The sequence below is a fragment of the Ruditapes philippinarum genome, unplaced genomic scaffold (assembly GCF_026571515.1).
Source record: "Ruditapes philippinarum isolate M1 unplaced genomic scaffold, ASM2657151v2 ctg1210_1_1_1_1, whole genome shotgun sequence".
Classification (NCBI taxonomy): domain Eukaryota; kingdom Metazoa; phylum Mollusca; class Bivalvia; order Venerida; family Veneridae; genus Ruditapes; species Ruditapes philippinarum.
This window is the reverse complement of record NW_026856985.1, coordinates 93,422-165,510: the sequence shown is the minus strand read 5'-3', so window position 1 is coordinate 165,510 and position 72,089 is coordinate 93,422. Positions and strand designations below refer to the sequence as shown.

The 72,089-nt window shown below is 33.4% G+C and overlaps 3 protein-coding genes and 1 long non-coding RNA gene across 8 annotated transcripts in view; 2 read left to right on the top strand and 2 right to left on the bottom strand.

Annotated features, from left to right (window-relative positions):
• Nucleotides 1–12,138, top strand: part of LOC132748376 (uncharacterized) — a 19,701-nt gene extending 7,563 nt beyond the window's left edge. The window contains exons 7-14 of the mRNA XM_060737966.1: nt 966–1,086; nt 1,919–2,144; nt 2,551–2,615; nt 3,707–3,862; nt 4,666–4,911; nt 5,445–5,551; nt 7,438–7,576; nt 9,954–12,138. Coding sequence (XP_060593949.1) covers nt 966–1,086; nt 1,919–2,144; nt 2,551–2,615; nt 3,707–3,862; nt 4,666–4,911; nt 5,445–5,551; nt 7,438–7,576; nt 9,954–10,111 — 1,218 coding nt within the window. The 3' untranslated portion in view covers nt 10,112–12,138. The remainder of the gene's footprint in view (nt 1–965; nt 1,087–1,918; nt 2,145–2,550; nt 2,616–3,706; nt 3,863–4,665; nt 4,912–5,444; nt 5,552–7,437; nt 7,577–9,953) is intronic.
• An 11,418-nt stretch (nt 12,139–23,556) lies between these two features.
• Nucleotides 23,557–44,759, bottom strand: LOC132748375 (E3 ubiquitin-protein ligase HECTD3-like). 2 transcript variants are annotated; one of them, XM_060737963.1, is made up of 16 exons: nt 44,590–44,759; nt 44,004–44,235; nt 42,412–42,527; nt 41,562–41,675; nt 34,075–34,163; nt 31,878–32,043; nt 31,020–31,101; nt 30,686–30,762; nt 30,070–30,228; nt 29,320–29,488; nt 28,337–28,549; nt 27,189–27,395; nt 26,312–26,441; nt 25,200–25,353; nt 24,776–24,844; nt 23,557–23,695 (listed from the first exon to the last, which is right to left on the bottom strand). In XM_060737963.1, exons 1-16 carry the CDS (start codon nt 44,688–44,690, stop codon nt 23,608–23,610), a joined length of 2,166 nt encoding a protein of 721 aa, XP_060593946.1. In that variant the 5' UTR covers nt 44,691–44,759; the 3' UTR covers nt 23,557–23,607. The 2 variants fall into 2 exon arrangements, with proteins under 2 accessions (XP_060593946.1, XP_060593947.1); XM_060737964.1 differs by having other exon boundaries at nt 34,081–34,163.
• An 11,429-nt stretch (nt 44,760–56,188) lies between these two features.
• LOC132748374 (uncharacterized) overlaps nt 56,189–72,089 on the bottom strand; it is a 17,471-nt gene continuing 1,570 nt past the window's right edge. Inside the window, exons 2-6 of one of the 4 annotated variants that reach the window (XR_009628244.1) lie at nt 65,701–65,773; nt 64,595–64,682; nt 63,967–64,039; nt 57,813–62,951; nt 56,189–57,625 (exon numbers count right to left, since the gene is read on the bottom strand). This is a non-coding gene — a long non-coding RNA (uncharacterized LOC132748374). Of the gene's footprint in view, nt 62,952–63,966; nt 64,040–64,594; nt 64,683–65,700; nt 65,774–72,089 lie in introns of all 4 variants that reach the window. The other 3 variants (XR_009628245.1, XR_009628243.1, XR_009628242.1) reach the window with 3 other exon arrangements.
• LOC132748372 (uncharacterized) lies at nt 66,437–68,750 on the top strand. Its single transcript, XM_060737962.1, has 2 exons — nt 66,437–67,492; nt 67,679–68,750. Exons 1-2 carry the CDS (start codon nt 67,480–67,482, stop codon nt 68,572–68,574), a joined length of 909 nt encoding a protein of 302 aa, XP_060593945.1. The 5' UTR covers nt 66,437–67,479; the 3' UTR covers nt 68,575–68,750.

Sequence of the window (72,089 nt, the reverse complement as noted above, 5' to 3'; positions counted from 1 at the left end):
TAATCCAGTTACCTCTCTGGCGCGGGTTTGATCCCCAGGAGATGCTTTGGTAGTTTAGCGTGGAGGAAGGTAGTCTAGTACTGGTGTTACTCTCCAGAAACGATGGTTAGGAAACTATGTGACTGAAATACTGTTGGGAAAAGGCGTAAAATGAAACAAACAAAAGGTCAAATGATGACTTTCTAGCTTTACTGGTGAAGGAAGGCCTCAGAAGCCCCTAGGTGCATTATTTCAGGCACAAACAGGCACTAGAGGAGAACCACTGATGCTCCTTTAGGAAGCTAAATAGTTTCCTCACATGAGAAAATTCAAATTTTCTTTGAGGGGATTTTAACCCACAGCAGTAAGTGGCAAATAGTCAGTAACCTTAACTTTGAAGCTACAGATGTTCCTTCATCAGAAATTCAAAATCCAAATTCTGATTAAGTAGCATCAAAAATATCCTCAGTCCATATAGATGTTGCCTGTAAAGGCGTGTTTCAGTAGATCATATGTTTGGGAAAAAAAAGCAAGTGTATTTGCAATGCCTTTTCTTTTCCTACTGAACTAATTGCATATTAAGTATTTCAGTATCTAAAATGCTTAATTAGCCGTCACGATTTTAGTACAGTGTATAAAGTAAATTTTTATGTACCTGAATAAAAAATTCTAATTTTATTGGAAGTTTTAGTTCAATTTCTTCTTTTAAATTTCATCTCTATTTTTCTACATGCTCGTACATTACAGCTAAGTGGAAAATGAATTCAAGTAATTTACTGTTTCCTTAAATACTGAACTTGTTGGAACTGTCCATTATCAATTTTTTTAGATATCAGGATGAAATTTTGAAGTTAGTTAACCAACAGTATAGAGCCTGGAAAGACTACACTGAGGTGCAGGCTGGCCTAAATCTATACTGGTGGCAAAGGCTAAAGTCACTTTCATTTCCAGTGATGAAAATAAAAGCTCAATGTTTTGTCTTTCAGATGACAAACAAGAACCAGAAAGAAGCATTCAATAAAGTCCGCTGGGTGATGTCACGATTTGCAGACTGTAGAAAATTGAATAGTATCTATGATGGTCCTGTAAGACTGGTGTTAACAAGAAGTAAGTTTTTTTTCTATCGAAAAGATTAAATCGTCAAACAAAATTACATGCAGAGCATGTTTAAGTTTTGGTAATAAAGTATGTTTGTATACTTACGGTATAATGATTCATAGGTAAAGGGGTCTGATGATGGTTAGAATGTGCCGACCTGTCTTCTTTGAGTTTGAATCTTTACTTGGCACAAAGTGCTGGTAATGATGGTTATTAGCTTAATTTAAAGGCACATTATGCCTCAGAAACAAATCAATTTTTACTTCCTAATAAATTCAAACATGAATTTAAAAATGTTTAAATAATGGGTATAGAGAACTTGAGATGCATGTTACCTGAAGAAAGTAGCAATAAATGTGAAATAATTTGTCATAAAAGTAGCAAAATGTAAACAAAGTAGTATTTTGACTTCCATACTGAATACTTATTCACTATAACAGCACTTACTGCCCATAAGGAACATATGAAAATAATGGTTCAGGCAATTGACCAGTGTGTAACGTTACACCAAAATTAAAAAGCTTTAGAGAGATTAATTAAAACAGTTCTGAGGCATAAAAGGCTTTTAAGTTTGTTTTTAATACATCATAGCATGAAGCATTTAATTTATGAAGTTGTAAACTTACATGTAAGATTTTGGTCTTGTTAACTAATATAAAAGTGGTTATATAAATTTCTTTTACCAATCTGAACAGTCTGTATACCTGTTTTACAAATAGGGGCACTTCAAGGCAAAAAAAATGCCGATAATATTTTCAGGTATATGCAAGGGTATGGCAACTGGTGATAAATGGAGAATTTGCTTGCATTATTTATATTCTTGTATGAATTTTTCTTTCAGTCCCTCCAGCCACAACTTATCTCACACCACAGTGTAGCTTACCTCGTAACCTTACCGGTACCTGGCTTACACAAGGAGTACAGTATCAGTCTAATATCAAGGTCAACGATACTCATATCTATTTCTTCACCCCAAAGAATGAGTTTGAGTACCAGGAGACGTATTATTCCTGCCAGCAGTCGCAGGGAACCAGACATCTTATGACCAAAGTTGTTGTAGGAAAATGGTGAGTTTGGTCATATTTTGATGTGAGATTGATGAAAGGCACTTACCACCATACAATGTTACACTTGCCAGGAGTGAACTGGAAATCCACTACTTGTTTGATAAACTTGTCATTGTAGTAATGACTAATTATGATAGTGCTGCAGATAAAAGATTTTGAATTTAAATGAATGCAAACAATTACTGTCTAGGATGGCATCTTCAAACATTTAAGCATTATAACATTGAAGAAGCCCTTATTTTCAAAGATTTTAGAATTTTTTAGTTTTTTTATTTTGTAATTTTCAATTGGAAATTTTATCTTGTGGATTGGAAAAATAATATACTATTTTCAGTTGGGAATATAACCCAATAACGGCTATAGAATAAGCCAAAAATCCCAGAACTGTTTTTATTGTACATTTCAGTGAGGTGGACTTTACATGCTTTGACATTGTAGCACGTCATCACAGTATTGTTAAGTTCAGAGTGGGTAAGTAGTGAGACATTCTGGTATATAACTTAACAGTATATGAATACATGTTATCCGAAACTTAGCAAATGTGGGTTTTTTTTGCCAGCTAATTTGAAGTTACAAAAAACTTTTACCATTATAATTTCACCAATCACAATAGAGTAGTCAAGCTGTTGAGCTTATTCTCTAACTTTCAAAAGACCACCTCCGTGGTCGAGGGGTTAGTTGATGACTTCTAACCAGTTACCTCTCTGGCGTGGGTTCAATCCCCGGGAGATGCTTTGGTAGTTTAGCTTGGAGGAAGGTAGTCTAGTACTGGTGTAACTCTCCAGGAACGATGGTTAGGAAACTACCCGCCTATATGACTGAAATACTGTTGGGAAAAGGTGTAATATAAAACAAACAAACAAACAAATCTAACTTTCAAAACTGTAACTGTACAAGTTTGTTTCTAGGGATAAGCTGGAAAAAATCCCAAATATTCTTAATTCCAGAGTTAGGCTTTTGACATACATACCTTATTCAGTACTGACTATATCTGGGGTGTTTTTGAGGTTAAGGGTGTCTTGTATTTCTGCATACTTTATTTCTTATTGCAATTTGCAATACATTAGGAAAACAAGATCACATTTAAATTAACACACACAAACAGACAGATTTACTTAAATTTCTTTCGCTTTAAACTCGTGGTCGCAACATCTTCCATAGAAATAAATACTTGTACAAGAAATATATAATTTGCCATAAAATGTTTACATAGCTCTGATTACAATTATTTGTAAATAAATTGGAATACTAGGCTCTTAAAGGTGACACTACATAATATAATTTGAAATTTTGTTGTACTATGTAATACTTTTTTCGTATGGCAGAAATCAAAGACATTTTTTATTATAAATGAAAGTGGCATTTACTTACAGTTGTGAAACTGGAATAACAGAATTGTGAAGGACCTTTTCCAAATTGTGAAAGGGCCTTTACAGGCTTCTGTTCTTTTGAAAAAAAAGTCCTGAAAAGTGTGTGATAGTTTGTGATAGTTATGTTTACATTACATTGAAATCAAGTGATGTTTTGTGATATATAAATCATATACCTTTTGACAATTTAAGGTAAACCCTACCAGTATAAACAGACCAGTTCCACTACTAATGAAGAAGTGGATGACCCAAAGAGAAAGCTACGAGAGATATTTCGAGAGGCCTGCAGTTGGACAGCATTTACGTTCAACAGAGATGAGTATGAATGGAACTACGAGACAATGATACGTAAGCTTTACTGTTTGTAATCTCATAATGTTCAGTATTATTTAGGAATATATAAAAAATTTAATAATGTTGGGAATATATAAAGATTTTACTTGTGTTGGGAATATATAAATATTTACTTGTGTTGGAAATCTATAAAGATTTTACTTGTGTTGGGAATATCTGAAGATTTTACTAGTGTTGGGAATATGTGAAGATTTAACTTTTTACTTGATGGCCAATCTGTTCTCTCTTGATATTATTGCAGTGGGATTTAGGGGCTAAATTATGTGGTGAATAAGTAAAACAGTGATTTTGAAACAAGTTCGTTCACTACCAGATACAAAAAAAATGATTTAACTTTACATGACAAATAGCTGTTTTATTCCTAGTTCACCACCATGCATAACTGCCTCTGTGGTCGAGGGGTTAGAGTTGATGACTTCTAATCCAGTTACCTCTCTGGCATGGGTTCGATTCCCGGGTAATGCTTTGGTAGTTTAGCTTGGAGGAAGGTAGTCTAGTACTGGTGTATCTTTCCAAAAACATATAGGAAACTACCCGCCTATATGACTGAAATACTGTTGGGAAAAGGTGTAAAATGAAACAAACAAACAAACATACAAACAAACCACCATGCATTTTACATGTTTTGCTTTGTGCTCAACCGGATGACCATTTCTAAAAGATCTATTTTGTTTTAAAAAGTCAAATCTTTGTTTTTGGTGAGAGTATAGTAATTTATCAATTCTATGAATTTTAAAATTTTTTAAGTCGCTCAGATTCAATATGAATTAAAAAAAAAACTCCTTCTTTTTTTGTAGAAAATCCACCATCACCTGTAGCCTGTCCTATTGCTGGACGTTACACATTCTCACAAACAGTGAGGTCACCTTTAGAAAAGTTCCAGACACGTATTCGTGGTGTTACTGACAAGCCTCGTGTACAGGTTGCCTGCAGGAACTGGGTCACAGAGTTCAAGTCTTGCAGTAACACGATGACGAGGATTGAGGTCGACGCAGAGTATTGTGAATCCGTAGACTACAGGGGTAGACCAATAGGAGAATATGGTAAGTTTATTTGATCATGATTGATAAAGTCTTTGTCTGCTTACACAGTGTTTGGCTCGACCTGTAGACATGTTGACATGCCTCTGCAGATATTAATACACAGAGAAGGTGCATTAAGCCTCTATTTTTGAGCATTATTCCTAGGATTTTTGCCATTTGTCAGTTATCACTTTCTATGAGAATGTGATCCCAAAAATGGTTTACTTTCGTCATTAATTGAAACCTTTCAGCTGTTTATCTGTACCTGTATTTAGCCAAAAGTAATTATTGGAAGTGGAGCATTTGATCTTCAAACTTTCTGCGATAGTAAAGTTAGAATTTGGTGAATTACCTTTATAGTGTCAAATATTCCTCCTTAATTTTGACAAATGATTTACATTCTTATTGTGAATGTCTGAAAATACAAATAAAGCTATATTAGTGATATGGAAAACTGGTTAAGAAAGATGAATTTTTATTAAGAAAAACACATGATTTTTCATTATTTGTATTTCAAACTGCCAAGATAAAGAGATTTTTTATTTAATGTATAGATGAGCCTGACAATACTCTAACATGTGTTGGTTTCTGGATGGAGGATATGAAGTCATACCTTGTTACCTGGGACGAGGAAGATGCTATCTCAGCTTTTAGATGCTGGGTAAGTGGTTTGTTTCTCCCCATGTTTACTGTTGGCTCCATAAAGTTTAGTGGATACAATGTTGCAGGTTGTGTATAACATAAACGTTTTAGAAGATGGGAATTGAGCAGATTTTTTATAACACATCTTGACAGTTCTTATTCATTACCAGTAAAGAGAGTTCCTGCCAAAACAATTATGACATCTTTTATAATATTACCTATGAAGCTATGGTTTCTTCAACAGTTGTTGTTTATATTTTTTTTTGTTTCATTATTCTTTTAATTCTAACCACATTTCTTAATGAAATATTAAAATACTAAACTAATTTTGAAATATTCTATGTAAAGAATTTAACAGTTACTGTCTACTAGTATAGAGCTTTAGATACATGTCAGACATGGGGTAATCGTAATCGGTAATTTAATTTATTTTAATCGATTACAATTTTTTTTGTAATCACAGTAATCAGTAATCATAATTTTACATATAAAGGTTAAAAAAGTACCAGTGTCAATGCCTTCTAATTGTCTTAGGTAGTGTAGGTGAATTAAATGCAGTCACCCAGGTGAGATTTGATGACACCTGTGTTTTAATAAGGTGATGAAAAGATCACTGACAGATTGACCCAATACATAAATGATTGTCACAATTATACCACTTAAATTTAGCTGTGAAATTATAACAATGGCCTGAATAGGTATTTTATCACTTATTGAGAAGACTTTACAGGTTCAGTAAAGAGCAAGTACATGTATAGTAACACAAGATCTGTTATATTTGGAAACATTTTAAACAGTGATGAATTTATACGCAAATCAAACAAAGATAAACTTGTTTTCTTGGTTCAAACTCACCCTAGAAAATGTGCAAAATTTATTGTTAATGCTTATTATATCAGAAGTAGTATGTTATATACTAGTATGCCGTGATTTTCATCAGTAAATACCTTAGATTTTCATCCTTTTTTTGTCTGTGTACATGATATATGAACCTCATGTCACATCATCGATTATTACCCACAATTTTCTTGAAAAAGGTCATTTTTATTAACTTTTATTTAATTTATAATACGGATATATTGTAATTTGAGAAACAGCTATGACAAATTTTAAATGTTACAGTATCACGACAACTCTTATGATAATAAGCGTTTATACTGAGTCTATACAAGTTTAGTGTAATGCAGAACCATTATTCCTAATTTTTAAAGTAGTCATTTGTTATTTATGTTTAAATGTTAATTTTGCCTCTAAACAGCTGTTATAATGTAATTATGTTACACAGACTCTTATTATTTCAATTGTCCATTTGTATATATTCACGTGCATTTTACACTGTTTGTTAAGGTGACCCATAGGCCTATTTTCTGCTACATTTTCTGTTAAATTTTGGTATTGCTGGTAAATCTTTACTCCTACGAGGTGCCTCCTGAAACCAAATACATTTGAAAAACTAATGAACATTAAATGTAATATGAGAATATAGCTTAGTAAATAGGAAGGCAACACATGTATATATGTAGACTGAATTAATTACTGTAAAACTAAGCTGGATTATTTTTTTAGTACATTTGTTGTATTGAAATGTTCAATAAAACAATAGTGTTGAACCATTGCATTTCTTAACTTATGTACATGTAATCAGTAATCATAAATGTAATCTGATTACTCCTATCAGTAATCAGTAATTTAATCAATTACAATGTCAAAATTGAGTAATCAGTAATTTAATTTAATCAAGCATTTTGACAAATAATCATAATTTAATCAATTACAATTGTCAAGTAATCGCCCCATGTCTGATACATGTACTGTGAAGCGGAAATACATGCATGATTGTTTTAAAGTAAATTTTTCCTATTGAATAGTTGTATATTGAATTCTTGATTAAATTTGATATTTTAGGTGTATGAGAGGAAAAGCTGGACAGGGGTGTACATGTCGAGGGCTCAGAATGCCCGATGTCCGAGGGAACAGAGTGCTAAATCAGCGATGATACCAGGCACGGGTCTTGCTTTAGATCTGACTGAGAGTGAACGATTATGTAAGTCTATGTTGATTGATACAAATTATTTGTTTTATGTTTAATTGTGGCTGAACATATAAGCTTATTAAAGCCCTCTCCAATCCATTCCTGGAACCAACCAGTAGTAAGCAATGAGTGTCAAGTTTCATGCTCATGAAACAAAAACGTGTCCGTGATGGGGTTCGCACCCAGACTGCCAGCAATCCGTAGATAGACCAATGTGTTTACCACCTGCCATGCTACCACTCTCTTTAATATAGCATATGTTTTGATGTACATGTATTAGCTTGTGTTAAATTACAAATACATACAAATTTGTGATGATTTTTTTTTGTTTTTGATCAAAAACACTACCGTTTCACTTACATTTCATTTCTTTGGTAATATTTTTTTATGCCCCCGGGCATATAGTGATTGAACCGTCCGTCTGTCCGTACGAGATTAACCTAGAACGGCAAGTTGGATTTTTCTTAAGTTCTACCTGTACCAATGGCTTCTAAGTTTACACACTTACTAATCAATACAAAGTACATGATCTGGGCAAGTTACATAACTCTGGCTTTCATATTTACCAAGTTATTGCCCTTTTTCAGCACTTAGAAAATGAATAATGGTTAACCTAAAACGGCAAGTTGGAAATATCTTAAGTTTCTATCTATACTAATGGCTTTAAAATTTCCACACTTACTTATCAATACAAAGTACATGATATTGCCAAGTTAATATAACTGTGTCATCCATATTTCCCAGTTATTTCCCTTTTTTCACTTTGAAAATAGGGCCTTGTCTGGTTAACCTATTTCAGCAAGTTGGATTTATCTTAAATTTTCTCCTAATTGCTTAATTTCTTTAATGATATCTTTCATATTTAGTAGGTGGATACCTTGATTGTCCTCTAATTTTTTGTGGAGTAAGCGGTCTCTAGGGTTCAAGGTCAACTGGTTTAAAAAAAATAAATATAAACATTTTTTGCTCATACAGCCTTTATATTTTTAGTTGATGTCTTAGTTTAATACAAAACATGCCAAGTGAGGTCCTCCTTCTTTGGGTGTAGTAAGGGGTCATTTGGGTCAAGGTCAATGTTACCGATGTCAAGGTCACCAATGTTAAAAATAGATTTTTACATTTTTACAGGTGTATTGACCTTATTCTATAGACAGATGTTATTTATAATTGATAGAAACATAAACTTTGATAGAGTTAGTGGTCAGTTGGGTCAAGGTCACCAGTGCTAAAAATTGATTTTTACACATTTGCTCATACAGCCTTTATTAAGTGACAGATATATTTTATATTTGGTAGGAAGATAACTTGCATGGTATTCATCCTTTTGATAGGGGTAGGGATCAGTGGGTCAAGGTCACTTGTGCTAAAAATAGATTTTTACACTTTTGCCCATACAGCTTTTATTTATTGACAGATGTATTTCATATTTGGTAGGAAGATAACTTGCATGGTATTCTTCCTTTGGATGGAGTAAGGAGTCAGTTGGGTCAAGGTCACCAGTGCTAAAAATAGATTTTTACACTTTTGCCCATACAGCCTTTATTTATTGACAGATGTATTTCATATTTGGTAGGAAGATAACTTACATGGTATTCTTCTTTTGGATAGAGTTAGGGGTTAGTTTGGTTAAGGTCACCAGTGCTCAAAATAGATTTTTACACTTTTGCCCATACAGCCTTTATTTAATGACAGATGTATTTCATATTTGGTAGGAAGATAACTTGCATGAAGTTGAAAAATTTTCAACTTCACAAGTCAGAGCAATGACTTGGCAACTTATATTTTTCACAATTACAAAATGCCATGACTTTGTCTAGCTATATAACTTGTGTTTACAATTTTTTTTGCAATTTTTCTGTCCATAACTGAGTGAATGGGTAAACATTTTTTTAAATATTGCTACTGACAAGAATCTGAGCCGGGGGCATTTGTGTTCTTGTTTTGTCATATAATGTACAATATTTAGTTGTTTTAATTCCTGGATTTCCATGTGTGAAACAAGAGCTAACAAAGGAATTTTATGACACTAAAGTGCCCCTGATCTTCTCAAGCTAAACTAGCAAGAAATATTCATGATCTTTTAACACATGTAAATAAAAAGTATAAGATTTAAAGGAAAAAAATCACTTTTTTCTGTCTGGTGTATAATTAGTAATAAGTAGAGACCTTTGAAAGTTTAAATGGCTCAGTATAACTGGTTGCAAACTTATATGGAATAAACCTATCAAAATTTCTTTTTTACAAACTTACAGCTCTGCACAATAAGAACAAAATATATATATTAATGATTTTGAAGCAAACCTGTATCCATTAAGATTAAACAACAAAAGTCCATGTAACAAATGCGCAATTTATCAGAATGTCATTTGTTTTTACTGCTGTTTTTCAGTTGATGATTGTCCTCAGAGATTTGATCCCGGCGCAAATCCTTACAGCAAACCTATCACATTATGGGTATTGAATAAAGCAGGGATCCAGCTACCTACATTATCTGTGCTCATTGTTGCCATGGCTACAGCAATATATTCAAAATGGATCCATTCATAATGAACACAAACTATTTTATTTTTAACATGTTTTATACAGTTTCTAATGAAACCATTTATGTACATATCTGTAAATGAACTTGTGATATATGTAAATCATAGATATTTTTATACCAAGTACGAGTTCTATACAATTTATTTAACATTCCATTGTTTGTGATGGTGACTAGTGTGCTATGCAGGGACATTGGAGCATGGAGTACACTTTCTGTACATTATTATGTCCACTTTGTGAGTTATTTTCTTGATTGTTGTTGTACCAGCTGTCTGTGACAGATAATTGGTGGTTCTACTCCGGTGCACACTTGTGCATGAAATAATGCACAGAGGAGCACCTGAGATTTTCTTCAATTTAAAAAGCTCAAAATAGATTAGAGTGTTTGTTTCAGTAAGTCTGTATATGTTGATCAGGTTCTGTATTATGTTTGTGGGTTTTTTTTGCAATCTGCGACACAGTTGCTGTAATAAGATTGTCTAAGAAAAGTTTTTAAAAAATGGCAAGATGTAGCAGCAACTGGCAAACATCATGCAACATTATCGTTCAAAATTAAGAAAAACTTCTACTGATTATTCCAGGCTATTGTATTTACTGAAAACAGTTCCAAACGGGCACTTATCCAAAACAAAGAAATTGACATTTAGCGTCAATAGTTGTAAATTAGGTATGCAAGTGTCAGAAAAATCTTGATTATTTAAACAAGTTCTCATTTCGTAAAGATTTAAATAACCCATAGAAGAATTTATGCATTTGGAGACTGGATTAGATAAAACCCTGGCTTTAAGTTAATACAAAAAAAAAGAGTTTTTGATCTAGATTAAAATGGATATATTGTGTTAGATTGCTGCACAGACTGGGACCAAGAAATATTTGACTTGTCAAGAAAAACAAATATAAGGTAAACCTATATAGTGCATTTCTTATACATCTGGAGACTTAGATTTTCCACAATCCTTTAAATTTGATTATTACATTCCATATTTTCTGAACATTTTGCCTGCATCTGGCCTGACAGTAGTTTGAGTTATTTCAAGAAATATCTGAGGAGAGTCATACTTTGAGGTTACTTGGTTGGTTAACTTTGCAAAGGTTGTTTGCTATCATAACAAGTTTTAAGATCTGCAGAGATCATCTCTGAAATGCTTAGACACATATAAGCCGCGTCATGACAAAACCAACATAATGGGTTTGCGACCAGCATGGATCCAGACCAGCCTGCGCATCCGTGCAGTCTGATCAGGATCCATGCTGTTCGCTATCAGTTTCTCTACTTGTTATAGGGTTTGTAAGGTGAACAGCATGGATCCTGATCAGACTGCGGAGATGCGCAGGCTGGTCTGGATCCATGCTGGTCGCAAACTCGTTATGTTGGTTTTGTCATGACACGGCTCATATCAGTTTTTATACATTATATGTTTTATAATTGTACATAAACTATATTGTATATTAATTATTCATCATGTACATATTACATTCCAAACCATTCTGCATCAAACATTTATCATTTCTTAAGTTTTTCATTTACTTGTACATATACTCAGAATTTTATTCTAGCATAGTCATTGTTATAATAATCGTGACTCCATCCATAAATGTTTTAACATTGGATTAAAAAAAATAAGATTTCAATACAAAAAAATTTTCTTTGAGATAGGAACTGTAATCCAGAAATTAATTTAGCATTATCTGAAACAGTTGCTGAAACTTTAAGTAAGATTTCTTTTTTCTTTTTCTTTTTTTAATCAATTGTAAATAATTCTGAAATGTTCACAATATCACTGCTTAGAATTATTTGCCTTCCGCAAGCTTTCAGAAAGTTAATTCCCCCAATTTTGTAGCAATTGTACATAATTTGGAATATGTACAGTGCTTAGAATTATAATTATTAGCATTTTGCACAATACAGTAAATCCTACAAAGAATTGCATCATAGTACTCGTGTATTTTTGTATTTAGAAAATGTATATAATCAATGCCATGTCATTAAATACTTTATACTGATTTTCTATAAATAAAAAAATAATTCCTTACATAGACTTTAGTTGTTTCATTGTTTCTAGCTATTACAAGGTGTGTATGTGTGCGTGTTTACCTTTCCTTGAGAAAAAATTCCATATGGGTGAGCATTTTTACCAGGTATATTATTAAGTTCAAAACATTTTTGACAGGTTAAGGGCCAGAATATAACCTAAGCCGCATCAGACATCACAAAAACTAGAGTACTTTGGAGTCCACAAAAACTTAAAATGAATAATCACATAATTTCTTTTCAATAATATGACCACCTGAGTGAAAACTTTTTTTTCCTCTAATTCAATTGAGGGTAAATATAAATTAATGACAAAAAATAAACCAAGAAATTCCTTTGATTCAGCTACCATTGACCAAAGTTGTAAACCCAAAATAACCAGTATTCTGAATTGATTTTAACATCTCTAGAATGCTTACTTTTTTACCCCTGGTTGATCTAAAACAAGACTCAAGGTATCACCAATATGAACACTAATCTTTATGATCGAATCGGTACTTAAACATTTATAGCTGTGACAGTTTTATTCCATACCCCTTACCATACTTAGTGTCATAAAAATCCTGTATCTCATTTTTTTATGGCTTTATATCATAAATATGATGCTCAAATGAAGATTTATCAATATTGTAAGTTCTGTTTAAGGTATTACCATATATACATTTCATGGGAATTAGAAATTTATTTTCGATAAAGTCAAGCCAAATTTTTCAATACGAAATGAATGCATACATTTTAATTACTTATAATGCATAAAAACATTTGCAGTACATATTTAACATATTCTTGGAAGTTGTTGTAGAAGAATAATTATATACATATATAAAATTTCACTCAAGTGTTGTTACACTTCTCACTACCCCATCCTTAATGACAACATACAGTATCTTTAAAATTTGGACTTGTCCATTTTTAGCTCACCTGTCACAAAGTGACAGGGTGAGCTTTTGTGATCGCTTTTCGTCCGGCGTCCGTCCGTAAACTTTTGCTTTAAATGACATCTCCTCATAAACCACTGAGCCAATTTCATCCAAACTTCACAGGAATGTTCCTTTGGAGGTCACCTTTAAAAATTGTTCAAAGAATTTAATTCCATGCAGAACTCTGGTTGCCATGGCAACCGAAAGAAAAATCTTTAAATATCTTCTTTTAAACAACCCTAAGAGCTAGAGCTTAGATATTTGGCATGAAACATCTTCTAATGAGTGTCTACCAAGTTTGTTCAAATAAAAGCCCTGGGGTCAAAATTGGCCCCGCCCCAGGGGGTCATTGATTTTCCCTATATGCATATAGTAAAAACTTAAAAAATCTTCTTTTAAAGAACTGTAAGAGCTAGAGCTAAGATATTTGGCATGAAACATCTTCTAGTGAGTGTCTACCAAGTTTGTTCAAATAAAAGCCCTGGGGTCAAAATTGGCCCTGCCCCAGGGGGTCATATATTTTCCCTATATGCATATAGTAAAAACTTAAAAAATCTTCTTTTAAAGAACTGTAAGAGCTAGAGCTAAGATATTTGGCATGAAACATCTTCTAGTGAGTGTCTACCAAGTTTGTTCAAATAAAAGCCCTGGGGTCAAAATTGGCCCTGCCCCAGGGGGTCATAGATTTTCCATATATGCATATAGTAAAAACTTAAAAATCTTCTTTTAAAGAACTGTAAGAGCTAGAGCTTAGATATTTGGCATGAAACATCTTCTAGTGAATGTCTACCAATTTTGTTCAAATAAAAGCCCTGGGGTCAAAAGTGGCCCTGCCCCAGGGGGTCATTGATTTTCCCTATATGCATATAGTAAAAACTTAAAAAATCTTCTTTTAAAGAACCCAAAGAGCTAGAGCTAAGATATTTAGCATGAAACATCTTCTAATGAGTGTCTACCAAGTTTGTTCAAATAAAAGCCCTGGCCCCGTGTTCACAAAGATTTAAGGATCAAGATCAGGATCAAATTTAAAAACTCTAATATTCTTCATTGTTTGTCCTCAAAGATTAAATATCTAATATTAATTTGATAAAACTAGACTTGCAATAGCAAGTTTATGAAATTTTAGAATAAATTTATTGTCATTTTTGCATTTTACAGTTGATCCAAATATTGATCCTGATCCTAAAATTGATCCTTATTTTGATCTGAAAATTTTTGTATTTGTTTTGTTTTTTGTTGATTTTATCCCAAAATAGTTTGGTTTCTTTGCAAATCAGCAATATTTTACATTTTGAATATATACCATTCAATTCTATGAAAGCATGATTAATTTTAGTAACATAAAACAATGAAAATAAAATCAGGATCACTTGATCCTGATCCTGATCTTTTGTTAGTGAACACGGGGCCAGGGGTCAAAATTGGCCCCGCCCAAGGCGGTCATTGATTTTCCCTATATGCATATAGTAAAAACTTAAGAATTCTTCTTCTAAAGAACCCAAAGAGCTAGAGCTAAGATATTTGGCATGAAACATCTTCTAGTGAGTGTCTACCAAGTTTGTTCAAATAAAAGCCCTGGGGTCAAAATTGGCCCTGCCCCAGGGGGTCATAGATTTTCCATATATGCATATAGTAAAAACTTAAAAAATCTTCTTTTAAAGAACCCAAAGAGCTAGAGCTAAGATATTTGGCATGAAACATCTTCTAGTGAGTTTCTACCAAGTTTGTTCAAATAAAAGCCCTGGGGTCAAAATTGGCCCCGCCCCGGGGGGTCATTAATTTTCCCTATATGCATATAGTAAAAACTTAAAAAATCTTCTTTTAAAGAACTGTAAGAGCTAGCTTAGATATTTAGCATGAAACATCTTCTAGTGAATGTCTACCAAGTTTGTTCAAATAAAAGCCCCGGGGTCAAAATTGGCCCCGCCCCATGGGGTCATTGATTTTCCCTATATGCATATAGTAAAAACTTAAAAAATCTTCTTTTAAAGAACCCAAAGAGCTAGAGCTTAGATATTTAACATAAAACATCTTCTAATGACTTATGAGTGTCTACTAAGTTTGTTCAAATAAAAGCCCTGGGGTCAAAATTGGCCCTGCCCCAGGGGGTCATTGATTTTCCTTATATGTGTATAGCAAAAACTTAAAAATCTTCTTTGAAAAAACCCAAAGAGCTAGAGCTAAGATATTTAGCATGAAACATGTTCTAATGGGTGTCTACCAAGTATGTTCAAATGAAAGCCCTGGGGTCAAAACTGGCCCCGCCCCGGGGGTCAATGATTTTCCTTATATGTGTATAGCAAAAACTTAAAAATCTTCTTTGAAAAAACCCAAATAGCTAGAGTTTAGATATTAAGCATGAAACATCTTTAAGTAAATATCTACAAAGTTTGTTCAAATAAAAGCCCTGGGGTCAAAGCTGGCCCTGCCCCAGGGGTGTCATTGTTTTTAACTATATGTGTATAGTAAAAACTTAAAAAATCTTCTTTTAAAAAACCCAATGAGCTAGAACTTAGATGTTTAGCATGAAACATCTTCTTATGGGTGTCTACCAAGTCTGTTCAAATAAAAGCACTTGGGTAAAAATTGGCCCGGGGGGGGGGGGGGGGCTATACAGGTGAGCGACCTCAGGGCCATATTTAGGAATATGTATCAACTAAATAGAGAACAGAGCAGATTATGAGCAGACTACACTGAAGTGCCCGGTTACGTTGGTCTGCACTGGTCGCTATAATCACTGGTTGCACGGCTAAAATCACTGGTCGCACGGCTAAAATCACTGGTTGCTCGGCTAAAACCACTGGTCGCTCGGCTAAAATCACTGGTCGCACGGCTAAAATCACTGGTCGCACAGCTAAAATCTGTTGCCGCCATCAGATTTAGGGTTTAATAACAACAAACAACAACTGAAGATTTTAGTATTTTAAGTAATAATTCAAGTTATCATGTGACAAAATTATAAAAGCACAAGATTATCAACAACAACAACAACAAAATAATTACCTAACTACTTAAAGGCCATCTTTAAAAGAATACCAGTATGTTAGCTATACACAATGTTTTTCAATGGCTGCCTTTCTAGCAGCTTGATAGAAAGAAACTAGAAATGTGTCCATAGGACACGGATGCCCCCACACGCCACTGTTCTGTCAATCTTATGAGTCTAGGTCAAATATTTTTTGGACTACATGTGCCACAAGTTGAAAACTAAAAATCAACAAAGGGCTATAATTCTGTTAAATTTGGTCGCAGCAAAAATTCCTTCCTTTAATTTTTTTTTACTACCATCTATACACATTAAGGTTGTTAATCCCTGGAAGTTTAAGCAAAATCTGCCATCCGGTTTAAGAGGAGTTGCGTTCACAAAATTTCTACATAGTATATAATGAAAAAATCAACAAAGGGCCATAATTCTGTTAAATTTGGTTGCAGCAAAAATTCCTTCCTTTACTGCCATCTACACATTACGGTTGTTCATCCCTGGAAGTTTAAGCAAAATCTGCCATCCGGTTTAAGAGGAGTTTGAATTCACAAAATTTCTACATAGTATATAGTGAAAAAATCAACAAAGGGCCATAATTCTGTAAAATTTGGTCGCAGCAAAAATTCATTCCTTTACTACCATCTACACATTAAGGTTGTTCATCCCTGGAAGTTTAAGCAAAATCTGCCATCAGGTTAAAGAGGAGTTGCGTTCACAAAATTTCTACATAGTGTCTAGTCAAAAAATCAACAAAGGGCCATAATTCTGTTAAATTTGGTCGCAGCGAAAATTCCTTCCTTTACTACCATCTACACATTAAGGTTGTTCATCCCTGTAAGTTTAAGCAAAATCTGCCATCCGGTTTAAGAGGAGTTGCGTTCACAAGATTTCGGGACGTACGGACGGACGGACGGACTGACTGACTGACTAACGGATTGACGGACGGACGGACAAGTGCAACGCTATATGCTCCCACATTGTGGGGGCATAACTAGGTGAAAACTAAGAATAATTTCAATAGAAACCTGGGGGAGGGAAAAATTCCCAGGAAAACAGTAGTTATCTTATCACAAAACTTTGAGGTCTTATTAACTAACTGATAATGATGAAAAACAAATGGGCCGCGTCATGACAAAACCAACATAGTGCCTTTGCAACCAGCATGGATCCCGGCCAGCCTGCGCATCCGCGCAGTCTGATCAGGATCCATGCTGTTCGATATCAGTTTCTCTACTTGTAATAGGGTTGGTAAGCGAACAGCATGGATCCTGATCAGACTGCGCGATGCGCAGGCTGGTCTGGGTCCATGCTGGTCGCAAACCCATTATGTTGGTTTTGTCGTGACGTGGCTCAAATATCCTCACTATGAATATACACCGTATTTAACCTTAGCAAGCTAAAATTCTTAAAATGGGCGAGTCTATCTTTCAACCCTGACAACATCTATCGTCATTTTCTGGGATACCTTGACAGCATCAATGTGCTATCAGACCTTAGTCTACACTGGTCGCATAGGTAGAATCTATTGCACCCAGCAGGAAAAGTGTGAAACTATGCATAATTAAAAAAAAAAAAATCCAATAACTTATATTTCAAGAACAAAAAATAAGTAGTTTATTTCTTCAAGTACCAGCTGGCAGCATGACTGGCAATTACTGAGCACTAAAGCAAGCAACAAAACTTTGTTTCAACAAAAACAAGTAAAACTATGAATTCAAGAAGCACTTTTTTAATAATAAAAGAAAAAGGGTAAAAAATAAGAAAACTAGTAATTAACAATTGTTAAAGCAAGAAATAGTAAGTAGATAGGCAGATAAAAGAAAAAATAACCTATTTTAGTTGAAAAATTTCAGAGTTAGAAACTTCAATACAAACTAATTTTTTATTTTTTTTATAAAGGCCTCATTACAAATTCTCCCATTAAATTCTCAAATTTGATGGATTGAGGAACTCCAAATCAAATGGATGACCTTCACATAATGTTACTGGGGTTCTTTTTCATTATTTTAAATGAAAACATGTATCTAGGCTTTTGAGATTTAACATCAATTATTTTTAGTATTTGTTTAATGTTTAACTTTTCAAATGAAATAACCAAGAAAATACTCTTTCTTCCTTGCCTGAATAAAATCTTAATTTATTGCTGAAATTTTACACCGGAATACAATAAATACATGTACATCTTTCACAATTAGAGGATAGTTTCAAATATGTTACCCCTTCAAATCAATATCAAATGAAAAAACAAACTTAAAAATGTATATTAAATTTTCAAATCAATCCATTATTTCTATGGCATTGCTGCAGTATTACTTTAAACCATCACATCTTATAAGTAACAACAATGTATTACTGTAAGTACAAACATAACAACATATGACAAAAGATGTTGTTGTTGACATACATGTATATTTTACTTTGTTTTCAAAACAAATATAATACCAAAAACATGCTTAATTATTGCGATCAACTACCTATGTATTGTCAACCTAAGTGCAGTAACTCTTTATATACTTTTATAGAAGTTAACACGTTATTGTACGTAGATGACGATACATTCAATTGAAGTTTAAACATTTTAACAACAAACTTATGTCAATCATAACAACAATAATCAACATTAAGTCAAACAAGAGCACTGCATGTGATGTAAATGCTCGTCTATTAAAAATGACCACTTTCGACAAAATTTCGAAAAAGAGTTAAAAAGCAGCATTACTCCAAAAATATAGATTTCAGAATTATGCCCCTTGTCTAACAACTGTACCTAGTCAAGATAAGCAAGTATTCCAAGTTCCATGTGAATAATAATATGCTGATAACTTTTAATATAAATATAATGGGCTACATTGAAGTTTTTGCATGTCAACAAGGACATCAATGACAACAACGTAGCCATCATATTAGCTCGACTTTTTCTTTAAAACAGACAAGCTATGAAAAAATGGCAAGCGCCCTGTTGAATTTGCTGTAATATCCATATTTCAGTGAAACTTAAAATCAAAAGAAACCATTACTTTTAACTTATTATGCTTATATCAAACCTTGGTTAATCATATAGAAATATAATAACCTTGGCTAGCACTCTTAATATCAAATCTCTGTTTATCTACACTATCAAGTACCTCAATATGACAATATGTGTTAACTATTAATTAACATATGAGCCATGCCATGACAAAACCAACATAATGGGTTTGCGACCAGCATGGATCCAGACCAGCCTGCGCCTCCGCGCAGTCTGATCTGGATCCAAGCTGGTCGCAAACCCATTATGTTGGTTTTGTCACGGCGCGGCTCATATAAATTTATGGAAACAAATTAAGTTTGAATGACTAATACAAAAGATAACTCAATATGATATGTTGTCTAGTCAACCTCAGCAGTAATTTGTTTTGTATTTACAACAGACAACAGTTTACAAAAACGTGAGACAATAATCTCGACCTGTATGTCTTAACCCTTAAAGCTACTTGCCTCCAGATGAGTCAGAATCAAACTTGAGAAAAATGTACTAAGATGTAAGGAAAAGTAAAAAAGTTCAAGATTCAAGTAATATTTTACATATTATGTACGATTAATGACTTATTTTTCAGTATTTTAATTTACAACTATATTTCTACTACATTACTAACGCAGTAAAGGCTATTTATGCATATTTTGACCACTTGCTGGTAATTTACGTGGTTTGTAAGTGCCATTAATAATGTGTATATTGCTCCCATTTGGTTAATTCATAATATTACACATTTAAATACATTTTCAAAATTTTAATGAAAATTAGCATGAATCTGGAGGCGTGCTGCTTTAACCTGCTGAATTTGTGCATTGGATTTGACTCGATTTGAGTATGGAAATATCCATTCAAAATTTAAGGGATTTTAAATACATTGATATATAAGTTACACTACTAACAATATAGAGCCTGGTCGGACTGCACAGAAGTACAGGCTGGTCTGGCTCTATACTGTTGGCAAAGGCTGATCAGCTTTAGTTCCAGCAGATTAATGGTTAATGCAAATATTATAATAGCAAGTCTCACTAATAATTGCTATTTATGTTAAATATCGGATGGCTGTAGATAGTAAAACCCTTATCAAAGATTTGAGCCACGTCATGACAAAACCAACATAATGAATGGGTTTGCAACCAGCATGGATCCAGACCAGCCTACGCATCCGCACAGTCTGACCAGGATCCATGCTGTTCGCTGTCAGTTTCTCCACTTGTAATAGAACAGCATGGATCCTGATCAGACTGCGCGGATGCGCAGGCTGGTCTGGATCCATGCTGGTCGCAAACGCACTATGTTGGTTTTGTCGTGACGCAGCTCAAATACAAAACACTCCTGTTGTACCATGAATTGATGATTAAATTGATATTTTAGAATTTGTAGATATTTGACTCTGTTTTAAACATTGTTCTTGTATAATATTTCAAAATCAGAGGACATTGTAGTAACAACCATACAACAGCACAAGTGCAGTTTAAGGTAATTTATTACGGCATGGCCAAGTGGTTAACACACCAGACTAGTAATCGAAATTAAAGTTTTACAAAAAAGAGGTGGTAACAAATAAACATGACACACATCAAAACTTTGAATAAAACTTAAAGCAACATGTTACGCTGATGCATGGGCGAGTTGGTAAGCCCCACTTTATTTTTAATAGTGAAGCTAATGACATGCAAACCTCCACCACTTTTTTTTGGTGGGTTTAAAGTCGTCCCAACACAGCAAAGGTCACATGGTGACTTTCCAGCTTTACTTGTGATGGAAGTCATAAGGTGCCCCTTCAGTGCATTATTTCAGGCACAAACATGCACTAGTGTAGAACCAATGGCATTCTGCATGCCAACTGGATAGCTTCTTCACATAAAAGAATTTAAAGCTGCTGTAGGGATTCTAACCCACAGTGGTGAGGGGCAAGTGGTTTGAAGTCAACAACCATAACCACTCGGCAATGGACGCCCCATGACATGTACATACATGTACTATCTTTAAAAAAATGCACACTTTTTTTCCACATCTCTACCTTCTGAAATAAACTGAGTAAACAATCAAGCAATCTCATATAATCCTGCATGACACGTAATATAAAATGCGATGGCAGTACAAAATGCATGTAAAACATGTTTGATTGCATGAATAGAAACAATATCACAATACAATGAACACAGATGGGATAACATCAGTTATTTGATATAGAATCATTATACATGTATTTCTAGGTATTACATCTTATTGCTATTAGTCTAAGATTTGTTTTAAGTTCTACAGTTGCAATTATTAGTCACAATGGCCATTTTTTTTAGTTTCAGTAAAAAAGGTTGTTTCCACTACCATCCCATTGTCAGATACCCGCGGTTGATTAACATGTTATTAAGCCGTGGGTAAAATGTGTTGATCAACAGCAACATTGCTTGAAATATCAACAAACAAAATCATTTTTAACAAAATTTGTATTCTTCAATGGCGAAGGTAAAAACTAACAGTATCAGTAAATGTTCTATGTATTTTTGCTAGAAATCATTCATATTTTTAATATTAAACTTTTTACTGATGATTTTATTTGGTTGCACCATTTTTTTCTGTAAAACCGAATACTGTTTGTATAATGAGCATTTTGATTGGTTTTAAATCGCCTCATGAAATTGTGAGGCAACCAACGAAATAGCGGTCTTTGATACACCTCTAATTAACTGGATATATCAGCTGAAAATCCCACAGCTGATAAATGTTAATGGTTCGACTGCAGGTACCCGAATATGCTACCATCAGTACTCCACTTCTAACTACACTTTGTTGTTTATTTTGGTGAAATTCATTGATTTCAAAACATTCCGCTCATATGGTGGCAGCTAAAATTGATACAGGATAGTAAGGTCTAATTTATATTATAACATACTAATGGAACGAATCCAATTTATAAATGTAATATACAAAATACATATGAGCTGCGTCATGACAAAACCGACATAGTGGGTTTGCGACCAGCATTGATCCAGACCAGCCTGCACATCCGTGCAGTCTGATCAGGATCCATGCTGTTTTCTATCAGTTTCTCTACTTGTAATACAGTTGGTAAGCGAACAGCATGGATCCTGATCAGACTGCGCGGATGGGCAGGCTTGTCTGGATCCATGCTGGAAGCAAACACATTATGTTGGTTTTGTCATGACACGGCTAAAACATGTTTCACTAATGTTAAACTCAACATCTTAAGTATCAGTATTTACACATATCACAGATTCTTAAAATAACATGAACAATAGTTTGTTATAAAATCATACAAATAATAAACAATAATGGACTTTTAATGGGCCCCAACAGTATCTTCTACATTCTACAATCTAGTACTATTCTAAAACATATCTACATTTTCCTACTTAAACATTTATCTCCTTCTTTTGGAATGGGGATTTACATCAATTCTACATCCGTATTAACATAATACTAATAACTAAAATCCATCCAGGTAGCATTAACAATGTACTTGCCCTAAAAGCCAATAAATGGTAGGCCTAACATGATTTCTATAATATACAATTGAGCCGCGTCACGACAAAACCAACATAGTGCGTTTGCGACCAGCATGGATCCAGACCAGCCTGCGCATCCGCGCAGTCTGATCAGGATCCATGCTGTTCGCTATAAGTTTCTCTACTTGTAATAGAGTTGGTAAACGAACAGCATGGATCCTGATCAGACTGTGAGGATGCACTTGCTGGTCTGAATTCATGCTGGCCGCAAACGCACTATGTTGGTTTTGTTGTGACGCTGCTCAATTGCAGCTACATATATTATTCAATATTACTATCAATTAACCTATAGATTAGGCATAGGATGTAACTATTGATATACATGTATATAATGTAATATCAGTTTTGAACTTAAACAAAATTCTATAGAATAAATCACAATACACATGGATTTTTTTACTGTAAACTAACGTGAATTTATTATGTGATAAGTTAATATGATAAATAAACATGGTCACAGAGTCAGATCTCAGTGCTGTATAATAAATGATCTTAACTGAAAAATGGTCTATATACCTATCATTATATCAATACAATTTTCTAGCATCTGTCTGTCTGTCAGTCCATCACAAAACAGTCTTCTAGTGTCTTTTGTTAAAATACAAGGTGCTTGTTTATGAAATCATCTTCATGCTAATTTTATGACATCATTTTATTGCAAGTTTTCAGTTGTTGTGACATGTCTTATTGTTCAATGGTCACTTATGTCACTATATTTCTTAGTAAACAATATCTATAGGCAGCATCTCTGAAAAACTTTAAACTTCTGTTCAATACTGACATCACTTGCTGTTGTTTGATTTTCGAATGCTGACATCACTTCCTATTGTTGTTAAAATCTAATGCTGGCATCATATCCTGTTGTTGTTGTTATATTTTCATTTCTCATGCTGACAGCACTTCCTGTTGTTGTCATTACTTTTTTCTTTTTTAATGCTGACATCACTTCTGTTGTTACTTTTTCTAATGCTGACATCACTTCCTGTTGTTTTCTAATGTATACTTCATTTCCTCTTCAAGAAATTTAATACTCCTCTAGCACGTTTATGTCTGTGTCAATGTCCATACAGTTATAAGTGGCATATCTGATCTTCTCTTCAGCAATTTTGGCACTGTAAATATATATTTAATTTATAAACAAGTATTCCATGTTCAAACATTATTTTAATTTTTGTAAGTGAAGTCATTTTTCCAAAAAAATGTCGAGCTATAACAATCTATCAGTGTAAGGATTAAGGTAGACCATGGGTAATGGGCACCATAAGGAACTGTAAAATTGACAATATAGGACAGTTATATGTCTTCAAGGTCACCTGTATGCAAAATTTAAATAAAATGTACAGTGTGGTTTATGAGTTATGTATATATTTCTGAACTAAGACTTTGCCATTAGAAGGGCTTATTTTCAGAAATGAGGAAACTGTAAATAATCTGAAATATCATCATTATAAAAACTGTTTTTCTATTGCTCATTGTAAAGAAACAAATAATGACATTCAGGTAAAACATTACACAAGCAAAATGTTTGTTTTCTAAACAAAATGCTCTTAATATGAATAAAAAATGTTACCCTACCACACCCACTTTTAACACTAATTTTACCATTTCCCTATCTAAAAGGCCTTATTCAAAATATCCCTAAAATTTATCGAAATGAGGGACTGTTTTCAAAGTTTGACTAAATTTTCTCAAAGGTATATTTGTTGGTCATGCGAAATATAAAATACTTTTACCGTGTAGTTTTTATTTTATCGAACTTTGAAAATATCTGGTATCATAATTGCTATATTTTTGGCATTATTTAGCAAAAAAAAAATCAAACTTTTTTTCTTCCATAATGGATCAAAGAAATACATAATGATAAAAAGAAAAAAAGAAAGAAAAAAAAAAGTTGCCCCCTCTGGGGTTTGAACCCACGCCCCTCAATTTCAATGTAGTTTACAAGTGATTCTAGCCTATTTGAATACTCTTCAAAGTGGAGGTAATGCATTACCCATGGTCTACCTTAAGATAAAGGTCATTAAATGAAGGCGGTTAAGAATGGTTAAGTCCATTGAAGGGAAAGAAGGAAGGATGAGTAAGAGTCTATTAATTCCTCCAAACAGATTTTCGATGCACACACACACACATAATACAATATTAAATAGAAAATGTATGTAACTATTATCAATAGGTAAACAAGATATACATACCTGGAATAATTTGGTAAATATAACATATTAGCACAAGTTGAGGACTCTGGAAGACAGTCAACAGCATCTCTGACAACAAAAAAATAATAAATATAGAAAATGTATACAATTTGAAGCCAGATTTGTAGCATTCTGAAATCAGAACCTTTCAAAATTCAAACAATTCCAACTTTCTATAGTGAAGCCTTGCTAATCTGAACCCTTCTTATCTGGAATCCTTCCTTATCCTAACAAAGTTTTTGGTCCCAATTTTATTTGTTCTATCTTTAATAGTAATAACCTTTCAGATCTGGAACCCGTCAAGAAAGTCAAAGTTAATTCTCAAATCATTTCTTTTTTTTAAGTTGCTTTGAAGCAATGTGCTTATTAATTTTCATATTCCTGTGTAAACAGTACTAGATGTGTACAAGACGTTAACACTTACCCTCGTGCTGTTGATACATAAACAGAAGCTGGAAGTCTCCGTCTACCTGTAATAAACCTCAGAAATCTGCTTCTATCTTCGTTTGAGAAATTTTTCAATGCTTCCCACATATACTTGACTCTAGTATCCTTTTCTTCAACATCTTCATAGTGTGCTAGAATTAAAACCATAAAATGGATATAAGTTTTGGTGTGAAGTTTTGAGTGGAAAATACAAACTGAACTGGAAAACTGTGTTTGTTTTGTTTTTGTTAGGATTTAAAGGAACTCCACTAAGGTCCAAAGGACTAAAACATAAAAATTGAAAATCTTTAATTTAAGATCCATAAGCGTTCATCGATACAATTTTATCATAAAAACGCCATCAGCCCTAAAAATCCTCAGTCAAAGTGTATATACGCTATAATTAGAACATAAACAAACGTCTGTAAGAAGAAAATGTAAAAATATCAACTGAAGCACTTAAAATGGAATGGAAACTTCAGCAAAATATATCAGAAATATGCTCTTAATTAAATTGAAAATAGATTTTTTTTTGTTCGATTGATAGCTGGATTTGAGTGAAAAGCGTTGCAATGCTGTTCATTTTGGGTCATATTCACAATAAAAATGAAAAGGCTGGAAAAATGAATTGAAAGAATGAGCTGAAAATTTGCACACAAGTTATTGGTCCAGATCTACATCAAATAACGCACAAATCTCGGAAAATATTTTCAGCTCCATCATGTCAAAAAACCTCAGTACCGTCTCTTTAAGACACATCAACACTGTTCATATTGTGACTTTCCTGCTTTACAGGTGGCAGAAGCTTTTATTTGCGCCACTGTGCATTATTTTAGGCATGAACAGCAATACAAGTTAAAACACCAACCTTTCATAAGTTAACCAGATGGATTCGAACAAACGGTGGCAAGGTTTAAAGTCAACAACCCTTAACTATTCCAGCAGACTAAAACAAACTAAACTACCATATTACCAATTGATTCACGGTGGCAAGGTTTAAAATCAACAACCCTTAACCATTCCAGCAGACTAAAACTAACTGAACTACCATAAAACCAATAAAAGCACACATTAAAGTACATGTACCTATAACTATAAACATATACTAACTTGTTCTGCGTAGTGCTTCTATTGATATATCAGGGTTGCCACTGATTCTCTGTTCAAGTTCTTGCCATGTGAGTAAATCAAGCACAGCCTGTGGAACTACTTTCAGTAACCCGGTCCTTATTGCATTAATCTGAAATTGTGAGCATACAAACATGGTATAAATCAAACAAAATTTTGTACAATCTGACGAAAGTTCTGATATTTTATTCATCTGCCCTTGAAATTAGCAAAATTTTCAAATTCAATGATAAGTAATGTGAAAACAATGACAGTGACAGACATTTTTTTTTTGCTTGACCTTGACAAGTATCTGTAATCATATTCTAAGACCATGCGCACTATACATAAATCAATAGATCCCTATTTTGACATTTTATTTGAATAACAATAGATTTAACCTCAAACATTGGCATGTGCTCTTTTTTTAACAATTAATTTGTGGTTAAAGTCTTATTGTATCCACTAATCAGATGCATGTAATTAGAATTAGCCAGTCAGGGATGTATGCAATCTATTATACAGTTTTCAATCTGTTATTTGTCTATATGTATCTGAAGTTACATTTTCATGTGAGGTAAAAAATATGATTTCTGAATCAACAATTACTGACCTCAAAAAAGTGGCAAGCTTGACTGTTGATCTAAGAAACATTTTAGCATTCTAGAAGTTTAAGATAAGTTTGAATGCAGAAATCAACTCCAGTTTCAATTTTATAATGTACTGTTTTATTTAGAAAAAAAACAAAAAACAAAAAAAACACAATGTTTCAACTCAAAAGTCTTCATCAGGTATACTTGTTTATAGGAAATAATGTCAATGTCATACGATGTCAAAGGCAATTTTTAGAATTTTTAGGGGAATATCAAGTATTTCTTACCTGCTCCTCAAATTCCATCATTCTGATTTTTCTCACTTCCAGGCAGTATTTTTCCCTATCTTCAAATTTAAGTGGTACACCATTTCCCTCTCCATCTACCCGTATATAGACAATACTTCCATCACTCAATGTGCAGGTCCATTGATAATTCATAGTCACAAATTCGGATGAAGCTTCCATAGTCTCTAAATTATCTATAACTTTAACCTGTAAATTATCATAAAAACAGGACAATATATGAATATAATTGCTTTTTTTCTTGGGCACTCTACTGGATTATATCCCTATGTATATTTCAGAAGTAAAACTCGTATATAATACACTAAAGAAAACAGAATGAGCCTAACATATACTCCTGGTTTAGACCACAGGGTCTATTCCAAGATATAGCCTTTTCTTGTCTTCAACAAAAAGGAAAAGATAAGAATGTTTGCCTGTTTTGTTTGGTGGTTTTACACACATTTTAACACATTTGGTCATATCTTGACAGGCGATACACCTAACCGACTTTCCTGGATAACTAACCAGTAATTACCCATGTCTAGCAAAGCGACCAACCACTTATCTCACATGATTTCTGAATCAGCCGTGAGAGATAAAATACCATTAGACTCAATGTCCGAGATCAATTCTCATGAAAAAATCTCCCTTGCCAAAGGTCAAACTAGCAACCACTGGACTGAATATCTAATACTCTCCCCATTATGCTAAGTGGGTGCACCTGTCTGTGAACTTCACATTGAAATAGATACAACATTATCAAAACATGTCTCTAAAACACACACTTTTATTTTCTGAACCTTCCAAAAAAATTTATTTAAGTGCAAATGATCTGTTTTTGGGACACCTACAATTCATTTCCAGAGACTATTTACAAACAAATTTGGTCTATACAAAACCAATTATTCTGTATTCTTGTTCAAGTTCTTACCATATGTCACCTAACAGAAGATGTTAACATCTCAAAACATTTCACTTATATTAGCAATTTAGCACAGATGAGCCATGACTGATCTTGGTCTGCACAGGTCATCTGTATAGATCTAGTTTCCACTAGCAGGCTAAGGGTAAAACGTTTCACTCAAACTTATTTCAGTACAGTTTTTATTAACGCAATGTAGAGCAGCAAAAACAAATTATACACTTACTGAGGCAGCATCAACTGTGGAGTAATCTTTAACCCAAGTCACTCGCTCACCGACAAGTTTCTTCCATACAAATGACGGTAAAGCCATGATGAGATTTTCTCTCCCTCGTAAACAAGCACCCATTATTTGTCCGATCCACTCGTATTTAGCAAACTCTTTACAGCTTGGATTTGGCACATAGACATCACGATTTATATTGGAATCTTCACAAAACTGCAAAGTAAACACATGTTATAAAATTATAACAAGAGCCACCGCTTTCCATGGAGCACACGCTCGACTTTTTCTAATTTATAAAGTCGAATACGTAAGTGGAAGAATATTATTTTAAAGAGTACTCCTACATAACATAATTTTTTGGTAACAAATGTAATTCAAATTTTATATCTGACCTTGAGAGTCAAGGTCAATAAAGGACAATGTCACATTTGAATCAATCATCATGTCAGTTTTGTCATATTTGATCTTATGTCTGCATGAATGAATCAAATCCATAAATAAATAACAAAGTTCTGACAATTTAAGCAAATTTCAATAACTTGACCTTGACAGTCAAGGTTAATCAAAGGTAAAGGTCATATATGTATTAGAATAATTCAACATGTCGTTTTTGTCATATGTCATATGTGTTCTTTTGTCCAAGTTTAAATCAAATCCGTAAACAAAAAAGTTATGACAATTTTAGCAAATTTCAATAATTTCACTTGACGGCCAAACCACAAATGACAGAAGTTGTGTTTAAAGAAATTTGGGGTGCTCTAATAAAAACACATTTGTCTTGGTAGTATAAGATGATGTTTACAGCAAAAGTAGAACTTGAAAGTTGAAGACTGACAAAGTTACATTACAAAACCTCACCTCCTCAAGACAACTAACAATGAACATATTCTGTTTTTCAGCTTAACTGCTATGCATACTGTTTTTAACAATGTTTTTTCAGTTTTTTAATCTACAGGTGATAAAAAAATAATGTAAAAATTTACCTGATTTGGTGAACGTATAAAGAAAGGTGTGGGCACTAAACCATCACTGGAGGATGGACATAATTCCTCAGCCAGATCTGACAAGCTGTCCCTGAACCCACCGCCCTGGTCTATCACACCTTCGGACACAAATTTACACTCCCACCACTGATCATAGCGATACGACCATCTGAAGTTATAAATGATATTCAAGATATTGATATTAAGAGTATGATAATATTTTTTTTTTTATAAAAAGAACAATAACATGCTGTACATATACAAAATGGATGTAACAAGAGCGGTCTGTAAGACAAAAGCTTAACTATTCTATTGTCAGTAAGAAAAGGGGCAAATAATTCAGTCAAAATCCATGCTAGAGTTATGTGCCTTTGATAGTGACTTATGATAACAATTTCTAAGACTTATGATAATGTTAAATTGGGGTCAAACTGATCTTGCACACAAAACTTCAACCTGACAATCTAAAACTAGAAATATCTTATGTTCTCAAATAGCCATAATTCAGTTAAAAAGTCCAAAAAAGAGTTTCGAGCTTTTGATAGTGAACTTCCAATTATAATCTCAGTTTGGTTGTTTGATTTTGCAGCACACCTACACAAATAAGGTCCTATGGGGCCAATATAGGAAAGAGGAAAGATGATTTTGGCTAACCTTGGGTGTTACAAACTAAAAGCAACACCAGGGATAAAAACCAAATTCAAACAGTCAAACTTATAAATAATGCAAATGAATACAAAAAGATATTACCTGTAATTAAGAGGGACTGATGTTCTGTCTTTAGGCTTGAGTCCATCATAAATTTGCGTAAAAATAGAGTTCTTGTATTCAGGGTCAGAGGTAGGGTCACATTTATGTTCCATAGCAGCACGGCGATTTATATACAATTTAGGCATATCACTTGGTCTACTGAAAATATCAACAAATTAAATCATATAGAATTATTTTGTACAAATTATTCAAGATTACAGCTCTATGTAGTTGATCTTCACACCAATTAATTGTTTGTGTTGTCAAAACTCGGTGCCTAGATAAGAAATCACTTCACCTGTTTGTGTTACATTTCATGCTTTTGATCTTATGTAACATCCTGTCTTATGGAGGAAACCCTCTACCTGCGGCAAACATATAGCTATATATACTCTCACAAACTCACTGTTCAAAATGCGACTGTGCGAATAATGTCTAGCTCACTGCAAGATGGCTTTGCAAGACTATATCATGTTCATCTAATATAAGTAAGTAAGTAAGAAATTAACGATTTTATTCAATGAGGCTAGCATATTCGGTTTCCTGTGGGTCCACAGAAATAATATAATATGTGAATAATGTTTATGGATAATAAAGAAAAACGTCATATACTTACTCGGAAGAAGATTCTTTAAGAAATGTGTCTATGAGGCATAATCTCTTTTTAGATAATGGTAATAATTGTCTAACAAACTGAAATAAATACAATTTTGTAAAAACAACCGTTAATATATGGCCATATAACCTGTCAGAAATATTTATAATGAAATTATAATACAGCAGGCATCATTTTTTAGAGAAAGAAAGTAAGATTTCTTCATAAACTGACAGCAGCTGTGTATATAAAACTGTATAAATGTCATGATTATACAATGAAAAGTGACATTACAAACGTCATGATTATCTAATGAAAAACGTGCAATACTATAAATAACTATAAAGAAACTTACTTCTAAAGAGCTGTAAGATCCTATAGAGTATTCCCAAGCAGGGACTAAGTACTGTAATACACTATCTACAATCTCTAAGAACCTGAAATACATATTTGAAAATTGAAATTAAATTTTTACTAGAGCTGTCATCGATAGAGACAACATTGATGTATTGTTGATATTTTTCTGTCGATCAATAATTGATACACATTTGTAAAAATCAATAATTTTGGTTAATTATTTTAATGTCTTTGAATAATGAAAATTTGACCAAAACATATACAAAAGCAGGTGGCCATGTCTAACACCAAGCTGTTGTTACATAATGGACACATTTCATAGTGGTGATGACAAAAAAATGGTTAGGGAAAGTCCTACAAAGGACATTTATATACAGGACACAACATATTTGTATGAACTGAACATATATTTTACTAGGTATGAAAGTGAATTATATATAAGAAATAAGGAGTATATATTGATATATCGGTGTATGCCTGATATTTGTCATCCGATATCCATGTATCATCAATATGCTATGCTATGAATCAATGACAGCTCTAATTTTTACTAAAATCTTGATCTGAAATCCAAAAAATTATTACATGAAAATCTGTAAATTAACACTTACAGATGCTTTGTATCTAATATTTAATTCAAATCACTTTATTGAAGAAAATTACATTCTTAACTACAGTTTAGTGTGGCATCTTCAAAGACCACCTTCAGTGTATGATAATTGGCACTCTGCACTATTTAAAGCACTAGTGGACACACGTAGAACAATCAACCAATAGTAAACCGGCTAGACATCTTCCTCACATTAATAAATTCTGCTTTTACGGAAAACTTTATTGTTTCGTTACAAGAAATTACCTTTGTAACATCTGTGATCTGTAGTATAATTCTTCAGCCTTGTACGTTTCTAGGATAGGATATCTACACAAGTTTTCTCCCTTGAAGAAATCTCTATCAAAGCCTGAAGTTCTCTCCTCTGTTGATACTATTTTTAGATCTCTGATTCTTGTGTCTATACCTCCGGCTGAAAAATGTCATTTATGTGCAGATTTTTTTTTATCTTTATATTTTTTCATTTTCAGTAATTTTGAGAGCTGGGTTTTTTACCAAAACTGCTCAGTGAACATTATCATTTTCTATATTAAATCATTGTACAATGTATATATCATCACTCTCGTGCAAAATTGAAGCTTCAACTCTTACAAGGATGTGATAGCATGAGTAATCGAGTGTTACATTCTTTATGAATTTATACAAAAACGTGCATAGTTCATGTAAAAGCTGTACAACAAAGTGCCAATATTGAAATGTTCTTCATGCCCAATAAAAATAATAAAATTCATTATCAAAATGGCTATATATACAATGAATGTTTACAATTTCATAAATACCAGTAAATCTTCCTGGATTATAAACAAAGATTGTACAAAGAAGTTAAAAATACAACAGGGTATCAAATGTTTGTTTTTATACATTGGTTTCTAGGCATAAAAACATGTAATTATTATGACTAAACTTGGTAGCAAAGCTAAAGACGGACATTAAGTTACAAAAACTTGAGATATCCTTGTATTACATAGAGGATATTTGTTTGTTTGTGTTTAAGATGAAATTTTATTTCATAGAGTGGGCTTTAAAAACAGTATTCTCACGAGTGGCGTAGCCACGAGTGAGAATACTGTTTTTAAAGTTCACGAGATGAAATAAAATTACATCTTACACAACAAACAGACAAATTTTTTTTTTATTTTATGCTTAAAAACAAGTTAAACCGAAATTTCCATAATTTTAACGTTAAAATTAAAATCTGTTTCCCCCATTGAGAGCCCCATTTAGTCAGAATTTCTCATTAAAAACAAGAAGTCTTGAGCTGAAAAATAAGTCCGCCAATCAAGGTTAAATGACGGTGATATTTATTCATTTTATTAAAAAAATATGAATGATCGCTTGTTTTAATAATAAAAACAAACAATTCTTGTAGGAGAAAAAGTCCAACTATCTATCCATATTTCTGTTACTTACTGCGAATTTATATTAGACCTGGCTTTGTAAAATGTAAGCGGCAGCCATTTTTTATAGTTGTGTATTTCATGGGAGGAAAATAATTGTGTAAGATTCAGAGGGATATAATTTGGATTTGTTAGTCATACACCTTTTTAAAAGAAAGAAAACTTATTTGAGGATTGTAACAGACAAAAAATAAGTGTTGACAGAAGTGAAAACATTCAGAAAGGGAGATAGGAAAATGGAAAACTTGGAAGCTTGCTAAGGAACGCTGGGTTGTTTTACTTATTCTACGAGTGATGGCTGTCAATGCTTTTCAATTTTTCTATAGCATACGGCAGTTATTGCTCATAGGATACTTTAATATGCCCAAATGTCATCAAGAGCAGTTTTGCATGAGGAAGGAATGTATTTTTCAGACTGCAAAAACGAAACAAAAAAATTTAGAGACGAAATTTGGTGATTGGAATTTGAATGAATAGAAGTAAGTTTTCTCTCTTTATTACTTTTGACATTTAAGTCATTTATCTATTTCAGCTTTGCTATTTCTTTTAACAACCTGACATTGTCAGAATTGTCAGTACAAATAAAATTGAGGCACCACATGGGGAAAATCTTAAAAAAGTAGTTTTGTCATTGAAAAAAGTGAAATTATCAAATATAATTTTCACGGATAAATCAGTAATCCACTGAAAAGCATAAAATAAAATCAAATTCAGCTAATTTTTTTCCTGTTATATTGAGTGCATACATTATTAGCAAACTTAGATACTCGCAAATTAAAACAACAACACTGATATACAGTATTTCTATCTGAAACCAATTGATGAATTTTAAGAAATTAACCAATATTTGACCACACTTCACACCAGCTTACAGCAAATTTTCAGATTTCATCAAGAAGAGAAACCATTTGTGCCCCACTAACTAAGTGGCTCTAAGCATTATTTCTGGCATAATTAGGACACAAAATTAGAACCATGGGCTATAGCTAGCCGGACATGTTTCTAATGTAAAAGATTTCTCCATTATCAGATTATCCTCTACTTACACTTACAATCCTTGATTTTTATGATGATAATAGCATAGTGTTCTGTCATGTTTTCCAATACAGTAAGAGGACCAACATCTTGGGAATCCCTGAAATAAAAGCAAACACAATTTAAACAAGATATGTTTGTAAAACATGTATGCCCCCTATCAGCAGCCAATTAGTCATGTGATAAGGTTATTTTGCATGACTTCTGACCCAGTGATCAAACAATTAATAAGGGTTATCAAGTATCTACTGGTCATGACCTTAACCTTTGACCCCTTGACCCAAAACTCAATAGGGGTCATCTGCTGGTCACGACCAATCATCATACAAAGTTTGAAGTTCCTAGGCCTAAGCGTTTTTAGTTAATTGATCGGAAACCGTTTTTACCTACAAGGTCAATGTGACCTTGACCTTTGACCCCTTGACCCCAAAATCAATAGGTCATCTGCTGGTCATGACCAATCACCATACCAAGTTTGAAGTTCCTAGGCCTAAGGGTTCTTTAGTTATTGATCGGAAACCGTTTTAACATACAATGTCAATGTGACCTTGACCTTTGACCCCAAAATCAATAGGGGTCATCTGCTGGTCATGACCAATCACCATGCCAAGTTTGAAGTTCCTAGGCCGAAGCATTCTTTAGATATTGATCAGAAACCGTTTTTACTTACAATGTCAATGTGACCTTGACCTTTGACCCCTTGATCCCAAAATCAATAGGGGTAATCTGCTGGTCATGACAAATCACCATACCAAGTTTGAAGTTCCTAGGCCTAAGCGTTCTTAAGTTATTGATCAGAAACCGTTTTTACTTACAAGGTCAATGTGACCTTGACCTTTGACCCCTTGACCCAAAACTCAATAGGGGTCATCTGCTTGTCACGACCAATCATCATACAAAGTTTGAAGTTCCTAGGCCTAAGCGTTTTTAGTTAATTGACTGGAAACCGTTTTTACCTACAAGGTCAATGTGACCTTGACCTTTGACCCCAAAATCAATAGGTCATCTACTGGTCATGACCAATCACCATACCAAGTTTGAAGTTCCTAGGCCTAAGGGTTCTTAAGTTATTGATTTGAAAGCATTTTTACCTACAAGGTCAATGTGACCTTGCCCTTTGACCCCTTAACCCCAATATCAATAGGGGTCATCTGCTGGTCATGACCAATCACCATACCAAGTTTGAAGTTCCTAGGCCTCAGACAGAGCTGCATTACTGGTACTGGTACTGGTACTGCAGTACGTACTGCAGCGATTTTGCAAGTACTGGTACTGATACTGAATTACTCTTACAAAATTTTGCTGCTACTGGTACTGGTACTGCATTACTGTCTTAAAAAGTGGTACTGCTACTGCATTACCCAGTACTTTTGGTTTTGATAAAATTAAAAATAACATCAATTTTTCTCATAAAATAAAGCTGTAAATTACATTAACTATATTTTATTTTTGTGAAAAAGTAAGTTATCAAATCTAAAGATAATTTGCTGCAATATTCCTTCAAATGTTAACATAGTATTCATCATAAAAAGCACCAAAGACTGTAAGTAAAAATTAAATTAAGATAAACAGACTCAATAACTCTTTACCCTAAAATATCCTTATTAAAATTTGTTATTACTTCGTATTTACTAGTAAAAGAGCAAAATAAACACTAATTAATTTCTTCTATTCTAAAAAATCCCATTTCAAGTGAAAAAAGTGATATTGTTAGCACCATAAAAAGTTGTTATTTACTTTGGTATGAATTGAACAGAGGTGTGAAAGGCAACAAAAGACTGTTGTGTTTTAAATGAAAGATGTTTGCATTGTATTTATACAGTTGACTGGTTACTAAACAATTAGATATGACATGAATATATGTTGTAAATATTGTTTGTAAAAAGTATGTTAAAACTATAAAGTTGTAAATATGTTATGTTAACTTTAAAGATAGATAGATAGATACTTTATTAACTTAAACTTTTACAAGCTTTTCGTTATAACAAATAATATATGATACAAATTTACAATCACATGACAATGGCATACATAGAAACATTGAAATTAGTGCATAACATAGTGGGAGAAAGTAAACACACATACATACACATGCACACACGCACGCACACACGTACACCAACACACACACGAACACACGCACGCCACGGTAAAAAATAATATTTATCACATGGAGAAGGAGGATGGGTATGTGAATACAGTTGCAATTCAGTTTATGAATACAAAAATTATACACAACATAGATTTAGTAAAGCAGCATGCCTCCAGATTCATCCTAATTTTCATGAAAATTTTGAAAATGTATTTAAAGGTAAAATATTGTTAAATGAACAAAGAAAGTACTTGACACATTACAATCGGCACTTAAAATCCACGTAAATTACCAAAAAGAGGTCAAAACATGCATAAATAGCCCCTACTGCGTTAGTATCGCAGTAGAAATATAGTGATAAATACTACAAAATACAGTCATTAATTGCACATAAGATATAAATTATCACTTGAATCTTTAATTTGTTTACTTTTCTCAAAGTTGTAGTAATTTTTTTCCAAGTTTAATTTTCTTGAAATATTTTGGGTCATCTGGAGGCATGCAGCTTTAAAGTAAATTATGATTTTATTTCTTTGCTGAATAATATTTGCAATTATTTTTTTGACACTGTATTTATTCAAACTTTGATGAATATATAAAAGTAATGGTACTGATACTTAATTACTTCACCAGAAAAAGTACTGGTACTGCAGTACCGAGCTAAAATCTAGTACTGGTACTGGTAATGGTACTGCATAATTTGCCAAGTACTGGTACTGGTACTTAAGTACTACACCCTTAGTACTAATGCAGCTCTGGCCTCAGACCTGGGGATGATTACATTGATCAGTAATTGATTAAATTACAATTACTTTCAGATTTTATAGTAATTGATTAAGATTGATTACTCACACTTGCCTCTGTAATCAATTGAATTACAATTACTTTAAGAGAGTAATTGATTGATAATTGATTACATTGAATGTACATTAGACCACCCCAGAATTAAAAACCACCCCCGCATTTAGGACCATTTTTAAAAAGGTTTGTTATGCCAATGGTTTCATGATCCAGATTTAACCACCTGCTTATTCACTTCTAAGACCACCATATTCAGTCCAAATTTTTGTTTCAATTTTAATGTGACTAATGAAACACTTAAATTAAGTCAACATCTATCAAGATCTTAAATTTGTTGCTATGATCTGCTTGAGGGCTGTGATTTCAAAAGGTGTGAAAAACTGTTATTGTATGAAATTAGGTGAGAAGGTCCATTTTAGAGTGGTACATTGTTGCATTCAGCACATTTATTTTTTGAAAAATTAAATTTTTATTTGATTTATGTACATCATATAATAAGTGATACTGTAAAATTAAAGTTAAATTTCTTCAGAAATATGTTTTCTTTTTATCAGATTAAATATCAAAGCATTTTTTGATAGTGTCTTTTATAATGTATTTGTAGGTACATGTTAATATACATATTGTTTATTCATACAAAATGACTAAAGTAGACCATGGTCTTAAAGTATGTAAGATTAGACTATTCACTTTGTTTTAGTCTGAATAGTGGTCTTAATTGAGGATTTTGACAGTATAAATTTAAAACAAAAATTAAACTGTATCATGTAAAATAAAGGCATCCTTTGAATTTAAATAGTTTTCTGTTAAATCTGAAAGTAATCAATGTCAATCAAAATGTAATCATAATTACTGTCTTGATTTAGGCTGTAATTGATTGATTACAATTAATATAATCAATTTTGGGCAAGGTAATCAATTACATGATGATTACAGTGTAATCATGTAATCAATTACAAAATCAATGATTACAATTAATGATTACCCCAGGTCTGCTAGGCCTAAGGGTTCTTTAGTTATTGATCGGAAACCGTTTTTACCTAAGAGGTCAATGTGACCTTGACCTTTGACCCCTTGACCCCAAAATCAATAGGGGTCATCTACTGATCATGACCAATCACCATATCAAGTTTGAAGTCCCTAGGCCTATGGTTCTTTCGTTATTGATCGGAAACCATTTTTACCTACAAGGTCAATGTGCCCTTGACCTTTGACCCCTTAACCCCAAAATCAATAGGGGTCATCTGCTGGTCATAACCAATCACCATACCAAGTTTGAAGTTCCTAGGCCTAAGGGTTCTTTTGTTATTGATCAGAAACCGTTTTTACCCAAGAGGTCAATGTGACCTTGACCTTTGACCCCTTGACCCCAAAATCAATAGGGGTCATCTACTGATCATGACCAATCACCATACCAAGTTTGAAGTTCCTAGGCCTTAAAGTTCTTTAGTTATTGATCAGAAACCGTTTTGGTTACAAGGTCAATGTGACCTTGACCTTTGACCCCTTGAACCCAAAATCAATAGGGGTCATCTACTGATCATGACCAATCACCATACCAAGTTTGAAGTTCCTAGGCCTTAAGATTCTTTAGTTATTGATCGGAAACCGTTTTGGCTTACAATGTCAATGTGACCTTGACCTTTGACCCCTTGACCCCAAAATCAATAGGGGTCATTTACTGGTCATGACCAATCACCATACCAAGTTTGAAGTTCCTAGGCCTAAGGGTTCTTTAGTTATCACTCGGAAACCATTTGGTTTACGGACCGACTAACTGACAAGTGCAAAGCAATATACCCCCTTTTCTTCGAAATGAGACATAACAAGAGGACAAACATCTTGGGAATCCCTGAAATAATAGCAAACACAGTTTCAACAAGAGGACCAACATCTTGGGAATCTCTGAAATAATAGCAAACACAGTTTAAACAACAGGACCAACATCTTGGGAATCCCTGAAATAATAGCAAACACAATTTAAACAAGAGCCGGTTGAACCTGGGTACTCCCCGAATGGGTTTTGGACAAAGGAAGGTATACCTCTTGTTGTGTCAGAGTAATGTCACAGACAAAGTTCGAAGTGTAAAAACAACCCAAATATTGTGCACGACACATTGTCTCAATATGGTGATCATTTTTGTGAAATAGTTGTAAAATCCGACTTCAAATAACGAAGTTATGCGCCTGACATTATTTTGCTGCAAGGTCATGCTGTGACCTTGACCTTTAAGGTAGTGACCCAAATGTTGCATGCGACAAGTCGATTCAATATGGTGATCATCTCTGTGAAAAAGTTGTTAAATCTGACTTCCAGTAACAAAGTTATGGGCCGGACACGATTTTGCTGCAAGGTCATACCGTGACCTTGACCTTCAAGGTTTTGACCAAAATGTTGCGCGCGACACAATGTCTCATTGTGGTGATCATTTCTGTGAAATAGTTTAAAAAGCTGACTTCAAATAAGGAAGTTATGGGCCGGACACGATTTTGCTGCAAGGTCATGCTGTGACCTTGACCTTCAAGGTAGCGACTTAAATGTTGTGCATGACACGTCATCTTAATATGATGATCATTTCTGTGAAATACTTTTTAAATCCAACTTCAAATAATGAAGTTATGGACCGGACACGATTTTGCTGCAAGGTCATGCTGTGACCTTGACCTTCAAGGTAGCTACCCAAATGTTGCGTGCGACACGTTGTCTCAATATGGTGATCATTTCTGTGAAATATTTTTAAAATCCGACTTCAAATAATGAAGTTATGTACCGGACACGATTTTGCTGCAAGGTCATGCTGTTACCTTGACCTTCAAGGTAGCGACCCAAATGTTGCGCGCGAAATGTCGTCTCAATATGGTGATTATTTCTGTGAAATAATTTTAAAATCCAACTTCAAATAACAAAGTTATGGACCGGACACAATTTTGCTGCAAGGTCATGCTGTGACCTTGACCTTCAAAGTAGCGACCCAAATGTTGCGCGCTACACGTCGTCTCAATATGGTGAGCATTTCTGTGAAATATTTTTAAAATCCGACTTCAAATAATGAAGTTATGGACCAGACACGATTTTGCTGCAAGGTCATGCTGTGACCTTGACCTTCAAGGTAGCGACCCAAATGTTGCGCGCGACACGTCGTCTCAATATGGTGATCATTTCTGTGAAATATTTTTAAAATCCGACTTCAAATAATGAAGTTATGGACCGGACACGATATTGCTGCAAGGTCATGCTGTGACCTTGACCTTCAAGGTAGCGACCCAAATGTTGCGCGCGACACGTCGTCTCAATATGGTGATTATTTCTGTCAAATAATATTAAAATCCAACTTCAAATAACAAAGTTATGGGCCGGACACGAATTCGGTACGTACGTACGGACGGACAACCCGACGACTATATGCTCCCCCGAAATTTTTCGGGGAGCATAACAAGAGGACCAACATCTTGGGAGTCCCTGAAATAATAGCAAACACAGTTTAAACAAGAGGACTAACATCTTGGGAATCCCTGAAATAACAGCAAACACAGTTTCAACAAGAGGACCAACATCTTGGGAATCCCTGAAATAATAGCAAACACAGTTTAAACAAGAGGATCAACATCTTTGGAGTCCCTGAAATAATAGCAAACACAGTTTTAACAAGAGGACCAACATCTTGGGAATCTCTGAAATAATAGCAAACACAGTTTAAACAACAGGACCAACATCTTGGGAATCCCTGAAATAATAGCAAACACAGTTTAAACAAGAGGACCAACATCTTGGGAATCCCTGAACTAATAGCAATCACAGTTTAAACAAGAGGACCAACATCTTGGGAATCCCTGAAATAATAGCAAACACAGTTTTAAACAGGAGGACCAACATCTTGGGAATCCCTGAAATAATAGCAAACACAGTTTAAACAAGAGGACCAACATCTTGGGAATCCCTGAAATAATAGCAAACACAGTTTAAACAAGAGGACCAACATCTTGGGAATCCCTGAAATAATAGCATTCACAGTTTCAACAAGAGGACCAACATCTTGGGAATCCCTGAAATAATAGCAAACACAGTTTAAACAACAGGAACAACATCTTGGGAATCCCTGAAATAATAGCAAACACAGTTTCAACAAGAGGACCAACATCTTGGGAATCCCTGAACTAATAGCAAACACAGTTTTTAAACAAGAGGACCAACATCATGGGAATCCCTGAAATAATAGCTTACACAGTTTACACAAGAGGCCCAACATCTTGGGAATCCCTGATATAGCTAACACAGTTTAAACGAATGACAAATCGCTTGGGAATCCCTGAAATAATAGTAAAATTTTTGTGGACTCTAAAAACTTGTGAATTTTCATTATCTTGTTAAAATAATTACAAATAACCTTATACAAAGTAAAGAATTTGTTTGGATAAAATATCACCGGATCTTTAATTTGTGGGTTGACCTACCCACGAAAACCACAAAAATAATAATGATTTTACAGTACATTTCTTTGCAACAAACAAAATATTATCAAGAAGCCCTTGCAAGCAACGGACGATTATAAGAAATGTAACTATGTATGTAAAGCCAGTTTTTCAAAAATCAAAAAAAAACATTACCAGTCAATGGTCATAGAGTTGAGAGTTTTCTGACTATCTGCATCACCTCCTTGTACGGATATCTTTGAAGGGAGGTAATTGTCGTCTGAACTATCTAGACCTATCTGTAACTTTCTGAAACATGAAATCATTTTATAATTATCCTATCTGTAATTGAAATGACAAAATGTGCATGCATGCATTACTACCTTTAAGGCCTTTAGATTCATCATTTCTTTCAAAATAGCCACAAGAATTCTTACCATAGAGAAAAAAATGCTCATTCTACATTTCATCAACTGATCTTGTATTACAGTTGTATTTCTAAGCTATTTCAGGATCCACAATTCAAGGTCATAGTTTGACCATTTCTATTACCAAACAGAACTTTGACAAGATGAAATATATACATGTAATAATAATCTCCATTTGTGCACATACCAAGCTTCATCAACCTTGTTTTTCTGATGGGATCAAGATTTTGGATTCTTACATGTGAGAAATTTATCTCGCCAGCTTATGAACTGAGTTGCAAGTTCATACCTGAAATTATACATTGATGGGCAGCTGAAGTCTTCTTCCACGACTTAGGATGGTAAGTAACTAGAGTGTCATCTTAGTGCAGTAATGGGTTAAGTCCTTATAAATTGAATAGCGGTTAACCAGTTATTGCACTAAGGTTAAATGATGATAAGACCTTTACAGACCTTTACATTTGCAACCCAAAAAATTTAAACAGCCAGTTGGCAAAACCAAGCCTCTAATATCCAACTTGGACATCTAACAATGAAATTATTCCAAATCCTACACATGGTACATGTTACTTCCAAAATAAAAGGAATGGTATAGTTTGAGTAATGGTATTATTTACTTTATAATTGTGCCCTTTTTCATTTTAAGACGTATCCAATGTTGTCCCTGACTTCCATCACTTTCCCACCATGTATCAGGGTCCCCGTCTGTTAAACATCCTGGACCGTTTTCATCCTAAATAAAACATTTAATATCATAAGATTAAGCAGAAAACTGAGTGGCTTCCTGCCAATACGCACGTGTTTATATAATTTATAAAGAAAAGAGTTTCGAAAAAAAATAAAATTTCAAAAATGAAATCAATAATTTGGGTGTATATCGATCAACATATTGTAGTTGCTAATTGATTCTATAGTTATGCTTAGGATGTTACCTAATTTGAATATGTGTGACCTATTTACATGTCAAAATCAAAAATTCAATAATAAGAAAATGGAGTAAGCACATTATGAGCAAATTAAAATTAAAATATATTGCTTGTGTATATCAACGGGAAGCCATTTTAGAGAGAATTATTCTATTTTTGTGTCATTCTCGAATGAATACGCATTAAAAAATATTTTAAGGAAGCTAAATGATCGTGCTATACTACTTTTTGGTTGTTAATACAATAACTTTTTGTTACACTAAAACATTTAAGCTCTTGTGTTTGTATTAAAGTCATACAGATCATTTTAAAGGATATTTTCCTTGATTATATGATATATCTCATGTTAAGTTATGGTGAAACAAAAGAAAAATAACAAAGAGAACACTTGTAACAAAAGGAAATAAAACCCATCTTTATTGCAATAGAGACAACTGGCTATGTTTTGTTTTTCTAGTACTAAATAACTTTTGAACTATTTAAAACATTGTACACATTAGTCTCTTACATTCAATATATGTACTTGATGTTATTTTCGTAACTATTGATAAAGACAATAGTAGTACAATTATCTTAGATATCCCTTAAAGCCCTAGTTATAGCAAAGAGCTATATTTGATATATAAGTCTGTGGCGACCCTTTGGCCAAAGACCTGCACTCGGCATACATTCAAAATAAGCCAATGTACATGTATGCCCCTGAAAATTATAATGAACAATAATTCTAGCAAAAAACTGCATAACAAAAATAATTTTCCCTTGAATGTTATTGAACAGCTTACTCCCCTCTGCACAATATCTTGAAAATACATCAAAATTCAGATTTATGATAATAGCTGTGACTTTAAATGTATTCTAGTTAGGGCTGTCATTGAATATCGCGATATTGATATATCATCGATATTCATCATTCAATACAATATCGATACACACTTTCACATATCGATACAAGGTAAAAAAATTATTTCTTTTAGTTAATATAGCTTATAAGAGAATTCTCTTTTTCTAGTTTTCTTGGCTAACTTGAACTTCAAACTCCGTTTTCAAATGTCAGTGACAAGAATAACAAAACTTTCTGTTAGTTTGTAGTATTTGTAATGTGTACTACAAGCTGCATAACATTTTGATCCCAATTTATAACACATAAATGTTTTTTCATCGTATCTACTGTCAAAATCGATATATCGATGTATCGTCGATATTTGTCTCTCGATATATTGATACAAAATTTTCCATCAATGACAGCCCTAATGCTAGTCAATACCAAAAAACTTAAAACTTACTGTGAATGATGATACATCTATAGAATCCACATAATTTTTAATACTTCCTAATTGTTCATTCTCAGGAGATAAATATTTTGACATTAGGCGAACTAGAGCCTCATCATGTTCTATTGTCCAATTTTGTGGCAAATTTTGTAACCTAGCAACTGCCTCTACATCAGGTAATATCACATTTACACTCTTCTTACGCAAATCTAAAGAAAAATGATGAACCACGGCGTCTGACCATCTGAAATAAATTATATTACATTACCATTAACTTGTCAAGACAAATATCTTTCCTAAAGGGATATATTTTATAATTCTTAGATTATTAGGCACTGTTCTCAGTATAGTATTTAAGTTGAGGAAGATATGTTAACGCATGTAATCTATTTTAGATGTAGATTTCCTTATGAATCAAAAGAGACTGCACGGTAAAATCAATTCATTGGTATTAAAAGTGCTATAAAGACCAAATGCCCCCAATATAAGGCAGCCCTTCACAGGCAGTGAACTTTTAAAGAAAATCTATGAAATATATTTTTATTTGCTGCAAACGATGGTTAAGTTTATCTTATAATTTGAGAAAAGAATGAATTACTTGTTGACAACAACTGTGCTACTTATTGAAGACTGAGGCTTCAGTGACACTTCAGTGAGATTGAGTAGGTCCTCTGCTGGTGTCTTGCAGCTAAACAACATTATCCAGGCATCAGTGTCAAACACTATTTCTTCCTCTTTACTGCTTCCCTTGAACTAAAATTATCACAAAATCAAAAATTAAAAGCAATGGCAGTTTGTTTCAGCCCATCCCCATGATGGTGAATTTGATACAAGGAGGCTGTTGACTTAAGGTTCTGGACAGATTATATTCTTGTTATTCATGCAAGATATTATTATTATGGATGACATGTTCTTGCATACCAGACTGGTGTTTCCATAAGTTTTACCCATTCCAGAAATTTTATCTGGCATGGCAGTGGGTGTCAGATGAGTGGTGTCATTTTAGCACATTTTATAAGTGAAATGCTTTAAAATGACATCAGTTTAACTTATTTTAGAATGAAACTGCATGCTTAGGATGATGTCATTTCACCATTATTATATTACTATTTAAGAAAATAGTTGTAGATCTGATGAAATGACATTCATTAGTAATTTACCATGAAACACTTTTATTGAGGTAAAGAATTAAAATATGATAGAATAAGGAAGAATATGCAAGAAAAAATATATCATTATCTGACATATTGCCTGCTGCACAGTAAATGGGCCAATTTTTCAAAAATACATGTAATGCAGGCTTTTTCAAAAAATATATGGCATTTTCTATTATTTTTTGGAGTTTTTACAAAGGACTTACTATGAAGCAAATGTGCCCAAACTTTTTTTGTGATAGCATTACCCAAAATAAAGATACAGACATTTTTATACCCTAAAAATGTCCCATTTTACATGTAATGTGTTAGCATCTGTTTTTTTGGTGTTTTTAGAATAAACACCACTATTATCTGTTTTAATTTATCACTTAAATTTTTTTGCATGCACATAGAAAATTTAATAACCTTTCCAGTGATATATAATACTTGGTATAAATCATCCTGGTTTTTATCGTTAAGATAATTTTAGTAAAATCAGACTTTTGTAATGCATCAGTTTTTTCAAAATTCAGTTGTTAAGTAAACAAGTATACCTTTAAGCAATAACAAATAAAATAGTACTTTATTGTCTCAATCTAATGAAATATGAATTAAAAACATATGTTAAGTGTTTTCAATTCAAATTTTCAAACATTTTTACCATAGTAGGCATTTTAGTGGTAAAAAAAATTTTGTGATGAAAAAACTGTAACATCCGTCCCCCTATCATAAAATATCCAATTATAAAACAATACTCATAAAAAACAATGTTTCTGGTGCTTAATGATAGCCTTACAATGAAAATGTTACAAAAAATGCCAATTTCTATATATATGAGAAAAAAAAAATACAAAAATGTAAAAGTTGTCTGTAACATCCGTCCCCCTATATAAGATACTTATTAAATCTCACATAAACTGTAACTGAAAAGGGAATTTTACACTAAAACACCAAAGTTACAATGAAAAATGAAGAAATAACAGAAATAAAGCACAAATATGACGTATTTATAAAAAAAATTATTATTTGTGAACACTAAATTCCTTAATTTTGAAAAAAATCAGTATTTTTTGCTCTGAAAACAAAATTATTTACTTTGAAATAAAATTTATATGTTATTTTTTAACATCAAGTAGACCTATGAGTTCATTAAGATAATATTTAAGGTTATTTGAATTTATTATAAATATAATCTTTTGTCATTCTTTGTTTACAAACTAAGGGTACAGAAGGGGACGGATGTTACAGAATTGAACTAAAAATTCTTTTTACAATAATACGAAACTTATCTTGTTCTTATGATGCATGATAGAGAAGTAGTAAGCTTTGCAACTGTATAGGAATGTTTCACACAACAAATAAAATACTATTTAAAAAAAAAGGAACTAGAAGAAACAAACACAAAATCCATAACAGGATATATAGAAAGATGTGCAAATGATAGAGATGTTGAAAGTATCTTTGTGATTAAAATTGGTCAATTGTTAAAACAAATTCTTTAGCCTTTAATAATTAACAAATCATGTTTCCCAGCCCCTCATAAAACAGTGGGATATGGATCCTAACTATATATACACAGAAGGGGCTGGCACTTTATTGAAAGTTAACGAGCTGTATATTGGGAGCTGTGTATATTGTATATTGGGAAGTGTGATATATTACAAAACAGTAGGGGTGCCAATTAGGGTGATATATATTATGCTTAAAAACAGTGGGAGGGACTACCATATCTGTTTCAAGAATGTCATTAAGTATTTAAGTTGTAGATCAATTAAGTCAAAGGATTTATTGAACTTAAAAAATTTTATAGGCTGAACATTTAGTCAATGAAAAATAAACAAATAAAGAAATATAATTCAACACTCTGATTAACATTTTTAGATTTTTCCTCCAAAAAACCTCAAGCATATTTTCATACAATTTGACCCATTTAATTATTGTTAATAAAGTGTAAGATACTTGTAAGTAAAGGATATGGAATGAAAAAGTTGAGATAGTTGTGAAAATTATTCTGTAAATAAACCCTTCGCAAATTTTTTTGCACCTATACATTTTATTGAATGACAAATTAGTTCATTAAGTGAAGCAGTTCATGTACACTGAAATATTTACACAGAGAATTATTAAAAGTTAGAACTAATGAGATTATGATACTGAATCAATAAATGAAATCTTTGGATAACTGCTGCTAACATTCCATATTAATTTACTTAAAATTTTCATCAAAAATTGGATAGAACTAATTGCAACACAATATAAAATCTTATAATTTTTTAATGAAAATTTTTAAAATGTGTATAATTTTATGTAATTTAGTTAATGAGAAATTCAAGCTTGCATATGTTTCAAATCTGAAAACTTCTTATTTACCGCATCACACTAATATCATATGCTTTTTAAAAAATATAAATCTTAATTAATATTTAACTAAAGTATTTTTGTAAATAATTTTCTATGTATAGAAAGGTACCGTTGGTAATGACATTCTCTCCTTTTAAACGTTAAATGGCATTATCTGGAAACAAAGATTCTTTTATTTAATTAGCAATGTTTTTATTTTATTCCAAACATTTCAATGTTCATTCAAATGTAGATAAGTGAGATAAGTGTAAGAACAGACTTCCCGAAAGTTGAAAAAAACTGTCAGACATTCGGTCTGACAAACCATGAAAATCTGTCGGACCGAAACAAAATCTGTCGGACCAAATAAAATTGATCAAAATCAAAGAATAAGTTGTGTTTGTAAGACACTTTTTGTTTTTAATTTTTTCGCCTTAAAAATCGGCACATTCCTTACAGCGCATTTTCATCTCCTCCCTATCATACACCAACAATTCACTGTCTTGCTTCTATTTTTCATTAAATTTTGTCTCAGGTCTATTCTTTTTATCCTTTTACTGTTCTGCCTGTTCCTCTGACGTAGATTTTTTTATTTTTCCAAGGTATGGCACCTTTAGCGATGCCATTTTGTATACATGCGGCTTGGATAAAAGCCGGACAGTCGGACTGATCCGGAATAAAAACTCGTCGGACCTGATCAAAATTTATCGGACATGTCCGGCGGACTGACGTATTTCGGGAAGTCTGTAAGAAAACTAAGTCTATGCAACTTTTCATTGTGAAACGCAAATAGTAAGAAACTACATAATTGTCTGGTATATTTCTACATTTTTCTCATAATTTGTTCAATTATTTTATAATTATACAAAGCATATACTCTTATTAATATCATTACTTTAAAATAAAACCAAAAAAAAGTATGAACTATGAGCTTTAAACATCTAGTGTAACATCTGTCCCCCCAAAAATGTAACATCCGTCCCCCTGATACAATTCATTTTTGGATTATCTGACAAGAAATATACATAAGAAAGTCCTATAATTTCTAACTGTTGTTATAAGAATGTGTTTGATTATTTGATTTAAGTATGATTTGGTGTACCTATCCTTGTTTTTTTTTTCTCTCTGTTTCTAACATGTTTGAAAATTTCATTTTGTGTGAAAAATACTGAAAATTTGAAAGCAAATATTTTTATATCCTAGATGAATTTTCTGGATTTTTTTTGTAACATTTATCAGAACACATTATATTTTAATAAAATAAAGAGAAATAATACAATTTTTATTATAAACTGTGAGATATTCAGACTTTAAGTATATATTTGTAACATCCGTCCCCTACCCACACAGTCCGCAAGAGATGTAATATTTTGAAAAAAGTATCCAAAAAGTTATCCTTTCTTTCCAAAAATATTGTTATAGACACCCTAAGGTACTTAAAAAAAGCAAATATTGTCTTGTATGTTTAACTTTATTTTTTGACTTAGATGCTAACACAATTGGCCCATTTACTGTGCAGCAAGCAATATCCCAGTCCCATCTGTTACAGAAACGGGTGTTTTAATCCAAATGACAACATATGACAGTTACAACTTACATGTGTAATTACCCTTAAATCACCTTTTCTGTTGGGGAATCATTTGAAATACTTAATCATAATCATATTTTTTTACCATTGACAAACTTTTAACCATTTTCCACCAGCAAATTGCACATTTTTCTTTCACCACTTGCAGACAAAGTTGACTCTGCACTGCCAGTCAGATCCCTTATCCTTTTTACTGTTGATTGATGGTTCACTGTAGACTTGAAGAAAACATGTTGCATTACACTGATATTTGACCTCAGATGGTACGTAACATCACGCACTCTGGAAGTTTCTTGCCCTAATTTGAAGCAACGAATACAGTTCCTGAAGGCAACGAATTCGTGCTAATCGTTTTCTAGGCATCTGTAAATTCATTTTCAAATTTACTTTTCAATCCCCAAAAAGGAAGTCACTTCTACGTTATATGACGTGGATTATAAAAATAAAAATTAGTAACTTTCAATTTTCCAAGTTTTTTTCGAGAAATAAAATAGCGGCCATTTTCCCGGAAGTTCCTAAAAAGTTAACCCATCCCGGATTGAATTATTAAATCTGCTTACTTCAAGCTTCCAAATCTTTATCGTATCGATTTATTTATTATAACCTCCAATTTTTATTATTTTGTTTTTCATTGATCCTAGCGTTATGAAGACAAATAGAAAAGTATTCCTGCACTAATATTGAGGGTTATGAAGAAAAAAATCTCAGACAATTAACGTCTCCTTACTGAAAAGATGGATTCCATTAACAATTAAACTTCAGTTATTGATCACTTTCGCCTGGGCAAGAGACTGGATCAGAAAAAAAGAAACCGGATTTTTAAACATTAAAATTTAAGGTTAAAAATTCCACTTCAAGATCATCTTCTGAATCGTAAAAAGTATTCCTTGACATGAAATATCTACATGTAAGTGTGGAAATGGCTAAGGGGAGGCTTAATAAACCGTATCAAGAAAAAAAGAGAAATACAGATATCCTTAAAAAGCGCCAAGAAGGCAAAATTATTTAAATTTGATGCAGACATCGGTTTGGGAATGAGCATGTTCATCGGAGGTACTTGGAAAATACAAGTTACCATCCACGCTCCCTGGCAAAGACCAATCCTAAATCTAAGTGACATTGTGCCCAAAATAGTTACAAACCCAGCACTAACTAGAAAGCTGTACTCCTTAATTCAACATTTCAAACAAGAAAACACAGAACGCCCTCCAACAATAAAAGTATGAAAAATAAATTTCACCCATGAACGATGTCCTCGGAGGCTACACAATTTATATAAGCGGTTTCAAGTCAGCATTTAAATTAGCTCCAAACCTGCCATAGCCCTTGCGGTTTCCTTGTATAAAATGAACCCTAGCGCTAGAAGCAAGGTCAGCCCTTCCCTTCTTTGCCAGATATACAAAATTAACATGAGGCAAAACGGGTTGGAAAATCTTCTCAGTAATAGATCTAAACCCTACAAATGCTTGTTGCCCGAATAAGATAAAATCAATAAATTCTAAATACACTTTCCAGGGGAAAAAGGTCATGAGTTACGCATTTTTTTAATGTTGGGGTATGACATGGTCACCTCAGTCTATTAGAATAGAAAGTACTCGATCCTCAGGCGTCATGCTTTTTGATAATCTTCTCAATAATCATCATAATATAATCGATCTAAACGCCTCAAAAATAAAAGCCCTGTGGTCCGAATGAAATAAAATACAGCTTTCCAAAGAAAGCTGTTTTCAGGAATTAAAAAAGATCACGAGTTACGACGCAGCTTGTTTTGTTGGTACATGACCTATCCACTTCATACAAGAAAACATCCTATCCGCAACACAATACAACTTTTCATGGCATATCCAATTTAGAATACGCTCAGATTAATGCCTAGGCGAGATATATCAGTAACTCTTACATGGGATGCCCACATAAAGTTGCCCCGTACATATAATCAAAGATGTCATATTTTCGATCCTTGAAGATTGTTTAAGTTGTGTGTAGATGTTTGTGGTGTTTTTAAGTTCCTTCAATTTGAGACTCTTTAAATTGGGTTTGGTTCCACCAGAGGACATAGAATAACATCATCTACGTCTCTGGTTCCAGTATGTCAACGATCGAAATACACAATAATCACCCTTAGAATATGTTTGACTGCTTTTTCAAATTTGTCTTTTGACGTCCTTGTCTGTGATATACACAGTTTTACTAACATGAAGAAAAGCCGCTTTCAAAACTGTTTCATTTGAAAAAAGTATTTCTATAAATTTAATGATCCCTTATACACGGAAATGTTAATTATTTCTATGCAACTGTCTCATTATTGTAACAGATATAATCTTAACATAGTCGATCTGTTTTCTGGTTGGGAAGTGTTTTTTCCCAGCTAACTAGGTGCTTGTATCAACTTAGAATTAACAGCTTGCGTTAACCCTTTACCTCATATAGACGTGAGAAATGTTGTTAAGAAAGTGATCGCTTTTTCGGCGCCGCACTCATCAGAACAGAACAGAACAGAACAGAAACTTTATTACTTGGTTTAAGCATAAAAAGCTCATCACCATATTAAATATACAAATACAACATATAATACATAAATGACACATGACATGAATATATATAATTACAAAATAATGGTTTATGTGATGTGAGAATGTTTAATTTGAGATACGAAATTACTTACAAAGAATATGAATACATATATATATAATACACAAGAATTGGCCTATCTTTACCAAACATTATCAATTTAAGCTACAATACATTTTCTTTTATGTGAATACAAAAAAGCAAACTATGACAAATGAAGGGGGATAACTTAGGTAACTTTACATGACCAGTATTTTAACATTTACTTCCCCTTAATAATTCATGAATTCATTTCTATATGAAAAATGAATACATTTACTGATTTTGTACGTTTTTTTTATAAATATAAAGAAAAGAAAAGAAAAACCCCACACAAAACAGACCAATACCTAAAACAACTAACACTTGACTTAATTATAAGGATTAGTTTTGTCAAAACATTTTATCATGGTATTTATATTTGGTTATGTGTTGAAAAACAAATTTAGTTAATTTGAGAAGTTACAAATATGATCAAATAAAAAATTAAAAAATATATGTATATATGTACAATTTCATATTCACATATAACTTTACAAATCTACATGATGGATATACAATGCACATTTAACAGTTACAATGATACTTTTTTCATTTTTTTAAACAACAGAAAAAACCGAGAAAGAAAGTAAAGCTTACATGTCAGTATAATTATTATAACAAACTATCCCTCAATTTAAAAGCTTTATCACAGAATATAGCTAAATTTTTCAGTTCTTTCTTGCGACCAGTTTGCATTAATGAAATGAATTTAAACATACTTGTGTTGCAATACTAGTATCTTGGAATGTATTGCTTTCTTAACTCAGAATATATCGGACATTTAAGAATAAAGTGAAATTCATCTTCTATATCATTCATATAACATAAAGTGCACTTTCGTTCATTCCTTGGTACATTATTATGTCTTCCTAACTCGATATTAAGTTTGTGTGAGGAGAGTCTTATTTTTGCTAAAACATTTCTATATTTTACATTTTCAATATATTTTATATATAACGATTGTTCAAATGTGATCTTATATTCCCTATATACATCTAACAATGATGAAGATTGAATACCATCATTCCAACAACTTATATAAATATCCCGTAATCTATTTCTAAAAACAGGTACAAATAGTTTTACATTAACAGAATCGGGATATAACCAGACTTCATTAAATCCTGCTGACTGAAGGATGTTTTTAACTTTTGAAGCCCAGTTTGTTGAACAATTTACCACATCAACATCATATATCTGTCTACACAATATTGTTCTCAATTTACAATTATCTTTTTTACTTGTATTTAACTTAAGAAAATATTTAATCATACGAATATGCCTTTCAATGTAAAGAGGAAATCTCCCCAATTCTGCATATAATGCCAAAGTATTTGTCGACTGTTTAACATTTAAAATAAACCTACAAATTTTTTTATGTACTCGTTCCAAAACTTCTGCATTCATAAACCCCCATACTTCACAGTCATAATTTAAAATTGATAAAACATAGGCGTCAAAGAGATTAAACATAATGTTAACTGGTACTTTGTAGTCACGTAACAATTGTAACAATGAATATAATGATCTGAGCCCTTTCCCAGCTAACGTTTTTGTAGCTTGCATGAATGACCCACCACTCGTGAATACCACACCTAAGTAGTTAAATGAATTTACTACCTCGACTTCTTGATTATTATAAAACCACTTATCCATATTACCAAGTCTACCACCTTTTCTGAATACAATTATTTTTGTCTTTTCAACATTTACCGTCAAATTCCAACGATTACAATAGGACAATAAACTATCAAGTGACTTCAGCAAACCAGACCTAGATTCTGAAATGATGGCGGCATCGTCAGCAAACAACAATAAATAAATTGATATTTGGTCGATATTAAGACCAACGTCAATATTTTCTTGCAGGTGTAATTCGATATCATGCAAGAACAGGGAGAAAAATATAAGGTACATCAAGAGGTTGCCAGTCCCCCTCATCGCCAAGAAAATTTTGAATATGTGACAGGCTAAAAATGGCATCAGGTCGATCGTAAGGTAACGTGTAACCAACGCTGAAAAGCCTTTTACTCTATCTCAATCCATTGAGAAGTTGCAGCACTTCGAAATCAGTTTTGATGAAAAAACCAATCCAAAATAGTGATTTTTGGCAATTTTGAGACGTTCTCCCGTTGCCATGGTAACAGGAAATTTAAGATTGAGCATGCTGTTACAGCGGCTATGGTCCAGATAACATTTGTGCCAAGTTTGGTTAGTATTGAAGAATTTTTCATAGTTTCATAACAGTTTGAAACAGGAGGCTTTTCAATGAAAACGGCCATTTTTTACAATATGCTCATGAGGTAAAGGGTTAATTAAAAAAAATAAAAATGCTACAAAACAACAATTTTTCACCAAAACTAGGTGAAAGGCCACGTGTTAACATGGCAAAAACTAGATTTTGGGTAATTCCAAGGTGTTTCATCTTTATATGTTAAAGCAAGTCATTAAACACAGAAATTTGTATATAAAATGCATACTGCTCATCAAAATTATTCAGTGATTTCAAAAAACAATATTTAATGGAGGAAATAAAACATTTCTAATACTACATGTAATTAACAGATCATCACCACCACCACCACCACCACCACCACCACCACCATCATCATCATCATCATCCTCGTATACCATACCATTTCCACGTAACAAGCGTATAATCAGCCAAATTACATTTGTATTTATAAAAATATCTCGTAAAAATAGATCCTACTTAAATTCCATTTAAGGACATGCATGATTGGTGACATGTCCTCGGCCCGTGCTCTCAGTGCCTTAAAGGGCGGATGAACTTTATTGAACTTAGAACACAAGATAGATCCTTTGGCTAAAATTTATTGATCAAAATAAACTTTAATTGACAGTCAATGGATGTATGTGAAATAGCTAACTGGTTTAATCAGGAACAAAACTATACATGCATATGAATGTAAACAACCTAGCTGTCCGTTACAATCAATTAAAAAAAATTCTACTTGTTTAACTACCATTACCTTGTAATTATATAGATGTGAGTACTAAGATGCACATAAAGTGGACACGAAACGCGCTTTAAGTTAATTTAGTGTAATTACACGTGTATGAATAGGTGGCTTAAACTATAAATGATTGAGATTAACTTTAAAATTAAAATGTTGGCAGATGGCATCTAGAAACAGTGCAGTGATAAAAAATAATGATTGTAACTCTCGCATCATCTACCTTTACCTAGTTTTTGTGTTTAAACAGCAAAAACGTAATCTGAAACTATATCCTATTTTTTTTTCCTTGATTTAATTTCTAAATTGATTTCCTTTTTTAAACATTGCAGAGCTCTAAGTGAAATGAAACTAAATTGCTAACCGATAAGTGCAGTTAAACGAACAATAACTCTGTTTGGTTACTTTTCAAAAAAATATTTTCCTTTGATAGACCTGTGTCACGAATGAAACACTATTTGGTACGGCACTGCGCTTTTTGGTACGGCGCGATAAAGTTATTATCCATTTAGTTCTTCTTTTCAGGAGACAAAGATAGTATTTTGCGAAAAATACGATGATATTTTTGAATAAGCACAAACTGGCGACCGATAACGTAACGACCAATAACAGCGAACGATAGTACTTTGAGTTACCTGTCCTTGTATTTTTTATGTTTCATAAGAATTACAGAGCTATCGACCTAGGCTGTGACTAAAAAAGGATTGGAGCACCACACTAAATACCGTATTCCGGTATATACCGGACAAGGCGCTTGAATGATAAAATGCTAAAATCTTGTCTTTTTACCCAACGGAATGAACTTTAACAGGTCTAATTCATCTTTTCACACCGAATCAAGTACGATAATCAAGGAAAAATGTAAAATTCGGCGAAAAAAACGATATTTGTCTATTTTGTGATCATGATTTCTGCAAGCGTCTAGAGGTACTGCTCCAATCCTGTATTGAGCTAAATCCATCGACCAATAAGCTCTCGGTTAAACACTGCTATTGATTTTTAGGTCAATAACTTGATTTTGTTAATATACGGTTCATTCATCGGATGAAAATGAGCTTTGTATTGTATTGTATTGCTTTTTATAGCAGATGCATAATAAAGCAATTGAAATGAGCTTTGTATTGTATTGCTATTTAAAGCAGATGCATAATAAAGCAATTGAAATCAAATTTGTATCCTTGGTGACAATAATTATATCAGGCCTTGTCGGACACCTAGGCATGCAGTCACTTGATAGGATGTGTCATTTATCTCTGTCTTTAATATTATAAATTTCTGCTTTGTAACACATTTACTGGGTGTGGTTTTTTTTCATTGATCTCATCATCTGTCTTGCTAATAGATCAGTTATCAATCCAATTAAAGAGCACCTTATTTAAGTAAACATTTGGATTAAATATCAATTGTTACTATAATAATGTGCTTGCTCAGTATACTAATTACTGTCCCGAGAACAATAACCATGGGTTGGAGTCTTGTTTGGTTTACAAAAAATACTCACAATAAATTTCAGTAAGATTTATTCAACAATTCCTCATTTTAACACAATCACATACTACCGTAAACATGATCTTACATTTTAATTAAAGCGGTTCATGTAAAAGCAATCATACAGACAATATCTTTCGCAAAAGTTGAAACACAAGTTAAAGGTTACAATCATGTATGTATACAAAGTTTCTTGTGGTCAACAGTTGCACTACAAGTAGGATGAAACAAAATAGACAGAGAATAAAGAAATATAACCCCATAAGTATGTACTAAATAATAGCTACAAATGAGGCAAAATTTAAAGTCGTACAATCACCTGGAAAAAAGTTAAGTTATTCAAAATGTCACATTCACATAAAAATATAGAGAAAAGGCCGCCCTTGTCAGTATGACCCAAAATAGACAGAGATTAAAGAAATGTGACCCCATGAAAGCGGGTACAGGTATGTAGTACTATATAATAGCTTCAAAATGAGACCAAATTTAAAGTTCTAGTATGACCTAGATGGAAGTTACACTTTGTCACAATATCACATTCACATAAAAATATAGAATAAAGGCCGCCCCTGTCACAATAACCCAAAATAGACAAAAAATAAAGAAATGTGACCCCATAAAAGGGGGTACAGGTATGTAGTACTATATAATAGCTTCAAAATAAGACCAAATTTAAAGTTCTAGTTTGACCTAGATGGAAGTTACACTTTGTCACAATATCACATTCACATAAAAATATAGAATAAAGGCCGCCCCCGTCAGTATGACACAAAATAGACAAAAAATAAAGAAATGTGACCCCATAAAAGGGGGTACAGGTATGTAGGACTATGCAATAGCTTCAAAATGAGACCAAATTTAAAGTTTTAGCATGACCTAGATGGAGGTTACACTTTGTCACAATATCACATTCACAAAAAAAAACATAGTATACAGGCCGCTCCCGTCAGTTTCACCCAAAATAGACAAAAAATAAAGAAATGTGACCCCATAAAAGGGGGTACAGGTATGTAGTACTATGCAATAGCTTCAAAATGAAACCAAATTTAAAGTTCTAGCATGACCTAGATGGAGGTTAAACTTTGTCACAATATCACATTCACATAAAAATATAGTATACAGGCAGCTCCTGTCAGTATGACCCAAAATAGACAAAAAATAAAGAAATGTGACCCCATGAAAGGGGGTACAGGTATGTAGTACTATATAATAGCTTCAAAATGAGACCAAATTTAAAGTCCTAGCTTGACCTAGATGGAAGTAACACTCTGTCACAATATCACATTCCCATGAAAATAAAGAGAAAAGGCCGCCCCTGTCAGAATAACCCAAAATAGACAAAAAATAAAGAAATGTGACCCCATAAAAGGGGGTACAGGTATGTAGTCCTATATAATAGTTACAAAATGAGACCAAATTTAAAGTCCTAGCTTGACCTAGATGGAAGTAACACTCTGTCACAATATCACATTCCCATGAAAATATAGAGAAAAGGCCGCCCCTGTCAGATTAACCCAAAATAGACAAAAAATAAAGAAATGTGACCCCATGAAAGGGGGTACAGGTATGAAGTCCTATATAATAGTTACAAAATGAGACCAAATTTAAAGTTCTAGCATGACCTAGATGGAAGTTACACTTTGTCACAATATCACATTCCCATGAAAATAAAGAGAAAAGGCCGCCCCTGTCAGATTAACCCAAAATAGACAAAAAATAAAGAAATGTGACCCCATGAAAGGGGGTACAGGTATGTAGTACTCTATAATAGTTACAAAATGAGACCAAATTTAAAGTTCTAGCATGACCTAGATGGAAGTTACACTTTGTCACAATATCACATTCACATAAAAATATAGAGAAAAGGCCGCCCCTGTCAGAATAACCCAATATAGACAAATAATAAAGAAATGTGACCCCATGAAAAGGGGTACAGCTATGTAGTACTAAATAATAGTTACAAAATGAGACCAAATTAAAAGTCCTAGCATGACCTAGATGGAAGTTACACTTTGTCACAATATCACATTCACATAAAAATATAGAGAAAAGGCCGCCCCTGTCAGTATGACACAAAATAGACGAAAAATAAAGAAATGTGACCCCATGAAAGGGGGTACAGGTATGTAGTTATATATAATATCTACAAAATGAGACCAAATTTAAAGTCCTAGCATGACCTAGATGGAAGTTACACTTTGTCACAATATCACATTCCCATGAAAATATAGAGAAAAGGCCGCCCCTGTCAGAATAACCCAAAATAGACAAAAAATAAAGAAATGTGACCCCATGAAAGGGGGTACAGGTATGTAGTACTATATAATAGTTACAAAATGAGACCAAATTTAAAGTCCTAGCTTGACCTAGATGGAAGTAACACTTTGTCACAATATCACATTCCCATGAAAATATAGAGAAAAGGCCGCCCCTGTCAGAATAACCCAAAATAGACAAAAAATAAAGAAATGTGACCCCATGAAAGGGGGTACAGGTATGTAGTACTCTATAATAGTTACAAAATGAGACCAAATTTAAAGTCCTAGCTTGACCTAGATGGAAGTAACACTCTGTCACAATATCACATTCCCATGAAAATATAGAGAAAAGGCCGCCCCTGTCAGATTAACCCAAAATAGACAAAAAATAAAGAAATGTGACCCCATGAAAGGGGGTACAGGTATGAAGTCCTATATAATAGCTTCAAAATGAGACCAAATTTAAAGTCCTAGCATGACCTAGATGGAAGTTACACTTTGTCACAATATCACATTCACATAAAAATATAGAGAAAAGGCCGCCCCTGTCAGATTAACCCAAAATAGACAAAAAATAAAGAAATGTGACCCCATGAAAGGGGGTACAGGTATGTAGTACTATATAATAGTTACAAAATGAGACCAAATTTAAAGTCCTAGCTTGACCTAGATGGAAGTAACATTTGTCACAATATCACATTCCCATGAAAATATAGAGAAAAGGCCGCCCCTGTCAGAATAACCCAAAATAGACAAAAAATAAAGAAATGTGACCCCATGAAAGGGGGTACAGGTATGAAGTCCTATATAATAGTTACAAAATGAGACCAAATTTAAAGTCCTAGCTTGACCTAGATGGAAGTAACATTTGTCACAATATCACATTCACATAAAAATATAGAGAAAAGGCCGCCCCTGTCAGAATAACCCAAAATAGACAAAAAATAAAGAAATGTGACCCCATAAAAGGGGGTACAGGTATGTAGTCCTATATAATAGTTACAAAATGAGACCAAATTTAAAGTCCTAGCTTGACCTAGATGGAAGTAACACTCTGTCACAATATCACATTCCCATGAAAATATAGAGAAAAGGCCGCCCCTGTCAGAATAACCCAAAATAGACAAAAAATAAAGAAATGTGACCCCATGAAAGGGGGTACAGGTATGTAGTACTCTATAATAGTTACAAAATGAGACCAAATTTAAAGTCCTAGCTTGACCTAGATGGAAGTTACACTTTGTCACAATATCACATTCACATGAAAATATAGAGAAAAGGCCGCCCCTGTCAGAATAACCCAAAATAGACAAAAAATAAAGAAATGTGACCCCATGAAAGGGGGTACAGGTATGTAGTACTCTATAATAGTTACAAAATGAGACCAAATTTAAAGTCCTAGCATGACCTAGATGGAAGTTACACTTTGTCACAATATCACATTCCCATAAAAATATAGAGAAAAGGCCGCCCCTGTCAGAATAACCCAATATAGACAAATAATAAAGAAATGTGACCCCATAAAAGGGGGTACAGGTATGTAGAACTATATATTAGGTTCAAAATGAGACCAAATTAAAAGTCCTAGCATGACCTAGATGGAAGTTACACTTTGTCACAATATCAAATTCACATGAAAATATAGAGAAAAGGCCGCCCCTGTCAGATTAACCCAATATAGACAAATAATAAAGAAATGTGACCCCATAAAAGGGGGTACAGGTATGTAGAACTATATATTAGCTTCAAAATGAGACCAAATTAAAAGTCCTAGCATGACCTAGATGGAAGTTACACTTTGTCACAATATCACATTCACATAAAAATATAGAGAAAAGGCCGCCCCTGTCAGTATGACACAAAATAGACAAAAAATAAAGAAATGTGACCCCATGAAAAGGGGTACAGCTATGTAGTACTAAATAATATCTACAAAATGAGACCAAATTAAAAGTCCTAGCATGACCTAGATGGAAGTTACACTTTGTCACAATATCACATTCACATAAAAATATAGAGAAAAGGCCGCCCCTGTCAGATTAACCCAAAATAGACAAAAAATAAAGAAATGTGACCCCATGAAAGGGGGTACAGGTATGAAGTCCTATATAATAGTTACAAAATGAGACCAAATTTAAAGTCCTAGCTTGACCTAGATGGAAGTAACACTTTGTCACAATATCACATTCCCATGAAAATATAGAGAAAAGGCCGCCCCTGTCAGAATAACCCAAAATAGACAAAAAATAAAGAAATGTGACCCCATGAAAGGGGGTACAGGTATGTAGTTATATATAATATCTACAAAATGAGACCAAATTTAAAGTCCTAGCTTGACCTAGATGGAAGTAACACTCTGTCACAATATCACATTCCCATGAAAATAAAGAGAAAAGGCCGCCCCTGTCAGATTAACCCAAAATAGACAAAAAATAAAGAAATGTGACCCCATGAAAGGGGGTACAGGTATGAAGTCCTATATAATAGTTACAAAATGAGACCAAATTTAAAGTCCTAGCTTGACCTAGATGGAAGTAACACTTTGTCACAATATCACATTCCCATGAAAATATAGAGAAAAGGCCGCCCCTGTCAGAATAACCCAAAATAGACAAAAAATAAAGAAATGTGACCCCATGAAAGGGGGTACAGGTATGTAGTACTCTATAATAGTTACAAAATGAGACCAAATTTAAAGTCCTAGCTTGACCTAGATGGAAGTTACACTTTGTCACAATATCACATTCCCATGAAAATAAAGAGAAAAGGCCGCCCCTGTCAGATTAACCCAATATAGACAAATAATAAAGAAATGTGACCCCATAAAAGGGGGTACAGGTATATAGAACTATATATAAGCTTCAAAATGAGACCAAATTAAAAGTCCTAGCATGACCTAGATGGAAGTTACACTTTGTCACAATATCACATTCACATAAAAATATAGAGAAAAGGCCGCCCCTGTCAGTATGACACAAAATAGACGAAAAATAAAGAAATGTGACCCCATAAAAGGGGGTACAGGTATGTAGTCCTATATAATAGTTACAAAATGAGACCAAATTTAAAGTCCTAGCTTGACCTAGATGGAAGTAACACTCTGTCACAATATCACATTCCCATGAAAATATAGAGAAAAGGCCGCCCCTGTCAGATTAACCCAAAATAGACAAATAATAAAGAAATGTGACCCCATAAAAGGGGGTACAGGTATGTAGAACTATATATTAGCTTCAAAATGAGACCAAATTAAAAGTCCTAGCATGACCTAGATGGAAGTTACACTTTGTCACAATATCACATTCACATAAAAATATAGAGAAAAGGCCGCCCCTGTCAGTATGACACAAAATAGACGAAAAATAAAGAAATGTGACCCCATGAAAGGGGGTACAGGTATGTAGTTATATATAATATCTACAAAATGAGACCAAATTTAAAGTCCTAGCTTGACCTAGATGGAAGTAACACTCTGTCACAATATCACATTCACATAAAAATATAGAGAAAAGGCCGCCCCTGTCAGTATAACCCAAAATAGACAAAAAATAAAGAAATGTGACCCCATAAAAGAGGGTACGGGTATGAAGTCCTATATAATAGCTTCAAAATGAGACCAAATTTAAAGTCTTAGCATGACCTAGATGGAAGTTACACTTTGTCACAATATCACATTCACATAAAAATATAGAATAAAGGACCGCCCTGTCAGTGTGACACAGTGTGACACAAAATAGACAGAGAAGAAAGAAATGTGACCCAATGAAAATGGGTACAGGTATGTAGTACTTTGCAATAGCATCAAAATGAGACCAAATTTAAACTTCTATCATGACCTGGATGGAGGTACACTTTGTCACAATATCACATAAAAATATAGAATAAAGAACCGCCCTTGTCAGTATTACACAAATGGTCATTTAACCAACAAATGTGATCCAATAAAATATGGTACAAGTAAATTCAAGTATACGATAGCTACAAAATCTGAGCAAAAATTTAGTCTCAACATTTTTTGATTGACGCTACACCTTTTTTCAAATAACGCATTCACATGGTTAAAAAGTCAGACAATCACAATCAAACAAAGTGAGCATGAGCATTTTAAAAACATCTCATCATATTGACCATTTTCCTTGAAATATTGAATATTTCTGTCTGAACTATTATTGCTTAAGTGTCATTAAGTGAATTAATGGTGAAAAAAGCAAATCATGGAAAGAGGACATGAAATATTTTACAACATATGATCATATTAAAAGAGAATGTCATTTTGCAACCAAATATAAATGTGGCTGTTACAGACAGACTATCACAACTGTACTTTCTAAAAATCCAGTTAACACACTAACAAGTTAATACAGAAAGTTAAGTACATAGTGCACTGTACTGTTATGATGATTAAATACATTTGTAAATCATTCTACATTCATCTGGCAATCAATAAAGCAAATGAAAACATCCATCTACTTGTATTTAATCAGGTAGAGTGATAATCCAATCAACATGTCTCTTTGGCTCTGAAATTAAACAGAAGAAACATTAACAGTTGCTTGATCTACAGTGTTGTTTATTAGCAACTGAGCAGCATCTTTAAAAAAAATTGACTTCTACATATACTTATATTTGTATACTCAATTATCTAGAACATATTGTAAACAAGTTGTTAAAACATATAAATCACTCTCCATACTCATTCCAGATGGAATTAACCTATTACAGAGAGAGGCAATGTATAGATATTTATTTATTTGCTGAGGTCACTACAAACATGACTATGGTCGAAATAGAATTTCTGGATCTTTGATGAAGATGGAAATTTAATAACAGCTGTCCAAATGCCCGAAAAAGAGGTAGTCTGTGTCCTATTCTCGTGCTCAACAATACTGCCATGTAAATTTAAATTTTAAATTCGCTCCATGAATGATGATTTACCATGCATACATGATTCCTTTAGTTTTAAACTGTAAGCCATTGTTGTTATATGTTAAATGCTGTCATGATGTGCCAAATTATTTAAAAATAAATCAAGGTCTTAGAAAGTTACAGTCTGGACATGGAAACAGGATTTCATTACATATACTCTAAGTCTGACCTGGACAGTTGAGGTAGTGATGGGTCTTGCTTGTGACACATTATCTGGATGTTCTGAACATTTGTGCCAAGTTATTCAAACATAATTCAATGCATGATAAAGTTACAGCCCAGACAATATAAGATGTCAGGACTGATGCACATATGGAGCAACAGACAGCATACATGTGAACTCTCCCACTTTTAGCGGGAGACTCCCACTTTCTGTAGCCATATTTTCAAAGATTTTTCTTAAAATAAGGGGTATTTTCACACATTAAAGAAATCTCCCTCTTTTAGATGTCAAAACTTTCTTCTTTGTTTATTGCAAATTCTAAAATCTCCCTCTTTTTTAAGAAAAATCTCAAAATTTTTATATGCCCACCTTTATGAGCATAAAATAGTTTTTATCTGGGTTTCCAATATGATTTCTGTTCAAAGTAAGTGGAAATGAAATAGTACCTGTGATGAACCACACCAACCACTGAATTTGACAGAACAGGAAATATGTCCAATGGAGATATAATTTTTACACCTGAAATATCAAAACAGAATAAAGGATAAAATCTTAAAAACAAAATTTATTTTCACAAAATTTATTGAATGACGTATTCCAGGTGAAAACATCCTTATCAAAATTACTGTTAGGTTTCCTTACTTATTTAAAAAAAAGAAAGAATCAGATGAATACCATTTCAGTGAGGTGTGCATGTCTCATACATGTCCTCATAACATGAAATGTCATTCAACACTGAATTTGATATGAATGTTTAATTTATGCATAAAATTCAGCTTAAATAAGAAATTATAAATGACGAATGTGCAGTTTCACACAATGATATTTACAAAACATTGCTGTAGTTCTGCAGGAAGCATAAAGATTCAACAATAGAAATAAAGCCCTGTCATTTTAGTTCTTTTTTTCTTTTAAAAAATGTACAAAAACAAAGCTCAATTCTTCTGTAAATATAATGAGAAGTTTCTTATTTGGAAAATAAATTGAATTATAGTTGAAATTATATTTGCCAGTATGTCTGAAAATCCTTAAGAAATGGGAATATTTCAGGTATACAACTATGTCTATACTTACCATGCTAACAGGCTTTTCTTCAAAAAAATCTTGTGTTTCTTCTACTTTGGGCATGTCTTGAAACACGTATGGATTTTCTACTCCTTCACTGTTAAAATTTACACCATAATCAAGGTATGCACAGTAAACATAATATTATGATCACATACTATTTCCAAAATTTAAAAAAATTCAATCAGCGGAAATTTCATATTAAATATAAATAATTTGTTTCATATTCTGAAAAATGATTATTTGCTCCATTACAATCTGTCATATCGGGAGTAACTAATAGCAACTTTTTGACAACAACAAGAGCTGTCGGTAGGACAGCAACGCTCGACTATTCTTAGTGCTTGATAGTAAAAAAAAAATGCTTGATACAGTTACCTCCTCCTGTTTACAGGTTGGGGTAATGATGGTGAACAAGTGTGCAAAGTTTCAAAGCCATATGTCAATGAACTTTGAAAATATTTGAGGTATTACAAAAACTTTAACATAAATTCTAAGTCGAAAAAGGGGCATAATTCTGTCAAAATGCTTGATAGAGTTACCTCCTCCTGTCTACAAGTTGGGGTCATGATGGTGAACAAGTGTGCAAAGTTTCAAAGCCATATGTCAATGGACTTGGAAAATATTTAAGGTATTACAAAAACTTTAACATAAATTCTAAGTCGAAAAAGGGGCATAATTCTGTCAAAATGGTTGATAGAGTTACCTCCCGCCATATGTCAATGAACTTTGAAAATATTTGAACTATTACAAAAACTTTAACATAAATTCTAAGTCGAAAAAAGGGCATAATTCTGTCAAAATGCTTGATAGAGTTACCACCTCCTGTCTACAGGTTGGGGTCATGATGGTGAACAAGTGTGCAAAGTTTCAAAGCCATATGTCAATGGACTTTTAAAATATTTGAACTATTACAAAAACTTTAACATAAGTGGTTACGCCGACGCAGACGCCGACGCTCGGGTGACTGCAATAGCTCTACTTATTCTTATCGAATAGTCGAGCTAAAAATTAATAAAATAAATACTTTAACTGATATTTCCATACAAGCTACTTATTTATATTATAAAAGTAGCATATGTTATCCTTACAATTCTGAAACACTTCTTTCTTACCAGGTGTCAAAAATCCAAATGTTATGCCATTCAACATGACCACATCATCTGTCGGCATTTGAACAGCTGGTTTCTGAAAATAAATAATACTTATCAATTTATTATCAATTTTGGAGGAGTTAATATGGCACATAATTTTTAAGGGGTTTGATCTCGTTTTGTAGCTATCTTATAATACTACTCACTTATAGCCACCTTAAAGGGGTCAGATTTCTTTGTTCTCTTTTTATTTTGTGTCATTCAGACAGGGACGTCCTTTTCTCTATATTATCATGAATTTGATATTGTGACCAACTGTTACTTTCATCCAGGTCATGCTAGGACTTCATATTTGGTCTCATTTTGTAACTATTGTATAGAACTACTCACCTATTCACACTTTTATGGGGACACATTTCTTTGTTCTCTGTCTATTTTGTGTCATACTGAAAGGGGCGACCTTTTGTCTATATTTTCATGTTAAAGTGATAGTGTGACTAACTGTTACTTTCATCCAGGTCATGCTAGGACTTTAAATTTGGTCTCATTTTGAAGCTATTGCATAGAACTACATACCTTTCCCTCCTTTCATGGGGTCACATTTCTTTGTTCTCTGTCTATTTTTGTGTCATACTAACAGGGACGTCCTTTTCTCTATATTTTTATGTGAGTGTAATATACTAACAAAGTGTATGTCCCTTCCAGGTCATGCTAGGACTTCAAATTTTGTCTCATATTGTGGCTATTGTATAGAACTACTAACCTATACCCACTTTTATGGGGTCACATTTCTTTGTTCCCTGATTATTTTGTGTCATACTGACAGGGACGGCCTTTTGTCAATATTTTCATGTTAAAGTGATACTGTGATTAAGTGTATATTCCATCCAGGTCATACTAGGACTTCAAATTTGGTCTCATTTTGTAACTATTGTATAGTACTACATACCTATACCCCCTTTCATGGTGTCACATTTCTTTGTTCTCTGTCTTTTTTGTGTCATTCAGACAGGGACGTCCTTTTCTCGATGGAAATTTGATATTGGGACAAACTGTACCTTTCATCCAGGTCATGCTAGGACTTCAAATTTGGTCTCATATTGTAGCTATTGTATAGAACTACTAACCTATACCCACTTTTATGGGGTCACATTTCTTTGCTCTCCGTCTATTTTGTGTCATACTGACAGGGGCGGCCTTTTGTCTATATTTTCTTGTTAAAGTGATAGTGGGACAAAGTTTAAGTTCCTTCCAGGTCATGCTAGGACTTTAAATTTGGTCTCATTTTGTAGCTATTGTATAGTACTACTAACCTATACCCACTTTCATGGGGTCACATTTCGTTGTTCTCTGTCTATTTTGTGTCATTCAGACAGGGACGACCTTTTCTCTATATTATCATGGAAATTTGATATTGTGACCAACTGTAACTTTCTTTCAGGTCATGATAGGACTTTAAATTTGCTCTCATTTTGTAGCTATTGTATAGAACTACATACCTATACCCCCTTTTATGGGGTCACATTTCTTTGTTCTCTGTCTATTTTGTGTCATTCAGACAGGGACGTCCTTTTCTCTATATTTTTATGTGAATTTGATATTGTGACCAACTGTTACTTTCATCCAGGTCATGCTAGGACTTCAAATTTGGTCTCATTTTGTAGCTATTGTATAGTACTACTTACCTATACCCACTTTCATGGGGTCACATTTCTTTGTTCTCTGTCTATTCTGTGTCATACTGACAGGGACGTCCTTTTCTCTATATTTTTATGTGAGTGTAATATTCTAACAAAGTGTATGTCCCTTCCAGGTCATGCTAGGACTTCAAATTTGGTCTCATTTTGTAGCTATTATATAGTACTACATACCTATACCCCCTTTTATGGGGTCACATTTCTTTGTTCTCTGTCTATTTTGTGTCATACTGACAGGGGCGGCCGTTTGTCTAAATTTTCATGTTACAGTGATATTGTGACTAAGTGTACATTCCATCCAGGTCATGCTAGGACTTCAAATTTGGTCTCATTTTGTAGCTATTGTATAGAACTACTTACCTATACCCACTTTTATGGGGTCACATTTCTTTGTTCTCTGCCTATTTTGTGTCATACTGACAGGGGCGGCCGTTTGTCTAAATTTTCATGTTACAGTGATATTGTGACTAAGTGTACATTCCATCCAGGTCATGCTAGGATTTCAAATTTGGTCTCATTTTGTAGCTATTGTATAGAACTACTTACCTATACCCACTTTTATGGGGTCACATTTCTTTCTTCTCTGTCTATTTTGTGTCATACTGACAGGGACGGCCGTTTGTCTAAATTTTCATGTTACAGTGATATTGTGACTAAGTGTACATTCCATCGGGGTCATGCTAGTACTTCAAATTTGGTCTCATTTTGTAGCTATTGTATAGAACTACTAACCTATACCCACTTTCATGGGGTCACATTTCTTTCTTCTCTGTCTATTTTGTGTCATACTGACAGGGACGGCCTTTTGTCTATATTTTTATGTTACAGTCATATTGTGACAAAGTGTAAGTTCCTTCCAGGTCATGCTAGGACTTCAAATTTGGTCTCATTTTGTAGCTATTATATAGTTCTACATACCTGTACCCCCTTTTATGGGGTCACATTTCTTTGTTCTCTGTCTATTTTGTGTCATTCAGACAGGGACGACCTTTTCTCTATATTATCATGGAAATTTGATATTGTGACCAACTGTTACTTTCATCCAGGTCATGCTAGGACTTCAAATTTGGTCTCATTTTGTAGCTATTGTATAGAACTACTAACCTATACCCACTTTCATGGGGTCACATTTCTTTGTTCTCTGTCTATTTTGTGTCATACTGACAGGGGCGGCCTTTTGTCTATATTTTCATGTTAAAGTGATATTGGGACTAAGTGTACATTCCATCCAGGTCATGCTAGGACTTCAAATTTGGTCTCATTTTGTAGCTATTGTATAGTACTACTAACCTATACCCACTTTCATGGGGTCACATTTCGTTGTTCTCTGTCTATTTTGTGTCATTCAGACAGGGACGACCTTTTCTCTATATTATCATGGAAATTTGATATTGTGACCAACTGTAACTTTCTTTCAGGTCATGATAGGACTTTAAATTTGCTCTCATTTTGTAGCTATTGTATAGAACTACATACCTATACCCCCTTTTATGGGGTCACATTTCTTTGTTCTCTGTCTATTTTGTGTCATACTGACAGGGACAGCCTTTTGTCTATATTTTTATGTTACAGTCATATTGTGACAAAGTGTAAGTTTCATCCAGGTCATGCTAGGACTTCAAATTTGGTCTCATTTTGTAGCTATTATATAGTACTACATACCTGTACCCCCTTTTATGGGGTCACATTTCTTTGTTCTCTGTCTATTTTGTGTCATTCAGACAGGGACGTCCTTTTCTCTATATTTTTATGTGAGTGTAATATTCTAACAAAGTGTATGTCCCTTCCAGGTCATGCTAGGACTTCAAATTTGGTCTCATTTTGTAGCTATTGTATAGAACTACTTACCTATACCCACTTTTATGGGGTCACATTTCTTTCTTCTCTGTCTATTTTGTGTCATACTGACAGGGACGTCCTTTTGTCTATATTTTTATGTGAGTGTAATATACTAACAAAGTGTATGTCCCTTCCAGGTCATGCTAGGACTTCAAATTTTGTCTCATATTGTGGCTATTGTATAGAACTACTAAGCTATACCCACTTTCATTGGGTCACATTTCTTTGATCTCTGTCTATTTTGTGTCATACTGACAGGGGCGGCCTTTTGTCAATATTTTCATGTTAAAGTGATACTGTGATTAAGTGTATATTCCATCCAGGTCATGCTAGGACTTCAAATTTGGTCTCATTTTGTAGCTATTGTATAGTACTACTAACCTATACCCACTTTCATGGTGTCACATTTCTTTGTTCTCTGTCTTTTTTGTGTCATTCAGACAGGGACGTCCTTTTCTCGATGGAAATTTGATATTGGGACCAACTGTACCTTTCATCCAGGTCATGCTAGGACTTCAAATTTGGTCTCATTTTGTAGCTATTGTATAGTACTACTTACCTATACCCACTTTCATGGGGTCACATTTCTTTGTTCTCTGTCTATTCTGTGTCATACTGACAGGGACGTCCTTTTCTCTATATTTTTATGTGAGTGTAATATTCTAACAAAGTGTATGTCCCTTCCAGGTCATGCTAGGACTTCAAATTTGGTCTCATTTTGTAGCTATTGTATAGAACTACTTACCTATACCCACTTTTATGGGGTCACATTTCTTTGTTCTCTGCCTATTTTGTGTCATACTGACAGGGGCGGCCGTTTGTCTAAATTTTCATGTTACAGTGATATTGTGACTAAGTGTACATTCCATCCAGGTCATGCTAGGATTTCAAATTTGGTCTCATTTTGTAGCTATTGTATAGAACTACTTACCTATACCCACTTTTATGGGGTCACATTTCTTTCTTCTCTGTCTATTTTGTGTCATACTGACAGGGACGGCCTTTTGTCTATATTTTTATGTTACAGTCATATTGTGACAAAGTGTAAGTTTCATCCAGGTCATGCTAGGACTTCAAATTTGGTCTCATTTTGTAGCTATTATATAGTACTACATACCTGTACCCCCTTTCATGGGGTCACATTTCTTTCTTCTCTGTCTATTTTGTGTCATACTGACAGGGACGGCCTTTTGTCTATATTTTTATGTTACAGTCATATTGTGACAAAGTGTAAGTTCCTTCCAGGTCATGCTAGGACTTCAAATTTGGTCTCATTTTGTAGCTATTATATAGTACTACATACCTGTACCCCCTTTTATGGGGTCACATTTCTTTGTTCTCTGTCTATTTTGTGTCATTCAGACAGGGACGACCTTTTCTCTATATTATCATGGAAATTTGATATTGTGACCAACTGTTACTTTCATCCAGGTCATGCTAGGACTTCAAATTTGGTCTCATTTTGTAACTATTGTATAGAACTACTTACCTATACCCACTTTCATTGGGTCACGTTTCTTTGTTCTCTGTCTATTTTGTGTCATACTGACAAGGGCAGCCTTTTGTCTATATTTTCATGTTAAAGTGATATTGGGACAAAGTGTATGTCCCTTCCAGGTCATGCTAGGACTTCAAATTTGGTCTCATTTTGTAGCTATTGTATAGAACTACTTACCTATACCCACTTTTATGGGGTCACATTTCTTTGTTCTCTGTCTATTTTGTGTCATTCAGACAGGGACTTCCTTTCCTCTATATTATCATGGAAATTTGATATTGTGACCAACTGTCACTTTCATCCAGGTCATGCTAGGACTTCAAATTTGGTCTCATTTTGTAGCTATTGTATAGAACTACTTACCTATACCCACTTTTATGGGGTCACATTTCTTTGTTCTCTGTCTATTTTGTGTCATTCAGACAGGGACGTCCTTTTCTCTATATTATCATGGAAATTTTATATTGTGACCAACTGTCACTTTCATCCAGGTCATGCTAGGACTTCAAATTTGGTCTCATTTTGTAGCTATTGTATAGAACTACTTACCTATACCCACTTTTATGGGGTCACATTTCTTTGTTCTCTGTCTATTTTGTGTCATTCAGACAGGGACGTCCTTTTCTCTATATTATCATGGAAATTTGATATTGTGACCAACTGTCACTTTCATCCAGGTCATGCTAGAACTTCAAATTTGGTCTCATTTTGTAGCTATTGTATAGAACTACTAACCTATACCCACTTTCATGGGGTCACATTTCTTTGTTCTCTGTCTATTTTGTGTCATACTGACAGGGGCAGCCTTTTGTCTATATTTTCATGTTACAGTGATATTGGGACAAAGTGTAAGTTCCTTCCAGGTCATGCTAGGACTTCAAATTTGGTCTCATTTTGTAGCTATTGTATAGAACTACTTACCTATACCCACTTTTATGGGGTCACATTTCTTTGTTCTCTGTCTATTTTGTGTCATTCAGACAGGGACTACCTTTTCTCTATATTATCATGGAAATTTAATATTGTGACCAACTGTTACTTTCATCCAGGTCATGCTAGGACTTCAAATTTGGTCTCATTTTGTAGCTATTGTATAGAACTACTTACCTATACCCACTTTTATGGGGTCACATTTCTTTGATCTCTGTCTATTTTGTGTCATACTGACAGGGGCGGCCTTTTGTCTATATTTTCATGTTAAAGTGATATTGTGACCAACTGTTACTTTCATCCAGGTCATGCTAGGACTTCAAATTTGGTCTCATTTTGTAGCTATTGTATAGTACTACTAACCTATACCCACTTTTATGGGGTCACATTTCATCAAAGTAAAAAGTATAATAATTAATACTCATTCATAATAACATTTACCTTAA

Coding starts and splice junctions, on each gene's coding strand:
- LOC132748375 (XM_060737963.1), bottom strand. CDS start 44,690: ATGTTGTTTAGCTGCAAGACACCAGCAGAGGACCTACTCAATCTCACT. Junction 42,528..44,003: donor TAGATGTATCATCATTCACA/GTAAGTTTTAAG, acceptor TGTTTTATTTAG/GATGAAAACGGTCCAGGATG. Junction 27,396..28,336: donor CCACAGTTGATGCTGCCTCA/GTAAGTGTATAA, acceptor GATAATTTACAG/GTTAAAGTTATAGATAATTT.